Here is a 72,089-nt window from a genome sequence, read left to right on the forward strand (position 1 = left end):
GGGATCAAAAGTGTTATCCCTTGTTAGACAGCTTGTAAACTGTCCAGCATCTGCTACTTTTTAAAGATAATTGATGTAAATCTACATTTTGAAAATAACAGATGTTTGACAGTTTGTAAATCGCCAAATTAAATCTTTTTGTTTTAAAGAACATCCATCCAATGCTATTGAGTCACACTGAGAATTACCCTTAAAAAATAACAGGACTCTGACAGACTGTAAAACATCTGTCAAATTTCTGCTTTAAGATCATCTATCCAATGCTGTTGAGTCACATCTGACTGCAATAATGACCTTATGAAGAGCCAACACCATCCACAGAGTTTACCATACAAATAAGGAATGGAAGCAGATCACAGGACCTTTCTTCTGTATCACACACACGCGCACACACACACACACACACACACACACACGCACACACACACACACGCACACATGCACACACGCACACACACACACACACACACACACACACACACACACACACACACACACACACACACACATACACACATATTACACTCACATCTACAGACAATTTAAAGTCACAGATTCACCTAGTACATGTTATTTGGATGTGAGAGGAAAAGTGCAGTTGTGTAAGTCCTAGTTACCCATAACATTTGATATTGGAATTTCTTCACCGTTGCAGTAGCCTATTTGTGTTGTCCTGCCAAGGACATAGTACCTGGTCAGCTTGCCAAAACTCTAACTCTCCTCCCTCTAAATCACTCTGGCTGCTGATAGGTTGTACTCTTTTGGAGGGAAGTATATCAGCAAACAGAGTAAGGTAAAGCTTCAGGATTTTACTGCTCCAAGAAAGGAGAAACGATTAATCCTGAGCAACAACCAACAATCAACAATCGATAATCATCATAAAAATCATCCAAACAACAATAACACCTGTAACAAAAGAGGTTGTGTCCCACCTCAACTGATGGTTTTGGTTACTACACCAGTGAAGAAATTTGAACATCTACTGTTACGGGTAAGTAGGACTTGTACAACTGTACTATGTTCTTCATTGTCACTGTAGTCTATAGGTAGATTGCCAAAGCTTACTCTGCCTGGGAGAAGAAATGATAAGGGTCCAGGAGTTCCTTGGGAATGGTCCTAGCAAAGGAAAATCAGGTAGGTTTCAGCCACCATGAGAGTTTGTAATTCAGATACTCACCTTGCAGGTGTCAGAGCAACAGGTAAAGTAGTTTTCCAAGTAATGAACTGCAAGTCAGACTGAGAGGCTAATTCAAAGGGAATTAAGGTAATTTTTTCTAGAACAAAACTAAGATCCCAAGTAGGAGGAATTTGCTTATGAGGGGGTCTCCTTTGCTGCCCTTCTTTCAGAAACCGTTTGACAACAAACATAATCATAGAAAAAGAGGGGGGATCCATTAGCAGACAAACTGAGATGGCTGCAAGATGCATCTTGATGGAAGCATATGACAAGCAAGCTTTAAGTAGATCACACAAATGTTTGAGAACTAAAGGTGCTACTTTCCTTTCTGGATCTCTGTGACTGGCAAGGCACCAACTAGAAAATCTCTTCCATTTGCAAGATAAGATTTTCTAGTAGCAAAGTTTCCACCTCCTTTAGTACCTGATGCATGTTCTTGTGATAAAGGTGCCTAAAAGGTATTAAAACGGAATCATTCAGGCTGTCAGTTGCAGTTGATTGATATAAAGGTGTATCCAACTCCCTTGGTACTATGTAAGTAGATCCAGTCTGTGAGAAATCTTGTGGTAATTAACCTTGGCCAGTTCCATAAGAGGGGAGAACCAATTTTGCCTGTGCTACAAAAGGGAATCACCATAATGATTTTTGATCATTCTTTCTGCATCTTTAGAAATAGATTGGAAATCATTGGAAAGAGTGGAAAAGCTTAATGGAATATTCCCAACTAAGGAAATGACAGAACATCTGTTATCCATGCTTAGCTGTAAGTATATCCAGAAGACAAATGTTTCAAGCTGTCTGTTTTTTTTAAGGAGGAGAACAGATCTTCTTGAGGTATTTCCCACATTTGGATCAAGTCCTGGAAGCACCTGTATTGAGTTTCTACTTGTGAGGGGTCTGTCCAGGATCTGTTGTGTCTGCTGCAATGTTTTGCTCTGACAGAAGTAGGAGGCCTGAAGAGTCAGAGAATACTAAACAGCCAACTCGCAAGCAATCATTGCCAACCTGCAAAGAGGGTATGACCTTGTGCCCCTTTGATGGTTGAGATAACACATCACTCTGGTATTACCTGTAATAACCTATAAAGGACCCAGAGCCCACAGATAGTGTAAAGATTTCAACGTATGAACCACTGCTAGCATTTCCTTTTTATTTATGTGGATTATTCTGCCCAAAGAGTCCCACAGACCTTGCACATTTACTCTCATGGAAACAGTACCTGAAGAATAATCTGAAGAGTCTATCCGGACAGACTGAACTGGGGTTGGAAGAGAGAAAGGGAGTCCTGCATTGAGATCCATTTGATCTCTCTGTGAAGGCTGCCAGCCTAGCTGGAGAGAATCTTATAGATAAATCTATCATTTGTAAATATCAATGTAAGACAAAGGCGTGTTGTCTTAAATGGAAAAAAATAACTGCTGTTAGATGTGGAACTGCAAAAAATGTCACAACAGTGCTCTCTACTGACCAAGTAAAAGCATGTTGTGACCCTTTGATCTAAAGTCAGCTATAGCCCATGTAGATGAAGACATTCTTTCTGTTGTTTTAACCAATTGTTAAATTGCTAGATTTAAACATGCAAATGTATTTTTATTGCTCTGCTTCCTGACCAGCTGCAAGATAACAAGGAGATGTTAAGAATGTAAATGCAGTTTTTGTTAGCCTGGGAACCCAGGGAAGTGTGAAGAATGATGTAATGTGTAGCCGGGGAACCCCAGGAAAGTAAGAAGAATGATGTAATGCGAATCAGAACTGCAATTTCAATTTAAACAGAGAGAAGCAGAGATTATTAAGTATTTTGTCTTGACCATCTAACTCATCAGCACTCTGCCTGTTTTCTTATGTAAGTTTATAATAGACTTGTGTTTTCTCTTAGAAATAGCTAAAAACTAGAAAGATTAGACTAAGTGTTTTTTTGTGATGTCAGAACTGTACTAGTGAATTATTTTAAGTATTTTTCTGTAATCTCTGAACTCTTGACTAGCACTGTGTAGTAAGAAGTATTATCTTGTGTTTTTAATATTTATTATTAAATATTTTAAACCTTTCAACTGTGGCTGTTTTGTGTAGAGATAATTTAAGTTCTAGAGTACATTGCATATTTAGAGCGATTACTGTACCAAGTCACTCTAATAAGCCTTGACTGTTTAGTTATAATACCAATTGGATAATAATATTGCACAGTAATAACTGGATACCCTTTTAAGGGCCTTTGAGTAGCTGAAGAATATTAGCTAGATGGTGGCAGGTGGTACTACTGTATAGTCTAGTTAATAGGGGCACAGCTGGAGAACCTGTGCCAGCCTTCCCCAGAAGTGTCTGTGTGGTTGTATAAACTCTTATCTCAAAGTGTGTGTGTAAGCTACTTGGGCAGGGACATGAAGCACTGGTTGGACAGAGAGGGTGCTAGAGGTGTTAGCTTGCCCAGCTAGGCTGAGACCTGGACTGTATAGCTGTGTGAGTGGGGAGTCTTACTGGGGACCTGGGGAGCAAGGGAGTGACCAGCCCCAGACTGACTGTGATCTCTGTGAGGTCTTAAGGGAAATTGCACTTTACTGTGTTTATATTATCCTTTCTTCCTGTGTGAAATGCCTTCTCTGGTGTTAGTGGTGAGAATTGAGGCTCCTTGATTGCTGGGCCAGGGCACGGGTGTCACATATTAATTGTTTGGCAGTGGTGGGATATCCACATCACATATTAACTGGTGGAAAATACTAATTGGCTTGTAGTGGTGTAGGTAGAGTGAATTCCTGTAGCTTGTGTAGAGTGAGCTTTGAAGGTGTTTTGTACTCTAAATTAGCCATGCAGTGAATACTCAGAGTTCAGATCACAATTGTTTTATTTCTTTTGTTAGCTTAGTTAGTCAGGGTGAGCAGGCAGCATGTCAGCAGAGGAGTATAGAAAGGTGACAAGGAGCCAGCTGGTGGAGATGTGCCAGGCTAGGGGACTGGTGCATGGAAACCTGACTAAGGCAGACCTGATTGCAGCCTTGGTTACAGCTGCATCAGAAAACAGCAACCAGGAGGACAGTCAGACTGGCAGTGGAGATATAATACCCTTGGCGAATGGACAGCTCAACCTTTCTGCAGAGGACGTAAAAATCCATCTGGAGCTAAAGAGTCTTGAGTTGGAGGCCAGGCGTGTGGAAATAGAAGCAAATGAGAGACTGAGGCATCTAGAGAGTGAGGACAATGAGGGACTGTGACGTTTGCAGGCAGAGGAGAATGAGAAACTGCTATGCCTAGAAGCAGAGGAAAAGGAGAGGCAGAGGCAGCATGAGAAGGAGATGCTGAACCTTCACCAGAGTCATTAATGGGGAAGGCAGTAACTGGACCGCAGAAGCACAACAGGTCAGTAAATTTCTTCTGCAGTTTAAAGAAGGGGATACTTTTGATAGTTTCATTCATATGTTTGAGAGGGTATGCAAACAATATAGTGTTGACCAAAGACTCTGGGTACGGTTCCTGACCTCCTTACTCCATGGTAAAGCTGCAAATGTATTGTCTAAAATATCTGATATTGCATGTTTTGATTATACTGCTGTAAAAAATTGTCTATTAGAGTTTTTTAAGCTAACACCTGAAACATATAGGAAAAAGGTTCATGAGCATAGACGCAAGGCAGATGAAAATGTGTGTGAATATGTTGCTGAACTGAGCACTTATTTCCATAGGTGGGTAAGTGGATGTCAGGTCACCACTTTTGAAGGGCTGGCAGACCTTTTGGTGAGGGAACAAGCCCTTAGCACTTTGCCTGAGGACATGAGGATCTGGTTAGCTGATAGACAATGTGCTACTTCAGATGAGTTGTGGAAGAAGGGAGATCTATACCTGGCAAGCATGGCAGCCCTGCACAGGAAAGGTACCCCAAGTACTGCTCATGGGTCGAAAGGAACCCATGGTGGGCAGCACAGACTGACCCAACAAAATCTGCCTGTAGCAGGGGAAGCCACTAGTCCAGGTACACATTCAGGAGCTAGGGTTAAATGTTTTGAATGCAACCAGTGGGGCCATGTGGCATACAGGTATCCATGGAGACAAGGAGGGAAAAAAAGGTGAGGGAGCCAGTAAGTGGGAAAGACAAAATGCCAATAGTAGGTTGTCTTGAGACAACAGGGGTACTAAACTACCATCCTGCAGATGTCCTGAGAGTGAAGAATTTGGATGAGGCAGTACCATGTGCTTATGCAGTTACACTCAGTCAGGCTAAGAGACAAGCATGTGGGTCTGGTAGCCTGGGGGAGACACAGACAATCTGCATACTTGCATCCAGGACTGGTGAAGTGGTAACTTCAGGGAGGGCACTAATCTGTAGCAGTGAGACTGAATGTGAACCACAGCTGCTTGTGGGTACTGATGTTCCCTTGGACAGAGTGACTGCAAAGGTAGGGATGAGTAGTAGTACCCAGGCTGACAGTGAGGCACCACTGTCAGAGGATGCCAGACTTCCTGTGGAAGGGGAGCTAGGAAGGGTTACAAGGAAAGAGTTGAGACAGACTCAGCTCTCAGACCCTACATTGCAAGGCTTGAGACAGGTAGATAGGGAGGCATCTGATTCTCAAGAAAAGGGGGAATCTGTATACTGGGACAAAGGGTTACTATACAGAGAGTGGACCCCTGAGGTAGGGCTAGAAGGTGAGAGACTACAGCAGTTGTTAGTGCCCAGAGTGGACCATCTGGTGCTTCTAGCCATAGCCCATGATATTCCCTTTGCAGGTCATAGGGGCATAAAACGTACAAAGAGGAGTATTATGTAGAACATTTATTGGCCTAGAATTTCCAGAGATGTAACAGGGTACTGCAGGACCTGTGAGCAGTACCAAAAGGTAGGCAAGGCAGGAGATAAGGTGAGAGCTCCTTTGATCCCTTTACCTTTGATTGAGGAGCCATTTCAGAGGGTAGCTATGGATGTTGTGGGTCGTCTGAGTACCCCAAGTTCCACAAGGAAAGAGTATATCCTAGTAGTAGTGGATTATGCTACACGATATCCTGAGGCAGTGACTTTTTCCTCCATTAAGGCAGAAAAGGTGGCAAATGCTTTGTTAGAGATTTTCAGCATGTTAGGTTTCCCAAAAGAGATACTGACTGACAGAGGTGCCAATTTCATGTCAGAACTGCTGGCTTGTCTGTGGAAGCCCTGTGGGGTGAAGCACATGAAGACCACCCCCTACCATCCCCAGACTAATGGTCTTTTTGAGAGATTAAACTCTACAATCAAGTCCATGTTACGGGCATTTGCAGATTGGTTTAAGAGGAAGTGGGACAAATATTTGCCCCATCTGTTGTTTGCTTACAGTGACGTTTCCCAAGAACCCACATGTTTTTCACCCTTTGAGTTGCTGTATGGGCATAGGGTAAGGGGACCTCTAGATTTAATTTGAAATGAATGGGAAGGTAAGTGCGAGTCTCATAAGCAGTCTGTTGTGGCATATGTCCAAAACTTCAGGACAAGGCTCAGGGAACTCATGGGCTTGGCCCAGGAGAACCTGGCAGAAGCCCAACAACAGAAAAAGATGTGGTATGACAGGAATGCTCGAGCTAGACAGTATACTTTGGGGCAGCAGGTAATGGTTCACTTTCCTGTCAGACACAGGACCCTACAAGGTGGTAAGAAATGTAAGTGATGTTAATTACATGGTGGAACTGCTAGGCAGAAGGCAGGGACACAAATTGTACCATGTTAACATGATGAAACCTTACCATGATAGGGAGGCCCTTGTGCTGAGCATTTGCAGTGGATTGCAGGAGGAGTCTGAGGGAGATCTGGGAACTGATCTCCTCAGTGAGGCTCGGTCTGACACCTCAGTGGAAGGGGTAGCAATGTCCCAGCAGCTATCTCCTACCCAGGTTTGAGAAATCCGAGCAGTGTTGCAGGAATTTGGGGACATGTTCACTGGAAAACCAGAGTGCACCCACCTGGGGCAGCACCAGGTGGACACAGGACCCCAAAGGCCTATTAGGTAGGCCCCTTATAGAGTGCCTGAGAGAGTCAAACAAACTCTGAGGGAGGAGGTACAGGAGATTTTGGAACTAGGGGTTAGTCAAGAGTCCAACAGTCACTGGGCCTCCCCAGTTGTGCTGATGCCAAAGAAGGATGGCAGCACCAGGTTCTGTGTGGACTACAGGAAATTAAATAATTACACAGAGTAAAATGCTTACCCCTTGCCTAGGACAGATGAGGCCCTAGAGCAGCTGGGTGGGACTAAGTATCTTACAACCATTGATCTTACCAAGGGTTACTGGCAGGAGCCCTTGACTACCAGTGCTAGAGAGAAGTCAGCCTTTGTGACTCCTTTTGACTTGTATGAGTTCACAAAGATGCCCTTTGGGATGAAGAATGCCCCAGCAACTTTCCAGAGGCTGGTATGTCATATCCTAGTAGGATCAGGAGGGTTTGCCCTTGCTTACTTAGATGATATTGCCATCTACAGCCATTCCTGTCCAGAGCACCTTCAGCATGTCAGGGAGGTGCTGGGCAGACTACAGAGGGCAGGGTTGACCATTAAGCCAAGCAAATGTCAGGTGAGTATGGCAGAGGTCTCCTTCCTAGAACATAGAATGGGAGTGGTAAGATAAGGCCAGAACCTGCCAAAGTGGAAGCCATTCAGGCATGGCCTGCACCTATTACTAAAAAGCAGGTGAGGGCATTTTTAGGGAAAGCAGGGTACTACATAATGTTCGTCCCCAGTTATAGTACCATGGCTGCTCCCCTCACAGACCTGACAAGGAGGAATAGGCCAGATAAGGTAATGTGGAGCCCAGCATGTGAGCAGGCATTCCAGAAGCTTAAAGAAGCTTTGGGAGGACCCCCTATGTTAGCCAGTCCAGATTACAGCAAAGAATTTGTTGTGCAGGTGGATGCTTTGAACCATGGGGTGGGGGCTGTACTTAAACAGATTTCTTCAGAGGGAGAAGAGCAGACAGTGGTTTATCTCAGTTGTAGGCTCCAACCCAGGGAGGAATGCTATGCTGCTGTAGAAAAGGAATGTCTAGCCATAGTGTGGGCACTGCAGAAACTTCAGCCTTATCTGTATGGAAGGAAATTCACTGTTATGATAGATCACAACCCCTTAACATGGTTAAACAGATCCAGCCAGCAAAATGCAAAGTTGCTAAGATGGAGCCTGGGGTTGCAGGCATATGATATGTCAGTGCAGCACTGCAGTGCGGTTAGCAATGCCAATGGAGATGGGCTTTCAAGACAGGGAATGGGGTAAGGTACACTCAGATATACATAACCCTCTCAAGCAGTGTTTTTCAAGGGTCACTTGAAAAACTAATATGAGTTCTTCGGGGCGGGGGTGTTAAGTCTGCCAGCCTAGCCATAGAGAATTTTATAGCTCATGCTATTATTTGTAAATATCAATGTAAGACACAGGCTAATTGTCTTGAATGGAAAAAAAAAACTGCTGTTAGATGTGGAACTGCAAAAAATGTCACAACAGTGCTCACTGCTGATTGAGTAAAAGAAATGTTGTGACCCTTTAATCTAAAGTCGGCTCCAACCTGCCTAGATGAAGACATTCTTTCTATTGTTTTAACCAAGAGTTAAATTGCTAGATTTAAACATGCAAATGTATTTTTACTGCTCTGCTTTTTGACCAGCTGCAAGATAACACAAGGAGATGTTAAGAATGGAAATGCGGTTTCTGTTAGCCTGGGAACCCAGGGAAGTGTGAAGAATTATGTAATGTGTAGCCTGGGAATCCCAGGAAAGTGTGAAGAATGATGTAATGTGAATCAGAACTACAATTTTAATTTAAACAGAGAGAACCAGAGAATTTTAAGCATTTTTGTCTTGACCATCCAACTCATCAGCACTCTGCCCATTTTCTTATGTAAGTTTATCTTAGACTTGTGTTTTCTCTTAGAAATAGCTAGAAACTAGAAAGATTAGAATAAGTGTTTTTCCGTTATTTCAGAACTATACTACTGAATTATTTTAAGTATTTCTCTGTGATCTCTGAACTCTTGACTAGCACTGTCTAATAAGAAATATTGTCTTGTGTTTTTAATATTTATTGTTAAATATTTTAAAACCTTTCAACTGTGGCTGTTTTGTGTAGAGATAATTTAAGCTCTAGGGTACATTGCATATTTATAGTGATTACTGTACCAAGTCACTCTAATAAGCCTTGACTGCTTAGTTATACTACCAAAATGGTAGAATAATATTGCACAGTAATAACTGAACACCCTTTTAAGGGCCTTTGAGTAGCTGATAAATATTAGCTGGGTGGTGGCAGGCAGTACTACTGTATAGTCTGGGTAATAGGGGCACAGCTGGAGAACCTGTGCCAGCCTTCCCCAGAAGTGTCTACATGGTTGTATAAACTCTTATCTCAAAGTGTGTGTGTCAGCTACTTGGGCAGGGACAAGAAGCACTGGTTGGACAGAGAGGGTGCTGGTGGTTTTAGCTTGCCCAGCTAAGCTGAGATCTGGACCGTATAGCTGTGCCAGTGAGGACTCTTATTGGGGACCTGGGGAGCAAGGGAGTGACCAGCCCCAAACTGTCTGTGGTCTCTGTGAGCTCTTAAGGGAAATTGCACTTTACTGTGTGTATTTGTTATCCTTTCTTCATATGTGAGACACCCTCTCTGGTGTTAGTGGTGAGGATTGAGGCTCCTTGATTGCTGGGCCAGGGTGCGGGCGTCACACTCTCCACCACTGCAAATCTCACATTCCCAACCCCAGCACAGGAATATCCCACATAGGGAGCACTACAGTGCTCAGGATTGACTGCAAATGCAATGCCAACTTTTTAAAGTCAGTATTGCACTTAAAGAGTGATGCGGATAGATTGGATTGTCAGTTGTGCTCCCTAACACTTTGTGCATGGGGCAAATGCTCCTTCACTCCTCCTTAGCTACTCTACTGAGCACCAAACTAGTCAACACAAGCAGCACAATGAAAAGTGTATAACCAGAACTTAAACTTTTAGTCAGTAATATCACAGAACATTTATTACATTACAAATGAGAAAACATTTTAATTTGGTTAAAATCAGTAACAGGCAGGAAAACTACATTCTGACTGTCAAAGTACAGCCCTAATACTTATATATTTTTTTTATCAAAATCACAGTTTTCTACACAAAATTGAGAAATAAGCCAAGTAAACAGAGCAAAAGCACATACAATTCCTGATAGAAGTTGGTATTCTTAAGATGGAATAAGTTTTTTTGAAGGTAGAGCAGAGATAATATCACAACTATTCAATAAAAATATTTATGAGAGGAGGTTGTCCTCAAAAAGAGATCTTATTGGTTAGGCAAGAAGATTTTTTACTGGCAGCTATTCCTCTGGAAACATAGAGATGCTTCTCCTCAAGCTGGCAGTACAATTCTGAAGAATTACCTTATGCTGGTTGCCGATATACTTCCATCCAAAAAGAATACAGCCTATCAGCAGCTAGAATGAGTGAGAGGGAGGAGAGTTAGAGCTTTGGTAAGCTGACCAGATGCTGTGTCCTTGGCAGGACACTACTTATAGGCTACTGCAGTTGTGAGAATAAAGAACATAGTAAAGATGTCTATAAAATGACACTATAGTGACGGAAATGTCCTTTTTCAGTACTAATACATCTTTAGCTAAAGCCTATCAAGTGCAAAACATGCCAGCTAGTTGCACATCTCACTCCTGACTGATAGGCACTGAATCTTCCAAACTATGCAAATATCCTTATGGATAAAATGTACTCATATTTGCGGAAATGGCTACAGTGCTGTGGTACAGAAGTCTATCACATTGCTGATCTGTTAACAAATGGTTACTAAGAGTTTTGTTATACTGCAACAATGTTAGAAAAAGTCAGTTATGGGTATCTGTTCACAGGGAAGAGTTCTCACACTGAAAGAATAATACAGATATTGACAGATTGACAGTAACCTCAAGCAGCATGGAGTGAAATCCTGGGGAGGGATTGCCACTCTATACACCTGTGTACATTTTGTAGGTTCTTGATTAAACCCCTGCCAGGGTTGTCTGATTTTCACCCCAAATAAACAAATGGACTGACTGAGTGCAGGTACAGGAGTCATCAGGCAAGTACTGGGGGTGATGGTGGGAGAAGAAAAAAGGGAATACCTTGCACCTAGTTCAGAAGTACTTACAAGTAATTAAAAACGTAGTGACAGTCTGTAGTTCTTAAAACAACGGATGCTGAGTCTGAGTAGGTTTTGACTAAGTGTGAGCGGTTTATCCTCACTCAGTCTACTTAGTGTACAAATGCATATATATCTTTAAAACAATCTAACAGTGTTCAGCCACAAAGCAGGCAGTGATGCAACCTAGCATTGTATACCAGAGTGTCTATAGGAAAATGAACCTATATGCATTTAATGCACAATAGTTCACTTTGTGTTGTTATTGAGACTGCCCTGTACAACCATTGCAAATACTTCTTTTGGCTTTTCCCGGTTAGGAGTTGCCACAGCAGATCACCTGTCTGCTCATGATTGGCAGTTGAGTTTTTATGGTGTTGAGTTGCCAGCCCAGCACCTAACCTCCCACTAGGCACACACATGCACGCACTCACTCCTAGAGCCAATTTAGAGTGTCCAATCTCCTTACAGCATGTCTTTGGGATGTGGGAGGAAACCAGAGCACTTGGAGGAAGCTCACAGAACCACAGGGAGGACCTGCAGACTCTGCACAGAAGGCACCCCAGCTGAGGATCGATCCGGAGAATTTCTTACTGTGAGCAGCAATGCTAACCGCTGCACCACCATGGCCACCCACAACCATTGCAAATACTAAAAGTTTATTTCCAGTTTAATAAAATTAAAAAGTCTGTGCAGCCATACTCTGAACAGTTCAAAGGCTGACTCTCTCAGCATGAAGCCACAGCCACATCAGAGTGGAGGGACAGTGTTTTCTAAGCTAAGGGTAGCTGAACTAAGCCCTCTTGCAGTTTACAGCACTATCTAATTAAATTCACATGAAGGAAACACTTTTTGATTTGTTGAATTTCACTTAGCATTACTTGCTTGAGCTCAATGACCCCAGCTGCTGGCCTCTGCTAAAAAGATCCTGAATACCAGGCCTTGTTTAAAATATTCAGGGGCTGATCAGCTATAGATGACTGACTTTACACAAGGAGTGTCACTCTTCAAAGTTGGAGTCACTATAACTTCCTGACTTTGCATACAAATGAACTTTGTGACTATAAACATTTAAACTCTGTTGACTGCTTCAAGTCCCTATCCATGTATTATGTCTCCTACAGGATTTTGAGGGGAGATCTATGCCTGACATACAGGGCACTGTCAGACCCCAGTCTGATGGACCTGCTGCATATCCACAAAACAAATAGTACCAGAATTACCCATTCTAAAGACTTAAACCTTGCCTGTGATATAAATAGTTCCTGCTGGACAGATAGGTATGTATCCCAGAGACTACCCTGTCTATGGAACAGGCTGCCCATTCATGTGAAGCAGAGTTCCTCCCTAATCCAGTTCAAGTGCAATTTGGACAACTGGATGGGAAACTGGAAATTCATCCCTGGTTTGGCACCTACGTCTCTGATGCAAACAGGTAACCTGTAAATCGTTCATCTCCCAGGCCCATGTTTACACTTATCAAGGTTATCAGAACTCGTCAGAGATTTGGATGCAAAGCTAGGCTTAAAAAGGCCCTTGTGGTCGTTAGACTGGTAAACACCTATGAACCTATTTAAAGTACATTACAGATTTGACACTGACTGGCTGATTTCATTGCCTCAGTGTAATTGTAAGTCATTTGCTTGTAAATAAATGAAAGGGTCCACAGAAAACCCTTTTCAGCTATGGTATAAGCTACAACAGCAACAATAAATGAGTTTAAAAGAAACAAGTTCTGCTAAAGCATATTGGAGGATTCTGGTCATTAACCAAATCCAGGAAACTGGAGACTACTAACCTCAAAAATATTAAATGCAGCATAAATTTTACTTATCACAAAAAGTCTTTGTGGGAAGATGGAAAACCCTTCTGCACCAGCCATGTGGGGAGATTTGCCTTTACACCCCCCTTACTTAAATAAGGGTACATTCAGGGTTGCAAAGCTGAGGAATAAATGTACATACCTGCATCATGCAATGTGTTCCTAAGCAAACTCCAACAGCAGAAAAATTGAAGTCCAGCTGCCGCTACAGCTTGCAAAAGTAAATGACAAGGACCAGAGAACACACACATACACATAAAACAAAATAATAATAATGATAATAATAATGATAATAATAATAATAATAATAATAATAATAATAATAATTCAATTAATAATCTGCACAGAAAAACTGACCCAGCAACCCAGCCAAATCCAAGTTGAAAATACTGTAACTGCCCATTCAGCAAAATACTGAACAAAAAATGTAACTTAAAAATGACACCTGAAAAAAAAAAAAAAAACAGAAGTTTCAGTCGAGACAATTCATTACCATGTGAATTCATGAAATGAAATGATGCAAAAAACACAGCATCAATGGGACCAGATGATGTCCCGGGCTGCGTCCTACATGAACTCCAAGAAGAGCTAAACCCAAACATAAAACTACTGTTCAATCTCAGCCTTACTACAGGATATGTACCCAAAGAGTGGCGCACAGCAACAGTGGTCCCTCTCCACAAAGGTGGTGCCTCAACGGATCCTGGAAACTATCGCCCCATAAGCCTGACTAGCTTGGTCTGCAAAGCTATGGAAAGGATCATCATGGACCTCATAAATAAAGATATTGGGGACCTACAGACACTGGATCCTACCCAGTTTGGCTTTGTTAAGGGCAGATCCTGCCTCTTAAACCTGGTTGATTTCTTTGAAACAGTCACCAAGGCCATTGACGAGGGGAAGGTGGTCCACACAGCCTACCTGGACCTCGCAAAAGCCTTCGATACAATACCCCACTCGGGCATTACAGATAAGCTCACCAGCTTAAATATAAACCCCTATGTCACTAGATGGGTTGCAAACTGGCTCAAGGACAGAACCCACATGGTTAGAATTGCTGGAGCCATGTCAGACTCCAAACTAGTTACAAGTGGCATCCTACAAGGCTCAGTCCTGGGACCTCTCTTGTTTGGTATATATTTTTCGGTGGTACAGGCCAACACGGAAGGACTGTGGCTGACCAAGTTCGCAGATGACTGCAAACTGGGCGCCATAATCAACTCTCCAGCCAACACAAGCATCCTCCAAAAGGGCCTCATAGAAACAGACAACTGGTGCCAGAGCCATGGCCTCAAGCTAAACGCCAAAAAGTGTATAGTCATCCCCTTTGGCAAAAACAAAGTGCCCACAAATTACCACATAGGTGGTAATCCATTAAGTACAGAAGAAGTCATTAGGGACCTGGGGACCCAAGTTGATAGCAATCTCTCATTTGACAACCACGTGGCCAAAGTGGTTAGAAAAACATTTTATATAGCCCACCTAATCATGAAGGGATTCACATCTAGATCAGGGCAGGTCATCTTGCCTCTTTACTCATCCCTCATCAGGCCCATAATTGAGCACAATGCCCTTTTGGGATGTACCTTACCAGACACCTGCAGCAACTGGAAAGACCCCAAAAGTACCTCACCAAGAGGATCAAAGGGCTCAAACAGATGCCATATGCTGCCCGGTTAAAGAAACTCCAGCTCTACTCAGTGGCATACCGCCTGCTCAGAGGCAATCTGTGCCTGACGTATAAAGCCATGTCCAACTCGGAATTAATGGACATGCTGCACCTCAGAAAATCCAAATCCCATCGAGCTACGCGCTCGAGAGACTTGAACCTCAGCACTGAAATAAATAGGACATGCTGGAGGGACAGATTCATAACCCAGAGGCTCCCTTCACTCTGGAATAAAATCCCAGTCCAGGTTAGGCAGAGTCCCACATTGACTCTCTTCAAGAAGAATCTTGATGAGTGGATGGGAGATCGTAGGTTTACCCCGACTATCACTTCTGTGTCACTGTTAGACAGAGGCACAGTATACTAACCTCAAAAAAAGGCATAGCAAAATTAATTTAAAATGGGTGGCGAAAGCCAAACACACTCTGGCTAGGCTTATAAATGCCCTAGGGCAGATAGCCTAGTATGAAACTATGAACCTATTAACCTATGAGAGGCTTCTGTTTTTTAGAACCAATAAGGGTGTGGGCAGAACAGGTAAATTAACCACAAATTGTTGACTAAAGCTCAGGAATGATCTCCAGGCCTAGTATCCTTTAGGTATTGAAAACAAAGTTTTGCTTAAAATTCATATTTTTGGGGAAGTGTTCTCTAGTTTACAAAATCTCTTCAGTTCCCTGGCATTCTGCTCTTAACTTAAATCAACTCCCACTCCATCAATTCTATACTATTACTGTGTCAGCTCTGTACAAAGAACTTGTCAGCATTTTCTTAGTTTTTATTCAAGTTGTTTTATTAATATATATTGGTATGCAATTGTCATATGCAACCTTAAATGCCACAGATTTAAGAAAAGGACATTTTACTTCTATGCAACGCTATTCAAATTCAGTTATATGAAATAATTATAACCACCTCCTACTGCATAACTGCAAAAACATTAATGTTAGTAATATAGCCAAGGAACCCATCCTGAATTTCTTTTTTATCACACTGTCACAAACCTCCCCAGTTTCTGTGAAAATGAGCTCATCCGTCATCATGAATGTTAAAGTTTTCCAAGAGCAATCACTGAGGCTGAGCTGAAAGAACACTGATGAAGGAATGTGCAAGCTCCTGCAGAAATCTCTTTGCATAGCATAGTGTATACAAGGAGAAAACCCATAGTTTACTCCCGTTCTAATAGCTTATTCAAAACAGAATATGAACTCAGTCTGAGGCATTTCAAAATTCAAGAAAAAAGTAGATACCATTTCCCCATTAGCATCATGCAATAACCAAATAACATGGACACAACAGAGCCATTGTCATATGAGAACCAAATTCTCATTTAGAAAGCCAAGTTTGCCAACTGAAGCACCTCAGATGCAGCCCAAGGCATGTTTTACACTGAAATGAATAAACAGTAGCCTATGAGGGGCTACAGAAACACTATTCCTGCCTGACAGTGGCATTAGAATAGCCTGCTATATTGTTAAATGATTGCTAGCAGCATGACAATGCACTGGGATGCCTCAATCAATGAATACCTCAATCTCCTCTATGGCCCTCAGATACAGGGGGAAATGCTGGCTTTAAAGACCCAGAAGCTGCGGTGTACCACAGCAGTTGACAGTAAGCTGTCAAGGAAGCAAAACATTTTTTAAAACAATATGCAGGAAATATTTATGCCTTAAAAGGTTTTCACCTTTAGTTGTCCCAAGTAGACTTTACAGGGATACACCTTTCATAAGCACAAACTGAAAGCCATATCTCTTTCACCCTCAACCCCACCCAATAGCACTTAGTAATGCCAAGATGATGACATCACAAGGTCATAGTTTTTACAAAGCAGAGTCAAACTAGTGCAGTCCCATTGCTATGCAAAGCCAAGGAGGATGAACAGAATGTTATGCTAGTCTCCAGTAAGTAAGTAGCTTAGGCAAAAATGGCAGAGCCATGAAAGTGAGCAATGTAAGTCAACGCGGCGAGAGATAATATGATTCTGTAACAACTCAAAGTAGTTAATAAAAAAAAAATAAAAAAAACAGAGACTGTCCCGTATAAGCCTGGTATAAGCAAAACAATTCTACTCAAATGCTGCCTACCTAGGTCAGACCAATAGCTTAAAATGCTGATATGCCTACACATATGAAGGAACAACAGAAACATGCCAGCACTAGATAACCATGAAATTCGTCAAGCAGAACAGACTGGAAGTGTTTTAAGCCAGCCACCTTATTCAGCTAAAGAATGAACAAAGAGTTCAAACTGAAGACAGTCCAATATTAAAAGTACATTTAAGCCTGGCTCCATGTCACACAGGAATGAAGCTTTCCCTACAACCAAGGCAACTGGGGTTCATGTAGCAGAACCGTCACTAGAGGAGCCAGGCATGGAGGGAAATGAGTGACGAAAGTGGCCTGCTTTCCTCTCAGGGGGTGGGGGAATAAGAGTAGCAGGTGCTTTGGAGCAGAGTGTGGAAATGTAGTTTCTCTGTTAAACGCCAGGGAAACAACTTGCCATGCTTGAGAGAAGGGGACAAGACTGCTTGCTGGCAATGTCCCTTGAGGAAGTAAGGGATGAGCAGCACTCACAGCCTACTGCATGCTTTCAGTTTCACAGACCTGATGTCCACAGAGAATATAGTACTCAAGCTAAAAATCCCTGAACCACCATGGTGCTTTCTTAATAACAGCCTCTCATGGTCGCCCCATGGCCTGTTGAAGCAGAATGACCAGACCAATTAACCAGAAGTGGCTGATGGTCAGCAGGCACTGTAGCTAACTGTGTCAGAAATGTACATTTAAACCAGATCCAACAAAGGCAAGTGCTGAATCAGAAACTGCAGGGCCACACAAGTTAATACAACCATGCAACCAGCAGCAGATTCAGAGGCCAAAAGCAGTGGAATAACACATGTGCAGTGCCACACTACATGACAGCTTTACCTATACAATAGTTTATGTAATGTACTAGGAAAGAGTTCAGCGGACTTAAAACAAACTGCTCTCTGTGAGATAAATTGGTTTGTATAGTTCATATTGTTTTTTTTTTGTTTGGTTATATTGTGCTATTTTATTATACTGCATTATTTTTCCTATAATTTTAAGAATTTTAGCTCGGTTAGGAAAATAAAACTTGATTTTCATTTGGTGAGTTATGCCATTTAGAGAAGGATGGTAAGACGTGAGTTGCAGGAGGAGACAATGATATGTATTTTTCTTTAAAGTGCGAAAAGAAAAAAGGAATTGAACTGTCTCTGCCACAAACAGACTGCTTTCTATGATATATATTCATATGCATAGTTTATACAGTTTTTTGTATGTTTACAGTCAGCTATTTTACTGCAGCGTGCCTCCACCAAAAAAGAGCGTTCTCTGAGCAAGATCTTGGGGTTGTTTAACACATATTTTCTTGTGTTATTGCAGTATGCTATTTTTCTACAGTCTGTCTATGAGACATAAAAGAGTGCTCCATGTGAAATATCTTGGTTTGCACAGTTCATGTTGGTTTCTTGGGTGATTGCCATATGCTATTTTATTATAGTGTGTTACTTTATTTTCTTTTCCCTTGAATTACAAATATTCTCTGTTAGGAAAGAAAACAAAACTGTGGCTTATTTGCTGAAATGTGTACAAGAAAAAGAAAATCACTTCTTAATTATTGGAGGAGCTGACTAGTATTTCTATGTACTGGGAAAAAATTCCATATTTACCTGAGAAAGTTGACTTGAACTGCCTCTGCCACATAACAAACTGCTTACTGTAAGATATCTTGATTGTATAGCTGTTTTTGTTTGACTGTAGCATGCTGTTTTACTGTGTTGTGTCATTTTTTGTAAAGTTGTTTTCCCTGAATGTTTTAAATTAAAGAAGAAAACAAAGCTTTTTTTTTCATTTGATGAGTTATGGCAGCTAGGGAAGGCTGACTGCAAGTGATCTGTACAAGGAGCTGGCAACTAGTATTTTTTATTTGAGAGGAAATAAAAAATTCCAAGGTTTTCCTGATAAAAGCTGATTTGAATTACCTCTACCACAAGACAGACTGCTGTCTGTGAGAAAAACAAACAGTAGCTTTGGAGAGATCTACCCCTTTTGTTAATCTGACACAGATTTCACTCTTCTTGCACTGGCTCTTATTAGGGATCACAAACATATTATTTTGTTAAGACACTCCCTTTTAACCATTTAACTTGATTTACTATCCAACTGTGTTCCACCAACCCTGAATATCCAAAGAAAGCTACAGGTCTAGCCAATATTCTCAGATAACACAGTTAAACAGTCTTTTATTAATTAGGTGTTCCACTCAAGCAGCTCTTTCCCATTGCCATGATCAATGAATGTGTCTTTGCATTTAAAACCATCTTCACCTTACTAATAGCCTAAGGTGCAAGTCTGCACTGTACCAACCTGCATTTGACCTTTTGACTGAGGCAGTGAAAATGCATACTTGTTCCATGAAACGTCCAAACTTCTGCACTATCGCGTATGCAGCAGATATATTGCACAACTGCAGGATCACAATTAAGCTAATGTGCACAATTTCTTTATTACAAAATACTCAGCATAGTTCCATATTTCATTAATAAAAATGAAGTCATTATAGTTAATTCAGAATACCACAGATATGCAGTGCTGTGACAAATGACATACAATACTGTGAAAGCTACAAAATGGCACACGTAATCATGTCCATCTTCAGCATATATGATGAACCTGTTTATATCTATAAATTCAATGTCCACTTCATCACTTGTTCATAACACACACACACACACACACACACACACACACACACACACACACACACACACACACTAATTGAAATTTACGCACCCAGCAGAGAGCATAACAGCAGGTATGCACTACAGCAAACTACAGTGTGCACTGGGCACTGAATGTCATGTATTTATAGCAGACATAAACAGTACACTTTCGTAAGTTGCACTTACCACAACATTAGATGTTCAAATTCTTAATTGCTGCAGTAGCTTTTAGGCTCTATGGGTTGTATCCTGCACAGGATAACAGAACTGGTTAGATTTGCAAAACTCTTGCTCCCTTCCTCACCTTCATTCTGGCTGCTGATTAGTCAGCTCTGTGAAAAGAAACCAGCAGTCAAAGTGGAGATTTCTTCAGAACTTTCTTTCCTATAAGGAGAATAGGTGCATACACATCCTGATATTAAAAATTTATAATGATACCAAAAAACTTTACATGCCAAGCTGTAACTAAATTCACTAAAGGTGGATGTTGGGTGGGTGCAGATACTGCAGCAGTGGGGAAATTGAACATCTACTGCTAAAAGTAAGTCCATCTTTTAAGACTGTACTATGGTCATCATTCTCAGTGCAGCAGTGGCTTTTAGGCTGAGGGAAGAGGCACAGGAGATGTTGGAACAAGGGGTGATTCAAGAGTCCAGCGGTCCCCGGGCCTTCCCAGTGGTGCTGGTGCCAAAGAAGGATGGCAGCACCAGATTCTGTGTGGATTACAGGAAAGTAAATAGTCACACAGAGTTGGATGCTTACTCCATGCTTAGGACAGATGAGGCCCTAGCGCAGCTGGGTGGAGCTAAATATCTTACAACCATTGATCTTACCAGGGGTTACTGGTAGGTGCCTTTGGCTCCCAGTGCTAGAGAGAAGTCAGCCTTTGTCACTCCTTTTGGCTTGTATGAGATCACAAAGATGACCTTTGGGATGAAGAATGCCTCAGGGACTTTCCAGAGGCTGGTAGATAATATCCTAGCAGGGGCAGGAGGGTTTGCCCTTGCTTACCTGGATGATATTGCCATCTGCTGCCATTCCTGGCCAGAGCACCTTCAGCATGTCAGGGAGGTGCTGGGCAGATGACAGAGGGCAGGGTTGACTATTAAGCCATATAGGTGGCAGTACACTAAACACAGAAAGTGTGATAAGAGACTTAGGGACACAGGTGGACAGTGGTCTCACCTTCGTTAACCACATCGCCACAACAGTCAGGAAATCCTTCTATGTGGCACACCTCATCATGAAGGGCTTTTCATCCAGAAAAAAGGAGGTCATTGTCCCACTGTACTCATTCCTCATTAGACCCATTATAGAATACAACGTCCCATTTGGTATGTACCTCTCAAGACATCTGCAAAATGAACCTATGAACAACTGGAAAGGCCTCAGAAATACCTCACTAAAAGAATCACAGGCCTAAAGCAGATGCCCTACGCTGACTGCCTTAAAAAACTCCAGCTATACTCTGTCGCATATCGTCTACTCAGAGGCGATCTCTGCTTAACATACAAGGCCATGTCAAACCCAGAGCTGTTGGACATGCTACACTTAAAGAAATCCCAATCCCTCAGAGCTACACGCTCCAGGGATCTAAACCTTGTCATCACAATAAACAAAACATGCTGAAGGGATAGGTTCCTGACCCAGAGACTCCCCAGACTCTGGAATAGATTGCCCATACATGTCAAGCAGAGTGCCTCTTTGGACCTCTTCAAGAGGAACCTTGACGTTTGGATGGGAGAAAGGAAATTCACCCCGGGGATCACGTCAGTCGCCCTGCTAGACAGGGGTCCAGGAAAGTAAATAATGTGGGAAGAAATAGCCAGGGAATTGTTATGGCTAGGCTTGTATAGGCCCTAGGGCTGATAGCCTAGTACCAACCTATGAACCTATGAACCTATGAACCTATAAATGTCAGGTGAGTATGTCAGAGGTCTCCTACTTGGAATATAGAGTGGGGAGTGGTAAGATAAGGCCAGAACCTGCCAAAGTGGATGCCATTCAGGCATGGCCTGCACTGTTACCAAAAAGCAGGTGATGGTACTTTTAGGGACAGCAGGGAACTACAGAAAGTTCATCCCCAGTAATAGTACCATAGTTGCTTCCCTCACAGACTTAACAAGGAAGAACAAGCCAGATAAGGTAGTGTAGACCCCAGCATGTGCGCAGGCCTTCCAGAAGCTTAAAGAAGTTTTGGGAGGACCCCCTGTGTTAGCCAGTCCAGATTACAGCAAATAATTTGTTGTGCAACTAGATGCTTCAAACCATGGGGTGGAGGCTATACTTAGCCAGATTTCTTCAGAGGGTGAAGAGCATCCAATGGTTTATCCCAGTCATAGGCTCCAACCCAGGGAAGAATGCTATGCAACTGTAGAAAAGGAATGTCTAGCCATAGTATGGGCACTGCAGAAACTTCAGCCTTATCTGTATGGAAGAAAATTCACTGTTATGCCAAATTGCTAAGATGGAGCCTGGGGTGGCAAGCATATGATATGTCAGTGCAACACAGACCTAATCCTCTCAAGTGGTGTTTCTCAAGGGGCACTTGAAAAACTAGCTTGAGTTCTCCAGGGGATGAGAGCTGTGAAGATTGAGTAGAAAGGGTGAATGCTGCCAGCCTAGTCAAATAGAATTTGCTACATAATTCTGGCATTTACAAATATAAATGCAAAATACAGGCTTGTGTCTTAAATGTAAAGAAATGCTGTTTCAACAATGTGGCAACATTGTCATCTGCTGTAAGGAAAACTAAGTCAAGCATTTGTTATTGGTCCTTTGAAATTAAAATTACTTTATGTCTATTTTTTTGAAGTTAGAATTTGGAGTCGATGAGTCTGGAGTAAGCATCCTGCCTATTGTTTTAAGGCTAAAGTTAATGACCAGAATTTACATGTGGAATGTCCTTTATTGCTCTAAGTGTAAAAGAATGTAAATGCAGTTTTGGTGTGGCCTGGGAACCAGGAAAGTGTAAACAAATGATGTAATGTTTTAGCAGAACTGCAGTTTCAATTTAAACAGTGAGAACCAGAAATTACTGAACAGTTTTGACTTGGCTATCCAACTCTCAGCACTCTGCCTGTTGTTTTAAGTAAGTTATCTTAGAAGTGTGTTTTCTTGTAGAAATAGCTAGAAATTAGAAAGTTTAGAACTAAGTGTTTTTCTGTTATGTCAGAACTGTACTACTGATTTATTTTAAGTTTCTGTGTAATCTCTGAACTCTTGAATAGCACTGTGGTGTAGTTGTATTTTGTGTTTTTAGTATTTATTATTAAATATTTTTTAACCCTTTTCAACTGTGGCTGGTTTATGTAGAGATGAGCTCTAGATTACATTGCATATTTATAGAGTTTACTGTCTAAGCCACTCCTATAGATTTAGCCCTGGGCTATACTACCAATTGGAAAATAATATTGCACAGTCATAACTGGACACCCTTTTAAGGGCTTTTGGGTAGCTGATAATTATTATCTGCTGGTAGCAGTAATTACTACCATATAGTCTGGGTAAAGGGGCACAGCTGGAGAATCTGTGTCAGCCTTTCCCAGGAGTGTCTGTGAAGTTGTATAAATACTTATCTCAAAGTGTGTGTGTATCAGCTACTTGGGCAGGGACAAGACACACTGGTTTGACAGAGAGGGTACTGGAGGCTAGCTTGCTAGCTAGGCTGAGAACTTGATGCTATAGCTGTGCCAGTGGGGAGTCTTATTGGAGACCAGGGGAGCAAGGGAGCAACCATCCCCAGACTGACTGTGATCTCTGTGTGCACTTAAGGGAAATTGTACTTTACTGTGTGTATTTGTTATCCTTCCTTCTTATATGATATGCCCACTCTGGTGTTAGTGGTGAGGACTGAGGCTCCTTGATTGCTGGGCCAGGTTGCGGGCATCACAGGTGTTTACTAGGCTAACCACCATAAGGGCCTTTTTAAGCCTAGCCATGCATCCCAAATCTCTGACAAGTTATGATACCCTTGATAAGTATAAGCACGGGCCTGGGAGATGAACCATTTACAACCATTTACTGTGTCCATTACAGGCATAGGTGCCAAACCAGGGATGAATTTCTGGTTTCCCATCTAATTGTCCAAGTTGCACTTGAACTGGTTTAGGGAGGAACTCTGCTTCACGTGGATGGGGAGCCTGTTCCATAGACAGGGTAGTCTCTGGGATACATAGTTATCTCTCCAGCAGGTCCTATTTGTATCGCAGGCAAGGTTTAAGTCTTTAGAATGGGTAATTCTGGTGCTGTATGTTTTGTGGATATGCAGAAGGTCAATTTGAGTGGGGTCTGACAATGCCCTGTATGCCAGGCATAGATCTACTATGGTGGGTATAATAGAAGGCAACAGCTGAGGACAGCCATCTAGAAATAATTCTCTTTTGGCATGGGTTGTCCTTTCTTTATCCATTATAAAAAATAAATTGCTGATTTGCTTTTCTAAAGATTCTATCACGAAAGTATAGAACAGTCAATGCATGTCCAGAGTATGTAGATGGAAAATCTGGAGACTGATGGCTTGATTCAAAGTACACTCGGAAAAAGCTGCGAGCAGGAGTGAGGGATTTATTCTAACTGAGACCCTACACCTATGAAGAAAACAGATAGGGATCACCCACTATCAGAGCTTGCAACACAGATACTCATCTTGTAGATATCAGAGCAATGGGAAGTGCAGATTTCCTTAAATTTTAGTTAACCTTAAATTTGCCTTATGAGCTGTGGGTGATGCCTCTAGGTGCATCTGCAGTTAACTCCTACTGGCGCTTGTTCATATTTGCATCAATAATTCCCAAACCATGTTATGTACAAGGTTTTAAAATATTTCATCTTAAAGCTCAACTGCATTCATATTTTACTTCTGCCTAGTGCAGGTAAATAGATATTAACTGTTGATTTTATGATATTAATTTCTATAGATATAATTTTCACATTTGTCTAAATATCTCAACAACCAAGTAACACAGACAGAGCTCCTTATCCTCATATGAAAGCTCTCAGCTAGATGAATAAAATGCTGCTTGTCAGTATTTCTGCAACTTGAGTGGTTGCTGAGATATTTAAGTTATCAAAATATTACAACTGTAATTAAGTTACTGTGTATACTATGACTTATAAAAATCAGTTTAAGCCCTTGAACCTAAAGAACACTATCACTATAAAAATACTTTGTGCTGAAGAGTTTGCCATTTATATCTTTCATAATCCCTATGGTTTCAGAAATATGAACATTTGTTTGAAATGTGAAGACATAATTGATTCTGTCAGAAGGCTTAGGCTCCGCCCATTGGAAGTTACAGTGCAAACATTCTGACCTCCATTGGAAGGAATGAGTTAAGTGGAGACATGGTAAACTTTTGTAGTACAAACTTAAGATCCCAAGAAGGAACAAACTATTTACAAGTAGGTCTCAGGACATAAACTCCCTACAGAAACTGTTTTACTAAGAGAAGAAAGAGGAGTTTCCATGGCAGACATGCTGAAATGGCAGCAAGATGTAGTTGATAGAGGAATAAGAGAGGCCAGAAGATAGTAATCCACACAAATATTTCAGTACCAGTGGTACATATTCCCTGATGGGACTCTGTGTATTGGCTAGACACCAACTATAAAATTGTTTCCACTTTCCCATATAAGATTTCCTAGTAGCAAGATTTCTTACCTCCTTTAGCACTTGCTGCACATCCTCTGGAAGGAGGTGCCTAAAAGTTATCAGAACTGAACAGAGTTAATTGAAGTGTATCAAACTCCCTCTGTTTTATATGAGTAGGTCCAGCCTGTGAGGAAGCTTGTGGTAATCATTTTCATAAAAAGGGAGAGCCAATGTTGCCTAGGCCAAAAGGAAGTCATTACAGTGAGTTTTGGAGATTCCTTCTGAACCTTCACAATTACCCTGGATATTAGTGAAAAGGGTATAAAGACATAAAGGAACATATTCGACTATGGGAATAAAAATTAATCTGTTTTCTAGTTTTGAAAGGAGGTAAGCAGATCTCTTTGAGATCTCTTTGAGGTGTTCCCCAAAACCAAAACAATTCCTGGAAGACTCCCTCATTCAGTTTCCATTTGTGAGGGTATGTCTTGCTCCACTATGTTTTACTTTAATGGAACATATTTATGTTAATTCTCCTCTCCAAAATTAACTGGACTTTTTGATCCAGTTGCCCCTAGATGATGCAGTATGCTCTTTTAACTCTACCTTCCTAAATATTCTTAACTCACTAGCACCTATCCGTACTGTACATATAAAATCCAATATATCCTCTTGGTTATCTAAAGCCACTCTCAACTTGATGAAATCTAGGGACAGAATGTGGAAAATATGGGTAAAATCCAAATTACTCATCCACCTACAAAAATACGAAGAACTTAGAAACCTAAGAAAAAAATTCACATCAGTAAAGACAAAAAAGATTTCTATCATAACCTACCTACTGCTCAAAAATCTAATCCTTCCAAGTGTTTGCATGCAATCAACCAAATCCTCCACCCTGCCAACCCCTCGTCTCCAAACCTCTGCCCTACAAAAACACCACAAGAAACTGCAACTATCTTCAACTCCCACTTCATTGAATCTATCAAAAAGATAGCACCTTCTAACTCCTTAACTACCAGCACTGTAAGCCCTCTCAACCCTTCACTCTTCCAAACTCCAGTACTACTTTTTCCCTTAAACCTGTACCCATCAGCTATATCAAATCTCTACTCTGCAAACTAAAACCCTGCTCTCCATCAGCTGACAACATTCCTCCCTTTTTTCTTCATGTAGCAGCAAACTCTCTGGCTCTTCCTGTATCAATTCTCATAAACTGTTCCATCTCTGAATCTAAAGTTCCCTCTATTTGGAAGGACTTCTACACTCTACCTATACATAAAGGAGGTAACTCACAGAAATCTCAAATTTCAGATCTATTGCCATCCTCTCACCCCTCTTAAAAATCCTAGAAAAGTACATACACAAGCAAGTCATGCACCACTTATTACGACAAAATCTACTCGCCCTTACTCAACATGGCTTTTGCCTAATGCTATCTCTGAAGCTAGAGACAACAACAAATTGGCCTCCTGCTTACCCTTGATCTTTCAAAATCTTTCAACACAGTCTCTTACTCTATTCTTCTAAGCAAATTGACTGACCTCAACTTCTTTACCACAACTATTGAATGGTTTTCTAGCTATCTCTCTGATCGACAACAATCAGTTTAATGGCTCTCAGCTCTATCTCCCCCTCTGCCTGTAAAAAACTGGAGCTCCCCAAGGCTCTATTCCTGTCCCATTACTTTTTAATATATTCACTAACCCACTCCATTCATCTTGCTCTCAGTTATCGCTTGTCCAATATGCTGATGACTCTACAGTTATCACTATTGCTGACATCCTCACAGACCTAATTTCACTTACTCATGCCTCCTTTAACTCAGTCGAAACCTGGCTCAGTAATAACCAGCTTCTACTGAATCCAAATAAAACTAAACTCTTACTTTTCCTTCCCAAAAATCTAAACAACCTTAAATTGACCTTCTCCATACTCTCTCTCAACAATGTAACTATCACGGTTGAATCTTCCTCTAAACTACTTGGTGTTATAATTGATGACCAATTAAAATTTGACCTACATGCTAACAACTGTATCAGGAAAACTCACCAAACACTGGGCCTCTTATACCAAAATAAAAAGTTCCTCACTAACAAAGCAAGGATATCCCTCTCACATGCTTATCTACTGCCATGTCTAATGTACAGCTTCCAAATCCACTCAAACCTTAACTCATCACTCCTCACTAAGTTAGAATCTACATATAACAAAGTCGCTAGATTTGCTGCAAACCAAAATTATAAATCTCATCACTGTCTCTCACTAAAAATATTATACTGGCTGACATTTTTCCATCAGCTCCTTCTCTCACAGCTCCTGGTAATCCATTCCATATTATATCAACCTTCCTTCTGTCCCATCCTACACTCCCTGATCTCCTACTACACTCCTTCAAGGACTCTTCGAAGCTCAGGCCAAGACCTACTACAAATCCATCAGTCAAATAATAAAACTGGCAGTAACCTTTACAGCTATAATCCAGCCAAATCATGGAACAAACTCCCATGGGAAATAAGAACTCTCAAAAGTGTTAAGGAATTTAAATCTGCCACAAAAGGATACCAAAACAGTCAATGGTCATGCCACTGTACTCACCCGCCATAACCTATTTACTTATCTATTCCTAGTGCAACACTCTTCCCTGCCTTCTTCTTCTAGTGATATAACTTTCTGCCTTACCTACACGTCTCACTTCCCACGCAATCTAACCATACTCTCACTCTCATGTAACTTCTATTTACCATACTCCTACTCTTTTATCACTTATTTTACAATTTTTCTCACTGAGTCGCCATTAATTTAAAATATCTTAATATGCCACAATTCAGTCACAACCCAGTCTCTAATCATTGTTTTACTTGCTTCTTAATGAAAAATTAATTTCAATAGTCTGTACATTATAGAAATTGTATTTGAACATTATAAATATGTTGTATAATCAATTCTTTTTCTGGAGTTTATTTTCTCCAAATGTTTTTTTTTTTTTTTTTTGTACCTTAAGTACTCTCCTTGCTTGTAAAAATAACAGTGAAGCTTTTCTCCCTGGGCCTCCACTTAAAAAGGACTATCAGCCCAGTTGGACAAACCTGGTCAGCAACTGTAAAATAAAAACAAATAAGTAAATAAAATAAGGAATGCTGTAGAACTAACTCCCAAGCCATCATAGACCACCTGCATAGAGAGTAAGTTTGTGCCTCCGTTTGCTTATCTACCACTTAACAGTGGTGCTGTCTGCAATTACCTGTAGAGGTCTTGGGGACATACCTCTCAACCTCTTAGTGCTAGAAATGTAGACAAAGCCTGACAAAATTGGGGAACAAAGGCCCAAAAATAGGGACAGATTTTAAATATTTTGCTTTTATAAACTTATGCATTTGCTAGAATAACAGGGCTTGTATTAACATTCATTTTTCTGATGGATTTGAAGTCTGAAACTCAAATGTATGTCATTACTTAGTGACTTCAATCACCAGCTCATCAAAGTGATTTGCCAGAATATCACAAATTTTATGAGGAACAGAACAAAAATATGAGGTGAAAATCTGGATATTCTACAAAAATCTGGACAGCTGAGAGGTATGCTTGGGGATCACAGGTGAAAAGGAGAATTTAGGGCATGGATCTTAGCTAACATCTCTTAGGTATTTATGTGCTTTGGTCTGCCTGAAGAATCAGCCTTGCAACTTTACCCCATGGAAACTACCCTCCAAGCAAAATCTGAAGAGTCTATGGTTAGAGATTGGCTTGGGGTATGAGGAGAAAAAGTGAGTCCTGGATTTGATTCTATCTGATGTCTCCACCAATGCAGTTCATTTTGCAAGTCCAAATCTGGAATTTGAAATTCCAGCAGATGTAAATGTTGAATCCACATATTTTTTTTAGAAACAATTACATTTTTCTCATATTTAATCTTGCAAAAGAAGTCTTGGAATAAAGCCATGAACTCTAGCATCCTAAGAAATTATCTTGCAAAATTCTGAGGCTGTTTGGAGAAGCTCAGGAAAGTTTCCAGATTAAAAAAAATCATCTTCTTGTGTGTCAAAAAAGCTTTTTGCTGAGACCTGTCTAGAAGACAACCCATAAAGACAATCCTGTGTGATGAGCTCAAGGAAGGTTTCTGATCATTTACCTGGAACCCCAAATTAGTCACAAAAGATAAAATTGATTCTAAGGACTCTTGACATCTGAAAAAGGACTCTGCAAAGATAAGAAAGTTATCTAAATAAGGAAATATGTGAATGCCCTGCAGTTTCCAGTGAACTATGACTGGAGTAACACACTCTGTAAAGACCCTGAGACCCTTATCAGGATAAACAGGATATATGTATAAAATTGTTTTATTTGTGTCTATTAAAGTTTTAGTGCGTTTGAACTGTGTTTAACTGGTTACATTTGTTTGCAATTTTCTGGTTTTGTTATAGTAACCAGCTTTTATCCCCCTAACAGTTCCTACTTTATCCTTTGCAACTACCTTTTTTTGGTGGGGAGGAATATATGGGAGGGGTTGAGGGTTGAGATTTGTTGTGAAAGCAATTAAGTAGCCTATGGATATTACTCTCTTCACCCATGTTTTCTATGATGGCCATCCTCAAGTCCAGATGAAGAGACAGTCAACCTCCAACTACCTCCAGAGTGGAGCAGTAAGTAAGCCTTTAGAGATGCTGAGATTGCTCAAGTCCAGATGAAGAGACAGTCAACCTCCAACTACCTCCAGAGTGGAGCAGTAAGTAAGCCTTTAGAGATGCTGAGATTGCTCAAGTCCAGATGAAGAGACAGTCAACCTCCAACTACCTCCAGAGTGGAGCAGTAAGTAAGCCTTTAGAGGTGCTGAGATTGCTCAAGTCCAGATGAAGAGACAGTCAACCTCCAACTACCTCCAGAGTGGAGCAGTAAGTAAGCCTTTAGAGGTGCTGAGATTGCTCAAGTCCAGATGAAGAGACAGTCAATCTCCAACTGCCTCCATAGTGGAGCAGTAAGTAAGTCTTCAAAGATGCTGAGATTGCTTCCCAGAAGAAGGGCCTCTGAAACCTTGGCTTTGTAGAATCCCTCCACCTCTTGGACAGCATAAATTCAAAAGGTTTCTTCTGACACAGTTACCTCATCTGAAAAATGTGAATGGGAAAATGCTGAGATTTCTTAAATCAAAGAGTCTTGGAACCCTTCTAGGTCCTGGAGAGAGACTGCTAAGAGGTTTCAGACCACACATCTATGGCAGATTATCTCTTCCCTTCCTTCTCACATTTCAATGGCTTTTCTTTAACTTTGGTCCAAAAAGTGTGGACCCATCATAACATACATTAACAAAGGATGCCTTGAAGATGTTCACAAAAACACATAAACAGAACCAGATTTGGTATCTCATTGCTATGTCTGTGCCCACTCTTCTAACTACTCTACCACACTGATGTTGTCCTACATCTTCAAGGAGAGATTAGATATAATCAGTATAGTGGTACTCATGATTTGAACTCCTTTTGATATTAGGCATGACAGGTTTTCTTAGACTCCAGTGTCTGTCCCACTTTGTCTCTTTGGAACCTGGCCATGTGTGTAAGATTGCATAGTTCTCAAAGAGCAAAAGTTCTTGAGGTGTAAACTTTCTTCCCCATACCATACACCATCCAGGACTCCTTGTTTTGAAGATAAACCACTGATCTCTCTTTGGAGAGCTCCTTCTTAGTGGCTAGCACCACAACAAAGGCATCTACCAGAGGGCTTTTACCCCAATGTACTCTGTTTTTAGGTGGCCAGAGAATTGTGCCTGGTTTTCTGTGGATGGATTCTGACATATCAGGTTCACACTAGGCCACCTCCACCACCAAGTTCATCATGTGGTTAATGACAGAAATCAGCAAGGAGGTAGAAAGGGAATCAAAATGCCACAAGTAGAACCTCTTCATCAGGGGTGGGGTGGGTTAGTTGTTCAAGTACCCGTACATCACATCAGTTTAAAAACTTTACAAACGTTGGTATCATCTGAAGGTCAGTGGGAGAGATCAGTAAGGAGGTAGAAGGGGGATCAAAATGCCTCAAATAGAACTTTTTTGTCAGGTGCAGGGAGGGGCAGTTGGCCAAGTACCCATCTGTCACATGTCATCTGGATTGGACTGAGGAGGGCACCTTCCCCTTTATCAAGGTCTGTACCTGGTGTGAAAGACACAGTAGGAGAGTATATGCACCTGTATGTATGAAGTGGTGCTATTCGAACAAAGCCCCTGCAGATAGGTGGTATGCCTGCTGGAGGTTGAATGTGAAGCTTTGAGATCTGCCCTTTCTTAGAGTTAGATGCTAAGAGCTCAAGGCCTCATATTGAGTGCTGTTTTTAGGAGAGCCAAGGCCAATGGTGTATCTCCAGCCTTTGTTAATGGATAGACAATAATTCTCTTGAAAAAATTCAAAAGCCAAAGAGGAATCCATCATCATCATCAAAGAAGCCCACTATAGTATAACTCCATTGCAAAAAAAAAGCAGATATGGAAGGCCTATGTACCATTAATGTTGATGGTCCATATGGCTCTGACATCAAGATTAGCACTGTAATTATGAACGCTGAGGATCTCTCCAGTAAAAAAATCATGGAACACATCAGCACCAAATTAGGTGCCAGGGACTTGGTGCCAAGGACCCTCCACAAAACACACCTGACATCACAGGAATTGGAGTCAAGTGAGTAGGGAGTGGAATATTGGCATAGCCTAGCTGTAATTCTTTGATACTGAAGAAGACACAGTGGAACTGACATCAGCTTTGATACCATGACATATGCCAGGGAAGCAGCTTGCCAAATCTGAGTTGAAGAGGCAATCTGGTCTATCCTAAAAACAGAAAGGGGTGGGATAACATCCATATCAACGTGGGCCTTGATGAAGCCTCCTATCATACAGCCCCAGTCGATATCCAGGAATGGAGTCCAAAAAAACACTGGGGACCAGAGGGAAGAAACAGAAGGAGGATGGGACCAAAAGTATTTTGACAACTCCCACGCTGAAGAATGGCTACTGACCACTGGTCATATGGTTCTCTAATGGTCTTCTTTTTCTTTTGGCTGTTCCCGTTAGGGGTCGCCACAGCAGATCATCCGTTTCCATTTCTTCCTGTCCTCTGCATCTTGCTCTGTCACACCATCCACCTGCATGTTCTCTCTCACCACATCCATAAACCTTATCTTAGGTCTTCCTCTTTTCCTCTTACCTAGCAGCACCATCCTTAGCATACCTCCACAGCACATGCCCAAGCCAATGCAATCTTGCCTCTCTGGCTTTGTCTCTAAACTGTCCAACCTGGGCTGACCCTCTAATATACTTATTCCTAATCCTGTCTACCCTCGTCACACCCAGTGCAAATCTTAACATCTTCAACTCTGCCACATCCAGCTCTGCTTCTGCCTTTTTGTCAGTGCCACTGTCTCCAACCCATATAGCATAGCTGGTCTCACTACCCCCTTGTAGACCTTCCCTTTCACTATTACTGGTACTCGTCTGTCATGAATCACTCCTGACACTCTTCGCCACTGACTCCACCCTGCCTTTACTCTCTTCTTCATCTGTCTTCCACACTCACCATTACTCTGAACTGTTGATCATAAGTATTTAAACTCATCCACCTTCATCAGCTCTACTCCCTGCATCCTCACCATTCCTCTATCCTCCCTCTCATTCACACACATATATTTTGTCTTAGTCTTGCTGACCTTCATTCCTCTCCTCTCTAGAGAATATCTCCACCTCTCTAGGGTCTCCTCAACAGGTTCCCTATTCTCACTACAGATCACAATGTCATCTGCAAACATCATACTCCACGGGGAGTCCTGCCTGATCTCGGCTGTCAACCTGTCCATCACCACTGCAAATAAGAAAGGACTCAGAACTGATTCTTGATGTAATCTCACCACCTTAAATGCATCCGTCACTCCCACTGCAGACCTCACCATTGTCATATTACAGTCGTACATATCCTGTGCCACTCTTACATACTTCTCTGCCACTCCCGCCTTCAGCATACAATACCACAACTCTTCTATAGGCACCCTGTCATATGCTTTCTTTAAGTCCATAATGACACAATGCAACTCCTTCTGACCTTATCTGTACTTCTCCATCATCACTCTCAGAGCAAACAGCACATCTGTAGTGCTCTTTCCTGGCATGAAACTATACTGCTGATCACTAATCATCATCTCCCTTCTTAACCTAGCTTCCACTACTCTTTCCCATAACTTCATGCTGTGACTATCAATTTTATCCTTCTGTAGTTAGAACAATTCTGCACATCACCCTCTGATGGTAGTGATCAGAAAATAATTGGAGGTGGTCCTAGTAGTGGGGAAGTAGATGATGACAATCAGGGTCAGACCCAGCAGAAGGCAACCTAGGCAGTTGCCTAGGACTTGGTGTTGGCTAGTGGTCCTGGTCTGGCCAGAAAAAGGAAGAAAGAAATAACCTGCTTCACTACTCTGGCCTTAAAAAAAAAAAAAAACAACTGTTTCACTGATCTATGCAGCTCAAGTCTCTTATTTGAACTAATGTAAGAGAACCAAGTGCGAGTTCAGTAGTTCAAGTTGAGCCAATGAAAGAGAAGCGTGAAACAACTCAGGCCTTTTTCAAAGCTGCCAGAGTAATTGCAATGCAAAGATGATTTAGTCGTGTTGTGGAATATAATGATTTGCTGCCCAAAAGTGCTAACCATTAGAAATCAGAAAGTGATGCAATGCAGGTCTGTGTGTGTGTGTGTGTGTGTGCGTGTGTGTGTGTGTGTGTGTGTGTGTGTGTGTGTGTGTGTGTGTGTGTGTGTGTGTGTGTGTGTGTGTGTGTGTCTTAACGTGCGTGAGTATGTGCATGTGTGCATGTGCTATCTCTACTTGAAAAAATAAACTCTTTTTCTGCTTCTAGCTGAGAGAACCCTCGATAGCTACTTCCATTTATTCAAGGAGATAACCTCCATTTCTCCTTCTTGAAAAATGAACTTCCATTGCTTCCTTCCACTTGCTCAAGTTGAACATCCATTACCCTTAAGATGCTGATACAGGCAAATTGTTGGGATTATAGTAACACCACTCATTAATTAGAGTTTCATAGTTATTCTTGCTTTTTCTTTACCAAATCCCTGTCCTTTGTCTCTGTTTGTTTAGGAGCGCTGTCTGGTTAAGTGACTTGACAAATTGTTGTGAACTGCAGTCAGAGATTCAGGCTTTAGATCCTTTAGAAAATACTTCTTAATGCAAAGCTTTTTGATTTGGTAACTTTTAAGTATATAAGGAAAACATGATTTTTTTTTTGTTGCTGATTCCTGACCTAAAATGTTGAGTGTGTGTGTGTGTGTATGTGTGGGGGGGGGGGTGCTATTGATTCAAGTGTATGGTTTTGACAAAAGTGACCTGAGATAATTTTCAGCTCAATTATTTATAAATATATTCATTCACCTGTTATCAATCCAATGTCTGAGTTGTACAGTCATGCAAGTGACTGTAACTGATGTTCTTTTGTGTGTGTGCATAATGTTCATGAATACTTATTTCCTGCTACCAACAGTAGTTATAGTGTAAAGGAGGGAATAAGTTGTAATAAACAGGAGCATCATCATTTGAGCCATGTTCTTTAGGTACGATCCTTAGTTTCCTTGTTTTGTTGACTATTGACAGTGTTTATTATTTGGTCGTGAATAAACTGGACAGTCTCAAGTCTTTGACTTTAAGTTTTTTTTTTTGTTTTTTTGTTTTTGCAGGCACACTGGTATGAAATGCACTGTGTTGGGATAAAACAGTCTGTCTGGTACTTAACACAGATGAGTAAGGCTATGAGCTGCTTCTATAGTGCAGGGTTTGATTCCGTCAGCCTTCTTCAGCCTTCTATAGTGCAGGGTTTGATTCCCTCAGCCTTCATTTGTCTACTGTGTAACTCAGTCCAAGTTACTCCACCACTGAGTGTCCCTGGGCTGCCCCTGAAAAGAGACATTTGCATCTAGTTGGCTCTTCCAAGTTGTTAACAAATGCATTGAATATTTGTTTTTTTAATTCCTGCATTCTTCACATAAATGCTATTAAGTGCTATTTGACTATGAGTTCTAGCATGTGCCTTGTAAGTTTCCTGTTGCTATGTTAAGTCTGATTTCAGTATGAGACTGTTTTGTTTAACAAATGGCTGTCACTCCCCAGGATTCAGCAAGCTCTGCACGGCATGCAGGAATAGTGCAGGAGCTGCTGGAGGCAATATGGCTGCCGTGTGATCCAGGAATAATCTCCCAGGACGTGCATGAGCGCTCCTGCACTATTCCTGCATGGACACAGCCCCTGTATGCAAATTACTCCATTTGCAGGTAAAAAACATGCAAATTAGGTGAATTTGTGATCCAGGAAGCAGGCAGCCGGCCATGCAGGGCTAGTATATTCTGTAGAAATGTAATCGGTTAGTAACCGAGTACATTTCTGCAAACTACAAAACGGAGCCATGATAGCTCCAAATAAAGGGTGTATATAATGTGGAAAGCATACCAATGGCCAAATATATGGCCATTGGCATGGAAAACAGTTGCAAAAATAAAAAAAATTACTTTTATTCTTTTTTAGCAGATTTCGGCTGTTTAAGCATAGGGCAGCGGCACGCAAACGGGATTGGGCCGAAAATAAAAAAAAAAACTTGAAATAAGCATTCTATCCAAAAATCACAATTTTGCCATTATACTCAATGGCAGGCAGAAGACAACACAGCCAGTGAATAGTGGTTGCCAAGGGGGAAGGCTCAGTGTCAGACTTGTAACTAGGCATTAGCAGGCAATACTATGCAAATGAGGGGAATGATACTGAATCCCAGATCCCCCCTAATGGCTAGCCTGCACCCAGCCATATCGGTGCAGGAAGACCATGGTGCTTGACATAATGGAGGGGTGTCTCAGGCATACTGTAAGCTTACTGGAGCCCTGTGGCTCGGGTTTGCCTTTAGCTTAGCAGAGCTAAGCAAGGGGGTATGTCTGTAGCTGCCAAGCACACTTTACATTGCCTAAGTGGTTGTGCTTCACACCAGAACAAGAACTCCATAATGAGGCACACGCACAGGCCAGAATCATAATAGAACATGTGTTTGGGATGCTCAAATCATGGTTCTGGTGCCTGGACACATCCAGTGGAGCCTTGCAGTACACACCAGCTACATGTACCCAAATTGTCATCATATGTGCCATGCTAAACAATATGATCCTGCGGAAACAGCTGCAGCAGAAACAGCATGGGGCAGGGCCACACAGCCCCCCACCATTGCCAAGGCCTACACAGGCACAGAGTGACTTGGATGAAGAACAACCTGAGCCTGCCTCAGTAGGCAGAAGGAGGCATGCCCATTATGCCCAAGTCATGGCAAAGAGGCAATGCATAGCACATACACTGACACTGTAGAAACCCAGGGAATGACACCTCTCTCTGACTCACATATACAGTAAAAGGATGCCATACATGACACTACCTGTGCTTAACCATGTATAGGGAGTAGTCTATGTGCATCCGACATAGTCAGCCTTCCAGCACCATCCTCAATACTGGCACAGCCACAAGGTAAGTCACTCTCCCTATCAATTGCAGAATGGAGTAGAATGTTTTGTTACTTGTATCTATGGTGTAGATGTGAGCATGCAAGGGAACTGGGTGGCGGAATGGGATGCCAGCAGATAGTAGACACCTACAGTGGCAGCATGAGATCTGTAACAAATACTGGTGTCACCATAGTAGCCAGTACTAGACAAGGTGACAAAACTCACTGCAGGAAATGTGGTGGGCCACATGTATGTCCATAGGACACACACATGCCAGTCAGGGAGACTCACATACCCAACAACAGTCTCAGCCAGCAGGACAGGCATAGACAAACACAAACAAAGGCTGTGCTAAGGCCTCTGATTGATGGCTATGGAGAACATCCACCCTCCAGACCTACACAGACAGACTACAACAGGTCAGGCAGTGGGATGTTAGTTCTAAAGGGTAAGAAGTCTGAAACTGAAATGTAGGTCGATCAAACCTAAGACCTGTAGTACACTGATATGTCTCTAGTCAGCATGATAGGTCAGAATACAGAACGAAATGGAGTACCTGATATACCAGTACAGTCATATCAAATGTGTACAAGTGTCAGGTGTGCCCCCCAAATCCTATGTAGAAATGTAGTAACATGTATGTCTAGGTATAATAACAGTGGAGCACAGATTACCTGAGCTGGACAAAGTAGCAGGATAGATTGTAGCATGTGTACAATATGCACGGCTGAGTGTGTTAGGTTGGTGTGTGTTGTATATTGTATGAGAGTGGTCAGTATGTAGGCATAGTGAGGTTTGTCCTGGTGGCCATTGGCCAGTACTGCTGATGACAGGGCCAAATTCTCACAACTACAGTGCCAAAAACAATACATCCCAGCAAAACACATTCCAGCAGTAAGCCATAGTAAATGTTTGGAAGTAATATGTGTCACCATCTGAAAGATGGACATGGCATGAATGTAGGCCCAGACATACAAACAGTACACAGGGGGAAGTACCCCAGACAGACAGTGTATAATATGTTACTGTTACTGTCAAATGGACACACCTTTGGAATTGTACATACAGGTTAGCAGCAACTTAGTTGGGCTTGTAGTAGGGAATTCCGATGTTGTCTGGCCAAACACTGGCAGACCACAAAGGTCACAGGTATGAAGTATTGAGAAACAGCTGATGTCCCTGCATAAGCCAGCATAAGTGGAATGCCCCATGAATATCTGTGAGTCAGATGCAAGTAGTGTCCATAGCACACAGGCACCCAGCTCACCTCACCATCACCCACAGGTATCTCTCCTGTCTCATCCCTGCTGTTGGGAATGAGTACAATATGACCCCCACCTCTGTATGGCAATAGCCAAAGAATGCAGCATGCAGAACAGGTGTTCCATGCAGGTGTGTCCCTAGCTGTAAGCAGCACCCTGCCAGCATCCACACCAATGGATCAATAAAGACAGAAAGTATTGGCATTAACACCTTGCACACCTACCCTGTCACCCCAGGGGAATATAGTGTCTTGCAGTCTGGACTGTAGGAGTGACACAATGCAATGGCCTGCTACAGGTGGCCTGCATCCTTACCAAATGGCCTACAGTCCTTTGCCAAAGGCCTGTGTCTCCCCGTACTGCCAATGTATGTTATGTCATGGACTCTCAAATAACATAACACAGTCCACAGAACGCAAATGCAAGGCCATGTGGACAAATCCCAGTAACATGTCCACCATGTCCTACTGCATGAACTGTGGACCAAAACCGAATTACTGCTGGGATGAGGTGATAACTATAGAGAACTTATCAGATAATGTTTACATAATGTTTGGAGGAAGATAGAATAATGGGGGGGGGGTAGGAGCATTGGCAGCATGGAGTATGTGAAGTCCGACACTCAGCCATGTGCACATACTATCCCTGCCTGCAAACTCAGGAATGGGTGGCTACAAACCTGCTTGTAAACCACAACATGAAGGGGTAATGTCCAGAAGTATGACCCCTGTCTCTGGGTAATCTGTGTGAATCTGTACAGCTGTGAGGTATGGGCACAGCAGTTTAGCCATATCCTGCTGTGTCCATACCTCACAGCTGTACAGATTCACCCAGGTTACCCAGAGATAGGGGTAATGTCCAGAAGTATAACCCCTGCCTCTGGGTAATCTGTGTGAATCTGTACAGCCGTGAGGTATGGGCACAGCAGGATATGGCTATACTGTCACGTCAATGGATGTACAAGCATGGGATCCTCAGCCACCACTGTACCAAGGTGCTGAACCATTTACACAGACTCAGCAGCAAGTGTCTGCAGCTTCCCCTCAGAATGGCATGACTGTGCAAGAATATTTAGGCAGAAGACCACAATACTGGACACAGCTGCATTCGCCCTGTGTTCCCCAGGACATTACTGCAAGCAAATATGTATACCTGACAGTACTTGATGACATAAAACTCCACAGTGTAAAACAGTACATATGTCTGAATATCTCTGCTAACACTAAGACCATGTAGCAGAAGCAGCACAGACACAATTACCCACTATCCTTTGCCAATTTTGACCCCATTTTGTCAACCGATCTACAGATATCCCACAGAAACAGGTTGCTAGCTGTAGGTGTAGAACACAAATGCCTGCACTGGAGTACAACCTACCTGGAATTGATTCACACATTCAATACAGAAGGTCATACTGGGCATGCTCCCACACTTAATGAAATGAAGCCCATGTCTGGCAACAACAGTGGAATATACATATCTGACAGTCACAGATGTTTGTGCACACACTCCTCAGTACACACCAGTCATGCTTTGCACATACATTGGATAGGAATACACACATATATCCAAGGAAAACACACTATAATAGACAAAAATTACACATACATAGATGTGTGGAAGAGAGTGACAGACAGTGACAAAGAGCCTCCCATCATCGGGCCTGTCCCACCCAGCACACATCCAATTGGCTAAAACCACATGATGTGCAAATGTCAATCACTGTAGACATTTGCCTCTGGTATCCCTCAGCACTATAGTGTCTGTGGTGCCTGTGCTAACTGTGTAACATGACTGTACAAGTCAATAGTCATCAACAGTTGTATACACGTACCTGTGGAATATAAACCTGTGTGTGCCTGAGTGTTGTGTGTCTGCTTCTAGATGAATGGGTTATGGCCCATACACACACACTGCACTCCCCAGTGCTCTACTAGGGCAAGCCTGCTGATGTCTTCATCTTGAAATACACCTTTGGGGAAGGATCAACCTGGTAATTTCTGTGGTGCATCCTATAACTGTGTAATGCTGTTTTGTGAGGTACAAGTCAGGTAGGAGTTCTAATCTCAAATATGGCAACTGTGTGTGTGTGTGTGTGTGTGTGTGTGTGTGTTTCTCTGTGTAGGGATCAATGCTTTTGAGGCCATTCATACTCACTACATTTTCAAATGCCCTACTTTGGCAGGGCTGCTGATGTCATTCACTTTGAAATACACCTTTGGGGAAGAAGTTGCCCAGTAATCTCCATGGTGCATTGTATAACTGCATAATGCTGTAGTGTGATGTACTAGTTAGATAGGCATTCTCATCCCTGACATGGCACCTGTGTGTGTGTTTGTCAGTGTAGGGATCAATGCTTTTGAAACCATTCATGCTCACTACAATTTCAAATGCCCTCCTTTGGCAGGGCTGCTGATGTCATTCACTTTGAAATACACCTTTGGGGATGAAGTAGCCCAGTAATCACCGTGGCACATCCTATAACTGCATAATGTAGTAGTTTGATGTACTAGTTAGGTAGGAGTTTTATTCCCAGACATGGCAACTGTAGAACTTTGTGTGTGTGTGTGTGTGTGTGTGTGTGTGTGTGTGTGTGTGTGTGTGTGTGTGTGTGTGTGTGTGTGTGTGTGTCTGTATAGGGATTAATGCTTTTGAGGCCATTCACAGTCACTACAACTTCCATTGCCCTACTTTGGCAAGCCTGCTGATGTCATTCACTTTGAAGTACACCTTTGGGGAAAGAGGAACCCAGCAAGCTCTGTGCTGCATGCTGTAACTGCATAAAGCTGTAGCGTGATATACTAGTTAAGTAGGAGTTCTATTCCCAGACATGGCAACTGTGAAACTCTATGTGTGCATTTGTTTGGTTGTGTGTGTGTAGGGGTCAATGTTTTTGTGGCCATTCACAGTCACTAGGCACACCTAAAAATGAAGAACATCGATATCTGTGCAGTAACATCGATATCTGTGCAGTAACAGAGACCTAATCCAAGGCTTCAGAGAGCACCTCTGGAATACCATGTATATCTCTCATCACACCTGTTGGCCACCAAACCAGGACCAAAACAATAAAGGTGGAGGAGTGTCCATATTCACCAAGGATATTCACACAACCAGGCTACTTGCCCAACAGAATGTCTCTGAAATACCCCTGGTGCAACTAACACTAGGTCAGACTGCAATCAAAATTGTATAGCTTGTTACAGATCCCCCACCATGCCCCAAGATTCCCACTACAGCTTTTGAAACATACTGGGAAATATTATGATACAACCAAACACCCTAATATTGTTACACTACCCTGCCATTAACTGGGAAAAATACTTGTGTACCAACACATGTGCCCAACAGTTCTTGGAAGTCATATGTCCCAATGCCCTGGATCAAGTAACCCATAGTCCCACCATGGGCTCAAATATCCTAGACCTGGTCATTATCAACATGGGAAATCAATGCTCCACACCTATGTTCACCCCATCGGTGGTCAAGTCTGCCCATGAGCTAATCACCCTTAACATCAACATCCCTCCCCCCACACCCCAGTAAGGAAACCTCCGTAACACACATCTCCAAAGGCAACGTCATGCTACACATCAGGCGTGACTGATGTCATGACACACATGCAGATGGGAACTGAAAGGATGCCTGCTGAATCCTACATGAAGGCACTGTACGAGCACATCCAGTCATGCATGAAGCATGCCATTCAATACAGAACCAAGACGCACCCCACCAAGAAAAGGAAGCCAATGTGGTGGCCCCCTGCCATAAACATACTGTACAACAAAAGGAGGAAACTGTTGCAGAAACGGGGGAATTTCCAGGATGCAAAATACTCCCTTGCCAGCCAAAGTAAGAAGCTGAGATCCCTCATAACATCCACCAAAGCTAATTACAAACATAATATAGCCAAAGATGCCAAAGACAACTACAAGCCGTTCCATAGCTATGTCAGGAATCTAAATGCCAATACTCAGATCTGCTCTGAGCTACAACAGGATGGTGTTAAATATACTGCTCCCAAGGATATTACCAATATCATGGCAGATCGATTCAGTGCCAACTGCACCCCCTCCCACCCTCAAAAGGGCCCATCTCAACATGGAAAGATTGCCAGATTCCAGTGATAATGGCCACATAGGTAAAACCACACTCTCCAGAGCTAAGACAACAGCAGCCATGGGACAAGTCAAAATCCTGGGCTGTGTACTACATGAGCTACAAAATGAACTGGCACCTCACCTACATGCCATGTCTAATTATAGCCACACCTCGGGCTTTGTGCTCACTGTGTGGTGCACAGCTACAGTTATCCCAGTCCACAAGGGGGGATCCACCTTGGATCCTGGGAACCATAGCCCCAGCAGTATAATGTGCCTGATCTGCAAGGCCATGGAATGTATTATCATAGAAATTAAAAGAAATACATTGGCAACCTGAAAACACTGCACCCCAACCAGGTTGGATTTGTGAAGGGCTGATCATTTCACCTCAACCTGATTGACAACTGTGAATCCATCTCCAGAGCTGTGGACAAGGTAAGGTGGTTCACACAGCCTATCCGGACCTTGCCAAGGCCTTCAACACCATCCCCCAGTCTGGAATCATAGATAAATGTATCAAGCTGGCCATTACACCCTATGTCACCTGATGGGCTGCCAACTGCTGTACTGACAGAACCCACTCTGTAAATGTAGGTGATACCAACCCCAGCCCCAGACAAGTGACAGTTGGAGCACCTTAGGGTTCAGTCCTGGCACCACCCTCATTTGGCATCTACTGCTCTGAAGTACAGTCCAACAGTAAGCGACTCTGGCAAACAAAGGTCGCAGATGACTGGACACTGGGAGCCAATATTGAATCCCCACATGGTGTGGTTATTCTACAGAAGGGCCTAAGAGAAATACATGCTTGGTGCCTGAGCCATGGCCTCAAGATTAATGCCAAGACATTTATAGTTATCCCCTTTGGGAAGGGACATGTACCTGTGAAGTACCACATAGGTGGCAGTACACTAAACACCTAAAGTGTGATAAGAGACTTAGGGACACAGTTGGACAGTGGTCTCACCTTTGATAACCACATCACCACAACAGCCAGAAACTCCACATATGTGGCACACCTCACCACTAAGGGCTTTACATCCAGGAAAAAGGAGGCCATTGTCCCACTGCAGTCATCTCTCAGTAGACCCAATACAGACTACAATGGCCTGTTATGTATGTACCTCACAAGACATCTGCAACAAATAGAAAGGCTGCAGACATACCTCACTAAAAGAATCACAGGCCTAAGCCAGATGCCGTATGCTGACCGTCTGTAATCATCCAGCTATACTCTGTCACATATTGTGTTCTCAGAGGTGATCTCTGCTTAACATACCATGCTATGTCAAACCCACAGCTGTTGGACATGCTACACTTAAAGAATACCAAACCCCACAGCCACATGCTCCAGGGATCCAAATCTTGTCATCACAATGAAGAATACATGCTGGAGGGATGTGTTCCTGACCCAGAGACTCCCCAGACTCTGGAATAGACTACCCATACATGTCAAGCAAAGTGCCTCTTTGGCCCTCTTCAAAAGGAACCTGGACAATTGGATGGGAGATAGGAAATGGTCCCTGGGGATCATGTCAGCTGCCCTGCTAGATAGGGGTCCAGGGAAGTAAATATTGTGGGAAGACATAGCCAGGGAATTGTCATGTCTAGGCATGTATAGGTCCTAGGGTCGATAGCCTAGTACCAACCTATGAACCTATGAATCTATGACCTGCACTTTCCATTGCCCAACCTTGGCAAGATTGCTGATATCATTCACTTTGAAATACACCTTTGGGGAAGGACTCACCCAGTAAACACTGTGGCGCATGCTATAACTGCGTAATGCTGTAGTGTGATGTATTAGTTAGGTAGGAGTTCTAATCCCAGACATGGCAACTGTGAGACTTGGTATGTGTGTGTGTGTGTGTGTGTGTGTGTGTGTGTGTGTTTGTCATACATATGCTGTGTGGAGGTAACTGTGAGTGTGTAACAACAGGACTCATTGTAAAGTGGGCTTTGCAAATTTCTTATATGGTCAACCTATTATATGTCACAATGTCCACCTTACAAGGATAACAGATGTCAAACAGTAGAGATGCTGGGGTAGACAATCCATACCCCTACATGTGACATCATGGCTTGGGGAACAATATAGGCAATCCTTGTATTACCTGGAGAACACTCTCCACCCATGTCTCATACCCAAACACACTCAGCTAGACAACAACCACTATGTTGATAGTTCCCTGCATATTGCCCACAGATAGTAACCATGGTGTGATTGCACTGGACTACAGAGGACATGCCACCCTTTCCCTTCCCTACAATAGGCAAATCATTGCATACAGTGCCCCTTCATTATGTTCCCCACTGGATGCCTGTAACAACTGTAGAGCCAGCAAATGCAACCCAAAAAGAACATACCATGCCTTATACACATGCGCTGTACGGACATATGCCAATGACTCTAGGGAGTACCTGTATCATGCTGTCAATGTAGGTGCAGGGTCAACTTGGTGTCAACTGCCAGTTCCCACCACATGAGGTCAGGAATGGCACATCTGATGATAACAATCTGTCTACACAACATGCCCCAGAGACCCCAGGTACACTTCCACATGTCACAGAACATGCATGTGGGATGTGTGCAAATCCCAGACATCGTCTATGTCATGGAATATAGAACACATACATGGCAAGCATTGCACAGCACTGGCCACCCACAATAGTAACCCAGATGACTGGATGGTGAATACAATACCTACCTTTGTGAGCCAATCCAGGCATTACACCCCTGAGCCACAGTGCATATGATTGTCGTGTGGCCTGATGCCAAGGCATACCCTTTACCTAGCCTTGTACAGCTTTCTGGCACAGTCAACCACCACACACCTGTGAAGCAATGCACCCATGCATGTCAGTACTGGCAAACCTGTGTCTGTGTGTGTGTGTGTGTGTGTGTAGAGTATAATGATTTGGACACCATTCACACTCACTTCACCTCCCACTGGCCTACTGAAGCATGCCTTCTGATGTCAGACACCTTGACATACCCTTTGCCCATATATCATACTGATAACCCCTGTGGTGCATGTGATACTTGTGTATTACTGTATTGTGGCAAACTAGCTAATTAGGAAGTCTAATCCTGACTTTGCCAACTGTGATAATGTGTGTACGTCCCTGAAAGAGTGTGGCTGTGTCGAACTTGACACCTGCTCATGTGGACAGGCATGTGTACTACACCTACCCTATCCCTCCTTTATCACTGTTGCTGATGTCACTCACCATCAAATATACCTTTGCACAGCTCCCCAACATGTAAGCTCAGTGGCACATGCAATAACTGCATAGACATGTGATAGCAACACGTAGTCAGGCAGGGGTTTGAAACCCTGGTAAGTGTGTGACACAAACATTCTTAGGTTTTACTCTCCAACCCCCTCCCTGTCTTACTTTATCTCTGTCTGTCTCTCTCACTCCCTCTCTGGTGGATGTGGAGAAGTACACCTGCTTTGCTTAGGCAGCAGCTTGTGTTTTATAAGTTATGTTCATGATCAGCTGATGGCCTCTGCATGAATTGCAGTCCCCCACTAGCTGATTGCATGTGGAAAAGCTGTGGTAACATTCCTATAGCCAATTGCATGGAAACACACTCCTATAACTAGGAACATCATGTGGGTGTTGACTCTTTTCATTCACTGTGAGCAGGACTTCATGTCAGTGTTTGGCAAACAGCATCACAGGTGGTAGTGGGATGTACCTCTAACAACATACACTGTGGAGACAGGCCAACAAACAGGAGGGGAATGTTCCAGGCATGACTACAGAATGTAAGTGTTGCTCTTCTGCATTTGGGGTAATGTTGGTTTACCAGGGTTTGGGTGGATATGGCTGGGCTACATAATTTAATACTTGTCCTGACAGTATTATGTATTTGAGGAAACTCCCACCTGTAGGATTATCTGCAGACTAGCCAGTGTTTGGAGTCTTATGTTTCTTGTGTTACTCACAGATCACCTATCTTAGAACTGCAGAATCATAGTCTGAGGATTGCAGTCAGTACATGGTGACAGCCGTGAGAGTTACTGACTTCATATCCCTCATAGTACATATGTCACAACAAACCCTGTTACAACAGTAAATGTATGAGTTATCACAGCAACATGCCAATACTGGCCCAGTGTTTGTGCCTCCAGCCACAAGTCTGTCAACCTTGGTACATATGTCATGCAGTAAGAGGTGCATTTGTTCTGTACTCCATTATTTATTGACATCATACCTGATAACAAGCCAGACAGATATCAGACTGCTAGACATCTTATGTACAGTACAGGTTATATTTGAGGACATAACATGGGCATTCTGTGGTTGTGTGTACAGTAGTGAGGTCTGTGTACTTATGGTAATTGTTGACAGTATGTGTATTGTGAATACGTACCTTGGCCTGTGTACAGACTGTGGTAGATGTCATTGTTCTTGGTCCTGTTCTATCTGATGTTACATGCTGCTCCAGTGTATGGTACCCTATTGGCTCACATGTTTTTAGGGCCAAACACACACATGTCCCATACCACAGACAGGCATCGGACCACACTGTGTCGTGGTCCAGTATATCTAGGGTTAGTGTGTGAGTGGCACATATAAGGATGGTGTTGATCAGACAGTCCATATAGTGTAATATTAAGCTTGTTTACCATATGTGGCTGTGGCTGTGTTCACATTGGTTGTAGGTATATGTTCATAGGTTCATAGGTAGGTACTGGACTATCTGCCCGAAGGCATTTATAAGCCTAGCCAGAATGTGTTGGCTTTTGCCGCCCCTTAGATTAGTTCCCTGTGCCTCTGTCCAGCAGAGCCACTGAAGTGATCCCCAAGGTAAACTTTCTGTATCCCATTCACCCATCAAGGATTCTCTTGAAGAGTGTTAGCGGGAAGCTCTGCCTAATGTAGATTGGAATCTTGTTCCAAAGCATGCAAAGTCTCTGAGTCAGGAATCTATCCCTCCAGCACATCCTATTTATTGTTGTGGTGAAGTTTAGATCCATGGAGCATGTGGCTCAAGGTGATATGGTTTTCTTTAGGTGGAGCATGTCCATCAATTCTGGGTTGGAGATGGCCTTGTATGTCAGGCAGAGATCACCTCTGAGTAGGCGGTATGCAACCAAGTACAGCTGGAGTTTCTTCACTTGAGCTGCATAGGGCATCTGTTTGAGGCCAGTGATTCTCTTGGTGAGGTACTTCTGTGGTCTTTCCAGCTGTTGCAGGTGTCTTGTAAGGTACATCCCAAATGAGGCATTGTACTCTGTGATGGGTCTGATGAGTGACGAGTAGAGGGGCACAATGACCTCTTTTGATCTGGATGTGAACCCTTTTGTGATTAGGTGGGCCACATAGAAGGATTTTCTAACCACTATGGCAATGTGATTATCAAAGTAGAGATTACTATCTACTTGGGTCGCCAGATCCCTTATTACATCTTCCGTATTTAGGGGACTACCACCTATGTGGTAGTTTGTGGGTACTTTGTTTTTTCCAAAGGGGATTACTATGTACTTTTTGGCATTTAGCTTGAGGCCATGATTTTGACACCAGGTATCCATCTCAGTGAGACCTTTTTGGAGGATGTCTGTGTCAGCAGGAGTGTCATTTATAGCCCCTAGTTTGCAGTTGTCTGTGAACTTGGTCAGCCACAGTCCTCCTGTGCTTGCCTGTACCTCTGAGAAGTATATGCTGAACAGGTGGGGTCCTAGGACTGAGCTCTGGTGAATGCCACTTGTAACCAGTTTAGAGTCAGACCTAGCTCCCAAAACTCTCACCATGTGGGTTCTGTCCATGAGCCAGTTGGCAACCCATCTTGTGATGTAGGGGTTTATGTTCAGGCTGGTGAACTTGTCTATAATACCAGAATGGGAAATGGTGTTGAAGGCCTCTGCAAGGTCAAGGTAGGCTGCATGTGCCACCTTTCCCTCATCTATAGCCTTGGTAACTGTCTCAAAGATGTCCACCAGGTTTAGGAGGCATGATCTGCCCTTAACAAAGCCGAACTGGGTAGGGTCCAGTGTTTGGAGGTTCCCAATGTCTTGTTAATGAGTTCCATGAGGATGCACTCCATAGCCTTGCAGACCAAGCTAGTCAGGCTTATAGAGTGATAGTTCTCAGGGTCTGTTATGGCTCAACCTTTGTGGAGCAGAATAACCATTGCTGTGTGCCACTCTATGGGTACATAGCCTTTGGAGAGGCTGAGTTTGAACAGTGTGTTTAGGTGAGAGGTTAGTTCATCTTTGAGCTCATGTAGGATGCAGCCTGGGACACCGTCCTGTCCCATTGATGCTGTGTTTTTGGCTTTGGAGAGGAGCTGTTTTAACCTGAGTGTCTGTGATTTCACAGGCTCTACATTCTTCTGGTATGGTTATGGGCCCTTTTGGGGGTGAGAGGGGGGTGAAGTTTGCACTGAACCTGTCTGCCAGGATGTTGGCGATATCGGTCGGTTCAGTGTATTTTGTACCATTCTGAACTAACTCCGAGCAGATCTGAGCATTGCCACTTAGGTTCTTGACTTGTTTTTCACAGTGGTTTCCTTGTCTGGGGATGGGGGCGGAATGTGGATATCCAGAGTGATTTGTATATGGTCAGATCTAACCAGTGAGGGGTTGACCTCCGGTGTGGAACACCGGTCGCCCATGTTGGTGATGACCAGGTCCAATATCTTGTCACCTGTGGTGGGAGTGCTGACCAGTTGATCCACAGCATTTGAGTTTATAAATGCTAGGAAATGCTGGGCAAGGGAGTTAGTACTTAAGTAGTTCTCCCAGTTAATGTTTGGGTAATTGAAATCACCCGATATTAGGGTGTTTGGTAGGACCTTTTTGCTTCTCAATGTTTCCAGAAATGTGGAATGGGGGTCCTGGGACATGGTGGGTCATCTGTAAGCAAGTTGCAATTTGAATTGCAGTTTTGCCCATTGTTAGTTGCATGTGGATGATCTCTGAAGCATTGTGCTGTGCCACTAACCTGGGCATGTGGGGATCCTTGATGAATATGGATGCACCCCCACCTTTTGTATTTTGGTCCGGGTTCTGTGGCCGAAATGTATGGTATGAATTGTAGCCTGGTAGTGCTGGGGTGCTCTCTGCAGCCTTAAACCAGGTTAATGTTACTGCACATATATCAATTTTCTCCATACTGAGGAGTGCTTTGAGTACGTGCATTTTGAGGTTTAGACTTCTGTCATTGAGTAGCATTACCCTCACTTTTTTGTTACTTGTGCTATTTACGGCAGTGGGTTTGTCTTTTGAGCCTTGCCTAAAAAAGCACTATGGGGATGGCAAGAGCCTTGACCAGTATTCGAAAGCATAAGGGTGACAGGTGCAAGTCATCTCTAGCAAAGCAGCGTGGCTTCCCGAGCATGTCATCCCTGGTGGACAGACACTGGATCCCCTTTGAATGACACCAGAAACAGCCAATTGTTGAAATTGATAATTTTGTCTTTATACCGTGGTATCATTCTTAGTGAGGGCTAGATGCTACTCAGGGTCAGGGTCATACTGACCTGGGATATGTGATCAGAGAGCTCTTCCATGTCTCTTTTCATGTAGTCAAGGGAGGTATGGTTCAGGTCATTCACACCAACATGGACAATGACAGAGTCGTATTTGTACTTGTTCTGGAGTGACCTAAGTACTTGTGTTATGTGATGGATCCTAGCACCTGACAGGCAGCTAACAGTAGCCTTCTCCTTATTCAGCCCAGTGAGTGGGACATCAGTGTGCCTGATTATAGAGTCACCTATTACTAGTGTGTTGGGTATGTTATTTTGCCTTAAGGGCTGTGATTGCATGGCACACTGGTTTTGTGAAGTATGTGTTTCATGGTTTGTGTTGTTGGTGGAGGTTGCTTAGATGTCTGCTTTGGAGGTTTCTGTTGCTTTTGCAGATTTGTATTTAAAGCCTCCAAGTATGTTTTTGTGTATTTATGTGTGTTTTTTGCCAGTTCTGGTTTACTAGGTCTATGTGAGACTGGTGGTGTGATGCAAGTATTTCCCTTCTCCTCTTGACTGTCTGTTTCAGTCTTAGGTTGAGAGAGCTTAGCCTCCAATTTGGCTGTATAATTGCATCTCTCGCATGCATTAGTGTTTGGTGGTAGGAGGAGAGGGTTTCTGTGTACATGAGGCAGTTGTAACATTGCCTCAAAATGCTCAGATTCACCAGTTGTACTGGAGAGTACACCTGAAATTGCCCTTTGGACATACCGGGATAGGTACAGTGAATTGTTATACTGATTAGCTGGTAAGGTCGAATAGAGAGCCTTGTCCTTCTGTACAGTATAGGGGGTCTAGTGCTAGGGTTTATAAGTGCATACTATGAGTTTTGAGTAAGTGCCGGGCTGAGAAACGAATGGCTTGAGTGCTTAAGTTGAATGTTTGTCTAGTTCCAAGGCAAAAATTGAAGAGGAGACATTGTGGAGCCAGGAATAGTTGTACCCTAGCTAACTGGTGCTGCCCAGCACGTGCAAAACAGGGCAACTGCATTTTTTATAACAGGGAAGTGAAAGAGATAGAAATTAGCCCAAAATGGCCAATAAACTACTAATTTCTGGGCTCAAACCACTCCTCCAGGGACAGATAGGCTGCTCAAAGCTCCTCTCTCTCACAGGTGAACAGAGAAACTTCCTTCTATCCAGATAAGGTATGGGCAAACACAGAGATTTGTAACACAGCCCTGAATTCAGCACTAACCTGAAAACTGGACAATACTAGCTTAGAAAGGTGGAAAACAAATATTTTTTTGTTTTTTTGTTATTTTTCAGAAAACAAATCAGATACAATCAAAAAATACTTTAAATGCACAGAAAAGGATACTTACTGTTATATATCTCAGATCACAGTTGTAGTCAATTCCCCTAGTAATAAAGTAGGAAGAAACACAAATAAAAGCAGATGAAAAAAGTGCAATTTTATATATATATATATATATATATATATATATATATATATATATATATATATATATATATATATATATATAAAACAATAGAAAACGAACAAACTGATTTAAACAAGTTACCCAATTAACCAGAAAAAAGCTCAAAACTGAGCCCTGTTCCAACAGTCTTCAATCAGACAAGTTCTAACTGCACACTCCTGCCACTAGAGTGCAGGGGAACCTTCTCCAAAAAAATATGGCCTGGATCAGTGCTCAAGTTATACGAACAAACTAGATTCAGCAGGCCTGAATCTGGTCTAAGCTACAGCAACAAGGTGCTCCAATTTCAGAAATAAACTGTTCAAATAAGCAGGCACAATAAGCATGTGACCAGAAATTCCCAGCTCAGAAGGGCAGAATCCAGCCTCTCCTCCCACAGGATTGCAGACCACAAACCTTCTTAATGTAGAATAACTGGCCTGAAGCCTAAGTGCTTAAACCAGAACTAATACACTTTTAGAATAGCAGTCACTGAGCCTTCAATCAGCAATTCCCAGCTTAGAAGGATGTAAGCTACCTGTCCTCCCACAACAGTGCAGAGCACAAACCTTCTTAATGTAAAACAACTGGTATGAATCCCAAGTGCTTAAACCAAAAACCTAGAATAACAGTTACAATCTAATCAGGCTACTACCAAGCAGTAATAAATGCAGCAGAATAAATAAAATTGAATACTTTTAAGAAGGGGCAAAAGCAAAATAAAGTAGGAATAAATGCAAATACAGTAACAGCAGATGAATAACGTGCATTTTTTGTTAGTAAAGTGCAAGGAGAGAGGAAGGAAAAACCTAAGTTTTGCACTTTCACACAGGTGTCTGTTACTCTGTGCTGTAACATGCCTGTAGAGCCTGCTATATTTGCAGGTACATGTGTATTCCCCCATAAGAAATGTAGGCCAGTGTTGTGGCAGTCTGCCTGTAGTTTGCACAGTGCTTTGTTACATGCCTATCAGCTTCATGTAATTACCCAGTATGATGAAATGTCCAGATATTTGCCAGATGTACTGCTGCTGGGCCACCATAACTGTCATGTATTTCTGACAAAGCAGTGGGATGCTGTACAGATGTATGTCACTAACTAGTGAGTAGTATGTGGCCATGTGACCTCTGCACCACCAGGTATTATGTGTAAAGACAGACAGTAGTGTGTGAATGCATAAACTGTGTGGGCATATGTAGTCGAGTATTTACATGATATACCCATGTTAACATTCACAATGTCAGGCTTGGTCCACATGTCTCACACTAAGGGGATCTGTGTATTCCTCTGGATTGACTGGAGTGTGCCAGACTGTCCACATATATTGATCATATCTCTGTTGTAGTCCACAGGATCATTACTGTGATATCAGTGGTACTGTACTATGATGACCTTAGGATGTCTGTCAGTAACTGATGGCATATATGTGAATAGCAGAAGTGACCTCCCACATGCAACATGTCTGTTAAGACAACCCCTGTTACAGTAACAACAGTCTACATATATACCTGCAATACATACATGACATCCCCTTGCACTAACAGGTTGAGACTATTGGTGCTGAATGCTGAGTGCTGACTCCACTCCATGTTCTGGACATATGGTAAACATATATGTATATATATATATATATATATATATATATATATATATGTATATATATATATATATATATATATATATATATATATATATATATATATATCCCTATATCTATATAGATATATTCACATATACATATCTACATACATATATATATATATATATATATATATATATATATATATGTGTGTGTGTGTGTGTATGTATATATATATATATATATATATATATATATATATATATATATATATATATATATATATATATATATATATATATATTTATATATATATATATATATATATATATATATATATATATATATATATATATATATATATATATATATATATATATATATATATATATATATATATATATATATATATATATATATATATATATATATATATATATATATATACAGAAAGATCTTTATATGGCCATATATATGAAGCATTATACAGATGTGTATAAATGCATATATATGAATATATATGTGTATGTACATGTAGACATATATCTACATATGTATATGTATATATATCCATATCCTTGTCATGTGTAAACATTACTGTTGTGTATACCTTCTCAGATGTATCACACCGTATGCATCTGATATGTGTATATTTAGATATAACAACATATGTGATGCAACAGTAATATCACTAACAAGTACTACACAATTGTAGAAGTCACAGCAATTATTCAATACTATTCAATGTGTGTACTGACAGATATAATGGAAAAACAACAACTGTTTCACCGCTGTCAGGGTGTAGTGGTTTAGTGTTGTGACTATAATGTGCAGGATCCTGGGTTCAAGACCTGCAAGGGTTGTTTATTTTGTTGCTGGGCAGAACAAGGGCTGCTGTATACAGAGTGATTAAGGCACTTTTGAGCAACTTGGGTTTGCATGAAGCTAAGGGCTGCTAATGTACAGTTAAACATACAGGCACTTATACCATGTAGTCTTCACTTACCAGTGAACAAATGTGCTTAGCTGTTATATTGCAGCAATGCTGACACCTGCTAAGCATGGCTCAGCCCTGGTAACCAGTGCTCACATCCCAGTCTGATAACAAAGCAGGGTAATGACATCTGTAATAAGTGTATGTAATGCCATGTATATAACATGCATCTATGTGCTGTCATTACAGTAGCAAGGGGTGTGAGTCTCCTGTCTGGGACACTTGAGTATATATGGCTTGTACAACTCTCTTATCCATGTGAATGAGTTACGTACAAGGGTAGTATCCCAGGTTATATGCAATCTCACTGGCGTGTAGTGTATCATTACGTTATGACTGTTGACAGTGCTTTCCCAAACAAGAGTAGCTTGCTAACTGGAGTACTGGAAACAAACACCCCTGCAAGCATAGATGGACTCTGAGTCCTCACTGTCGTGTTCCTGGTCTGTAAGTTGTGTAATAGTATATATTTCCTACTGGATAAAATCTGACATGTGGGAAATAACTGTAGACTACTGTCTGTATAGCACATGTCAGTGAGGGCTGCCATCATGTAGTAATGGCATACCTATCGGTCTCAGATATCTATCTGTTAACACAGTCATCCTACTGCATAGGTAGTTGGTGAGCTGATGTCTGTCAGTCCCTGTACAGATGTGCAGATGTCAGGTATCCATCTTGGATACGTACAGGCAATCTATGCTTGACTGACCCTGACATGTCTGCCCAGCTGTGTTATAAATGGCACAGATTGGCTCAACATCCTCTATGCACCACATGCCATGTATACCTCAACTACACTACCACAGTCAACAGAACATGCTTGGGTACAGGTCTCCAAGACAGACACTAACCATGTTATGTAATACATGTTGCATATATGTCAACTGGAGCACCTCACCGGCCCTCTGCAAGAGGCACCCAGAGGATTGGCTGATGCATGTCACTCTCACCCTGAGGGTCACCACAGTGGTGTCTGTAGATAGAGGGCCTGCTGGCACATGGCAGGTGGCATGATACCACTGTTCACATATCCCATACACTTCCATCTCTTCATGGACAATAGCCAAGTACACACCTATGAACACCTGCACTGATGCATCCCAGTGCTGTCAAACGTGTACATGTGCATTACTGAGAATATCAGTGTCTGTGTGTTAGTAGACCTGTAGTTGGGAATACCCTGAGGTCCTTCACACCCACCTCACCACCCATTGCCATAGTTAGATGTGGCTGCTGCTGTACCGGACATTACATGTACCTTGTTATGCTCCTCTCCCTAAGGCCTACTTGGGCCTTGCAGTGCCAGCACAACAGTGTTGTACAAATGGGTTGATAGGCATGGGATACCCACTGAGTTCTGGCAAGAGTGTGTATGTGTGCATGCGTGTATATATGTAGGGTACAGCATTCCGAGGCCACATACTCCTATTGCAATACACATTGCCACACAGTATTAGGGATAGTGATGTTGCTGCCCATAGGAGAGGCATGACAATGCATCACCCTACTATGCCTGTGGCATGTGCATTAGACGCATATCCCTGTAGTAGCACTCTTGGGATGGACAAGGGGTTGCATTGCTGTCATGTTCAATGTGTGATAGTGAGTATGTCAGAGTGTCATCATGGATTCCAGTGCGTACAATATCTACAGTGTGGTGTGGGTGCTGGGTATACTGTCATTACACCATGGTACCCCTGGTACATGTCCCATGTACCACTCTATGATGACCACTGTCACCATCAACCATATGGGTAACTGATAACACTATCATGCCCAGTTATGCATGTGCTGTGTGCAACCTACCTGTAATACATTGGACACACTGATAAAGTAGTTAGTACTGATAGGGCCAAGTCTCTCAGATGTGTGTCTGTTATGTGTCTGTCAATGTGTATATGATGGTATGTCACACTATGTATTGTCCATATACAACCATTACATCCCCCATTACCATACTGTACATGTCTGGGGATGTTCTGCAGGTAACATGTAATTGGAACACACCTCATCCTAAAAGCTGTGTGGTGTGTGCAATTAAAACTGCACACATCAGTAGCACTACATACCTAGGTAGGGGTGTAGTCCCAGTGTTGCCAAATAAGAGTGTGTGTGTGTATGTGGAGGGATCTACTCTAGGTTGCAGAATATACATGTCCCAGGGGGTCATCTGTCCAAGAACTGCGTGGCAAATGCTAACATGTCACAGGTATCATATTGTGGACATACATTCCATCACAACTACTGTTAGCTATGTAAATTGCCTCTTCCCCACTGTATAGGTGTGCAGCGATACTGGGGTTGGTATATATAGCTGGGTGTGGCTGTTTTGGACACAGCCATCATCATTGCGGTTACTGTTGAGTGTACCACCCATGTAGCTGGCCGTAATACTGTACAGTTCATGTTAACAGGTTATGTATTTGTCTATCACACTATCTGGGGTTCTACAGAACCTCTCACACTCCAAAGGGTAGGGGTGTGCCAACCACACCAGCACACATATGTTTATCGTGTTGGGCATTGCATTACATTGGAGAAGGGGACATATACCCTGTCAGTAACATCATCAATGACATTAAATTAGCGGACTGCTTATTCCACAATGTGTTATTCTGCATAGTCTGGCTAGGTGGAATTACATAGGCTACAATGGGTTCCTTGCACAGGTACATGTATACATGTGTACAGTATTATCTGTGTAGTGCATCAGCACCTAAGCCTATGTGTATGTTATATACAAACATGTGGTGTGTACCACCCAGTACAACTACAATTGTCCACTGTAGAAGGGCTGCTAACAACAGCCACCATGCACTCACCTGTATACACCACCCCCAGACCTATTGGCCATGTGGCACAGGCAGTATCTGTTATACAGACCTGTGACATGTGTTCACCTGTACCCAGGATATGGATAGCCAAGGTGTCACCACAGTGCCATACCCCTTGTGAGATATGACAGCAGACCATCCTCCTGCTGATGTATGGACACCTACAACACAAATGGATAACATTATGGAGACCACAATCACTCAGTGTTACTAACAGCTATAATGCATCATGGCTGGACAGCTACACTACCTGACATGTAAGCATTAAACATTACTGCTGACAACATGTTACACAGCAGTACATTGGTACACTATATGCTGTGCAGTACTTCCAATTACCACTGTTATGGCAACCCACTATTATAAATCCCTACATCATGTGGGAATGGTCCCTTTACCTTTCCTGTATGGAGGTAATCCTTCCTGTGTGTGGGGAGCAGTGTTACAGACAGCAGGTAGCAATACCTCTTACAAGAGGACTTGCAGACTCAGGCCAGCTACATATTTTTATAAGGTTCCAGACCTAGTGACAGTGTGAGTAGTGTTGTTATATGCATTGTAAAGCACCAGTGTTACAGGGTTTGTGCGTACTTACTAGTTTAATATGGAATGCAGTTTGTCTGCAAAGCTCTTAAATGTGATCCTATCCACTTGATGGCCAGAGGTGTGCTTGTTATGTTTTGTCTGTCCGCTACACAGGTCTTGTGTTAGATATATCACTGGCATTGTGTGTGCTGAGTGCTATCAGTACACGGCTACATCCATTTGTGTTTCTGACTTCATATTCCTGACTAAGGGTATGTTGCAGACTATCCGGTAGCACCAGCAACTTTCTTAGTGTATAACAACACTATTTCACATATGGGCCTGTGTTCCGGCCTCTGTCCTCCACCTATATATCAGGCTTTGTCCATATGACATGCAGTAAGGGGTTGTTATGTAGTGGCCTGAGATTATGCCGTGCTGCTATTCCTGCCATCATTCCAGTGCAGCGGTGGCCCCCACGCATATTGTGGGATAGGGTCCATATATGTGTGTGCTTCAGCTGCACAAAACATGTGTGCCCTTCTGCAGTCCAGAGGTCAGTGTATGTAACAGTGTTATATGCCCCTGTAAGTCAGTCTATGGGGGAGGAGTATGCACCATATATAACCTAGGCTGTTACACCATGTGAGGGACATCAATAGTAAGCTGCCTTAAGGGATATGGCTGTACATTACCATATATTTCACCTTGGGAACATTGGTGGCGTAGTGCTTACTGTCATACAGACTGCTCTGTTTGTCGGTGTGATTGCGATGTTTTCAGTTAAGCATTGTTATGTAACAGATACATCTTCATTGTGGCAACTTAATTCTTTTCCCCCTAGGGGTTGAGTACAGAGTGTAATTTGAGGCTGCTGAATTATAAATATGCATTACTTACTGTTGATTGATTGTTATCCTCTGGCCCAGTCTTTCTTTACTGTTGTACTACTTGAAGGCCTTGGCCTGAACAGCAACATATGTTATGCTTTCGGAATACTTTATAAAATGATCTGCTTAAGAGTTGCATTACTCAGTTAGTATGTATTTCAAAAACCTAGCAGCTATATGACATGGCATATACAACTGTAAAAGTACACAAATAAACATTTACGTATGCAAACCTGTGGTGGTGTCATATCCTTTGACTTTTCTGTGGGTATATGTTTATTGCAAAAATTGTCTTTTGTATGAGTGAATCATACACTGTCCATTTTAAAAGGTGGCAACCGTAGGAATACTGGCTGTTCAATATGCTGTGCACCCTCTACATATGTATCTTCCTATACATATCTATGTGTGTGTGTATGTGTATTTACATACATATATATATATATATATATATATATATATATATATATATATATGTGTGTGTGTGTGTGTGTGTGTGTGTGTGTGTGTGTGTGTGTGTCTGCATATGTGTGTGTGTGTGTGTGTGTGTATTTGGAATGTTTATTGCTTCCACATTGTACATTCTCTATGGTAGCCAGACTGTACTACATGATATGTTATTGATACCATCCTGACATCATACAGGTGGGATGGATTACTGTTAACTTCTTGTGACTATGTTGTGTAGGGTCCTGGTTATGAGACTTGCAAGTGTTGGTATTGTGTTGCAGAGCAAATTTGTTTGACTGTGGGGGAAGGGGTAATATCAATACTTACATGAGGTACTTAGCTTGGGAGCCTCACCCCCGTTAATGGTGCCTTTGGTCTTATATGTATTTGTTGTGTTCTCTTTTATATCTATAGATATATATCTGTATATATATATATATATATATATATATATATATATATATATATATATATATATATATATATATATATATATATATATATATATATATATATATATATATATATATATATATATATAGATATATATAATGTATATATATATATATATATATATATATATATACACACACACACACACACACACACACACACACACACACACACACACACACACACACACACACACACACATACTCATACGTCTACATGTATAAATATATTTCCTGTACTGTTGAATGACTATGCTGGATGATATGTTTGTGAAAACATCAGGGTTATGTATATCTGACATGGCTTAGTGGCAAATCACTTTGGCTATGGTGTGCAGGGTTCTGGGTTTGAGCCTTGATAGGTTGTTTATTTTGTTGCTGGGCAGAACAAGGGCTGTTGTATACAGATTGATTAAGGCACTTTTAAGCAGTTGTAAGCGGGTTTGCGTGGGTTTGCGCAAAGGTAAGCGCTGCTAACTTCAGGTTATGGTTTCTTATACTCAGTTAGCTTCTAAATTGCTTAACCTGTGTAGGCATTGCTTACCCCCATGCAAACAGGCTTAGACCCGCTTACTGCTGCTTAAATGTGCTTACTCCTTCTTACCCTTATGCTAATTTCTTTAATAAAAATGAAAAAAGGGTCGATAAGAAAGTTGTGAAAAAGGGGCACGAAAGGGAAAAACAGGAAGGAAAATAGCTAGGGATGCGCAGGACAGGTATAGGGAAGGTCCATAGCTACCCATTTCTTCTACAGCAACAGCTGTGCATATACACTGATTTGGAGGTAGATTTGGGCTCTAATACCCATGAGAGAGGGGTTAGGACAACAATAATATGTTGTAAAGCCAATTAGACCAGATTACATGTGTCCAGTGGACACGTGTGCGGAATGGACAGCTGTGTATGGGATGAGATTTTTTTGGGGGAAAATATTGCCCTTTTTATTTTTTTAAGGTGAGAGTGGGATGTGGAATACAGGCAAGCACAGGAGGACTATGGCTGACCAAGTTCGCAGATGACTGCAAACTAGGGGCCATAATTGATTCTCTGGCTGATACAGACACCCTCCAGAAGGGTCTCACTGAGATGGATACCTGGTGTCAAAATCATGGCCTCAAACTAAATGCCAAAAAGTGCATAGTCATCCCCTTTGGAAAAAAACAAGTACCCATGAACTACCACATAGGAGGTAGTCCCCTAAATACAGAAAATGTAATAAGGGATCTGGGGACCAAAGTAGATAGTAATCTCTCCTTTGATAATCATATTGTCAAGGTGGTTAGAAAATCCTTTTATGTGGCCCACCTAATCACAAAAGGGTTTGCATCTAGAACAAAAGAGGTTATTGTGCCTCTCTACTCATCACTCATTAGACCCATCATAGAATACAATGCCCATTTGGGATGTACTTTACAAGACACCTGCAACAGCTGGAAAGACCACAAAAGTACCTCACCAAGAGGATTACTGGCCTCAAACAGCTGCCCTATGCAGCCCAACTCAAGAAACTCCAGCTGTACTCGGTTGCATACCGCTTACTCAGAGGTGATCTCTGCCTGACATGCAAGGCCATGTCCAACCCTGAATTGATGGATATGCTCCACCTAAAAAAAAAACAAATCCCAGAGAGCCACATGCTCTGGAGGTATAAACCTCACCACAATGATAAATAGGACATCCTGGAGGGATAGATTCCTGTCCTAGAGACTCCCCATACTTTGGAACAGGATTCCAATATACATCAGGCAGAGCCCCTCAATAAAACTTTTCAAGAGAAACCTTCACGGGTGGATGGGAGACAGAAAACTTTCCCCAAGGATCACTGCAGTGGCTTTGCTGGACAGAGGCGCAGGGAACTAATGGGTCTGCTGGACAGAGGCACAGGGAATTAATCTAAGGGGGTGGCGAAAGCCAACACATTCTGGCTAGGCTTATAAATGCCCTTGGGCAGATAGCCTAGTACTTAACTATGAACCTATGAACCTATGTTGGGAAGGGATAGTAGGTATATTTGATGAGGTAGGTTGGGTAGGATAGCAGACAAGACAGACAAGACAGCATACAGGGGCATTATATGACACATGTGGGGGTGAACACCTTGGATGGGGAGGGGTGTTTGGAAGTCAAAAGCCCATGAGCCCCCTAGTGGAAACAGTGGGACTGAGGTCCCCATCCATGGGCAGCCACCACTGCATCTTCATGGCCCTGAAGATGGCTCTTCTGGGGGCTGAGTAGGAGGGGCAGGATGACCCTCTAGTTGTGCCACATGGCCCTCAAGCTGGCATAGCAGATCTCCAAATTCCCTGCAGAGCTTGCTATGCACCAGACCCCGGACCTAGTGACGGGCGACTGTATCCTGTCCGCGTCTGCTCCTGAGGGGGGTGAGCCCCATTCCCTGAGGCGGTTTCACCCAAAGGTGGTGCAATACCAGCGGACAAGGAGGTCCTGGGGTGGGCTGCAAACATGCTGTTGCCCGGTGCCATGGCCAGATGAGGTGGGATAGGTGGGTCCGCTAGGACCAGCCTTCCCAAACGTACTATGGTGTTTCAATTTTACAACATATGTGGGTTAATAATAGTCAAACCATTCCAGGATTAGGTATAACAGCATGCATAGATATTCCCATTAACCCGAAACACCAGATATGGGACAGTTGCACAGCAAACAGAACACATGCATATATGGAACCACAGCGAACATTACAACAGCATGCAGGTACATTGATGGCAGCATGTCACCAATGTGGGAGTATTTCAACATGTCACATGCATACAGCAAATTTCAATATTTATCAAACAATAGGACATATGTCCCAACAGTAGATTTAATAGTGCACATACCAATTGAGTTGTGTATTTAGTTTATTGTTGCAGATTTGGTGGGGGGGTGTTATTTAACAACTTATATATCCCTATAGTTTTCATTACTTTCCTAGTCAGTGCTGTGATCTGTATCTTACAGGTATTATTACACTACCCTATGGCCTTAGTTTGGACAGTGGTATGGATGTAGACAACTATATACATGAACTGAGTTTTACCTGCAGTATACACCTCTTACTTGGTATACTTGTGGAGGTATTGTTTGCTAACACTACCTGACTGTTTCTAGGCATATTCCCATATTCCAGGTTGATGTTATGCACATACCTGTCCATCTCTTATTGCACACACTCTGGGCATGTCTTGTCAAATGCAGGTGAAACCGGGACATGTTTTGACTATTGTCCTCATAAACCTTTGGTGAATTGTACAATGACAGGTTTGTTTTCATAGACATTTTCCAAATATTTACAGGCCTGACAGTCAGTTACATGACATTAAATGCTGCCTACATGTCAGAGATTAGCACGCTGATATGCCAGGGGGACAGATTAACAGCCAGCAGATATGAGCCAATTAACTGGACATTCTGGGCAAATCTGTACAGTTGAGAGGTATGATTCTGCATACAGCTTACTACCATACCCAGGATTTGAACCATGGCTGTGTCTGCTAAAAATAAAACAGTGTACATCACAGTTGAGTGTGCTATAGAGATATTGCTGTGTATCTCTTCTTGGATTTCTGTCTATAATTCTCCCATGGTTTTACAATCTGACTTTGTAATTACAACACTCTTATATAGGGTTTCCTAGACAGTTTTATTATGTAGCACAGTGTGTATGACAGTGATGAGTAATATCTTATTATTCAGAGAAACTGCAACACTAACAATGCCATACAATACCAGAGTAAACAGTACCAGTCCAGGATTTCAATCTTTTATTTCTAGGCACAGTTTTTGTATCTGACAGACCTGTGGGGGGAATGTTTGTTAGCACTACCTGAATGTTGCCACACATATTACCAGATTCCACATTATTATTATGCACATATCACTCTGTTACTGCACACACTCTGGTCATAGCTTCACAACATGGGTGTGAAGATGGGACATACTTTGCTTATTACTCTCATAACATTTTAGTGAGTTGCTAGAGTGACAGGTTTGTTCTTATAGATATATTTCTGTCAGTTATGATGTCTGACAATCAGCTGCATGCCATTATTTGATGCCTAAACTTCTGGGATCATCCCACTGATTTGCCAGGGGGACAGGGTGACAGGCAGCAGATATGGACCAATTAATTGGACATTCTGGACAAATCTGTACAGTTGTGGGGTATGATTCTGCATACAGCTTACTACCACTCCCAGGATTCGAACAATGGCTGTGTGTGCTAAAAATACAACAATTCATGTCTCAATTGAGCGTGATGTTTGGATTATGTTGTCTATCTTTTCACTGTTTTCTGTCTAAGTCTCTCTCAGTTGTACAATATGACCTCTTGTGATTACAACAGTCATACACAGACATTCCTACACATTATATTTATGTAGCACAGTGTGGGTAACAGTGCTTAATACAACAGTACTGTTAAGAGATTGCAACACTACATTACCCATATGATACCAGAGTAAACACAAGCAGTCCAGCAGTTAACCTTTTATTTACATACAACCTGTATGAGACGCTTCCTGCCATATTGTCTGGTGTAGTCACTACATGTCATACACAATACAGGTTTTATACTGGCAATTAACTTTCTACTACTTTTAGATTTATATCTTATGACAGTACATGCAAGAGTATCACTAACCTGCTTCACGACACAACCTCTGCAAAATACAGACATGGGCTTCCAGGTTCACAGCCCACTCGTCTGTCACTGTCAAAGACATAAAAGGAATATTTAGCCATACCTATCCATAATATACATGACTTGGCAATTATTAAACAGGAAGTAGACTGATACTTACACACAGCTAGGGCATCACCCGTCCGTCTAGCCTCTTGGATCCACTGATCAAAGAGCTCCCTCTTTTTCTGCTTCGGGTCGGCATAGTGATGCCTGATCTACTCACCAGTTCGAGGTATGCCAGTGGCACTGGTGAGGTCACGGGCGAGACATTCCCAGGCTTCCGCTTTATATTGGGAACCCTGGCACTGGCCCTGCAGCAGTCTCTGGTCATGATCTTTAACAAGGAGTCCTGCCATGAATTTGGACTCCTGGATGCCCCAGTGCTGTGCCCGGAAGCGCACTCCTTCTCCCACAGTGGTCATAGTACCTACAGGAGGAAGCTGTAACCAGTTACGAGATGTATTCCTGCCTGTTGGGTTTAAATAGGGCCACTTTTCCACACTTTGCTGTGATGGGATGGTTTTGTAAATGTGAAACTATGGGCAAACCTGCTTACCTAAGGTTAGCATTGGTTAAAGGGGTATACCAATGGGAAAACTGATTTAACTGGCTTCCACATTGCTTACACCTAGTAAGCAAGGCTGTGCAATGCTTTGCTTAATTTTTAATTTGCATACTATTTGCTGTTTGGCATTGCTTTATTATTCATTACATGTTATATATGTGTTTGGTATCCATGATTCATGTGTACGTACACTGTATGGGGTCCTTGTGTTTATTAGGGGATTTCAACACTTTATTACAATGATACCTCACATCTGGACTTAATGCAGTACTCCAGTTCACATATTTATGTTATGTAGTAGGTTATACAACATAAAACTGTATATAGATTCCTTTCACATGTAAATTGTGTTTTTCTATAGTGAGGATCTGTTTGGTGATACCTCAGTCTTATGTACTGTTGTGATAGTTTACTAGTTAACTATTGTGACTATAGTGTATGGGGTCCTGAGTTTAAGACCTGCAAGGGCTGTTTAATTTGTTGCTGGATAAAACAGCAGCTGTTGGATACAGAGTGATTAAGGCACTTTTAAGCAGTTGTAAGTGGGTTTGTGTGATGGCAAGCAATGCTAACTTCCAGTTAAATATGCTTACAGAGGGTAAGCTTCAATATTGCGTAACCGGTGTGCACATTGCTTACCCCTGCGCAAACAGGCTTAAACCTGCTTACTGCTACTTAAATATGCTTACTCCTGCTTACTACTGCTTAATATTGCTTACTCCCGCTTACCCCCACACTAATTTAAACAGAAATGTAACATGGTTCTTGGGAAGGTGGTTGATTTGGACACTCTATGGATGTATCCTTCATTACACATTATACCTTTGATTTGTATCCCTGATTCATGCGTACATATACTGTACGGGGCACTTGTGTTTATCTGTCAATTTTACAACATTATTACAATGACACCTCACATCTGCATTTAAAGCAGTACTCCAGTTCACAAATATATGTTATTTAGTAGGTTATACAACAAAAAATATTGTTCATAAAGTGATTTTATATGGAAAATGGAATGAGACTCAAACCGGGAATGACTGCTCATAAGACGAATGCTCTGACCACTACACTATTGCAGTACTATTTCATTTGCATGTATCTTGATATTTATCTTCTTGTGCCATTTAAGCTACAGTATACGTAGCTAAGCAATGGGCAAACCCACGCATCTATGGTTAAATTGAATCTGTTTGATAAAAAAAATATATATATTTTATATTATTATATTTTAAATATTGCTCTTATAAACTTGGGGGGGGTTCTTGGGGGTATGCAACTCCCTATGAGCGGTCTCACTCATTGTAATAGGTAAACTGCAGTTCTTGATTGTGGGGGCATGTATATTGTGAGTGCACTCGTCCACACTCCATGTCCGTTTAGAAGCTCAGGCAGCGTGCCTTCATTACTATGCATGGTGCGCTGCCATGCTGCTCCTAAATGGTTACTTCTGTGCAGGAATAAGCTATTACTGCATGGAAGTTTACTGAATCTGGGGGACTGTTTTTGTTGTAAAAATTCAGAATAAGTTTTAAATGAAATTCAATCTCTCGGATCATTGTAAAAGTAAAAATAAAATATATGCAAACTGACAGATTTGAAGATATAGTAATTATGGAAGACAGACAAGTAATGGGATATTGATATGGCCGATTTATTTTAAAACACTGAATTATCACTTTACTGAACCACTATTCATTGAGATGACATCATTGAATCCAGAGCACATCGACTGCCGACCTCATCAAATTACATATCATTCAACATCACAGTCAGCCAGTAGCACACTCAGCATCACAACCAGGAAGTTTAAAATGAGTTGCACAGAAATGAAATACTCTACTGTACAACAGTGCATCTCATTCAATGCACCCAAGTTCTGTATAGGAATAAATGTATAACATATGACATGGTAATAAAATATAACATGCCTAACACAACTATACTTACATAAAACTAGGGCTATCAACATAAACCTGTGTATAACAAAAGTGATATGCAAATTCTTTTGACACATAGAATTAATGCAGTAGGCAATACAGACAGATTATACTCTGAGAAGCATGGCAACAGGTTTTAGAAAACTTGGAATACTGTAAGAGTCCTTATTATGAATAACATATTGCAATTGTTTGTCTCTTTCAATTAATTTAAGCTTTTTAGGGGAAGGTGGACACCTAGCTGACAACTGCAAATGTAACTCATCAACTATGTTCTATTCCCTACGCTTATGAGGCTGACCTAGGACATACTGCTCAACGAAATATATCAGCAATTCCCTACCCTCAGATGGGAAACTCCTGCTGATATCATTGAAAGCCACTCTAACTTCATTCTCATTCATAAACGAATAATGCTACCAATTTTTTAACTGCTAAATGAAAGGTATGGGATTTCCTGTACAACATAAGTAATGCAAGGGATTGCACCTTTCTCCTGATATTCTGCCCGAAGTGAAAAGACAACCTTTGCACTCAGCACCATCTATATTTCTCTTAACACTTATTTCAAAGTCAGTTAAAACATACTTAACATTACATGTCAGATGGCACTTTGCTAACAAGTAAAATGTACACTGTAGCATATAACTGTATGCTTTCAACAATTTCTAACTCAGACAATAAACTAAGGGCATGTTTTTTTTAATTTCCACACTAAGTCATGTAACTGTGTACAGTGCATACCTGCCTGCAGGCACTGCCTTTTGTTAAAAAAACTGCCATCTATTAACCAAATGTTAGCTGTACTTAAATCTTTCAAACTGTCCATAGTAGAAAACATTAACACCTTTGTCCCTTTCAAAGACTCACACTTACACTTTTGCATAAATGCATCCAATTTTAATGGGTAATCATCGGTAGATATGCTACTTAAGCGTATATTTAAGGGAACATTAGTTAGACATTTCTTTCTCACCCTGTTCCCCTACTGCCACATAGCTTTTTGTGTAGGCAATAACAGTGTGTTTTGTAGAGATGTACTAGCAACATCATCAACTGCTAAACATGGAATATATAGAGACACAGCAGCTCACTGTTTTAGTTCCACATGCATTTTATATCTTTCCACTTTAGTTGAATCTGGAACATGGTGATGGTCCACTGATTAAACTAATTGGTCACCATTCATACGACACACAGTAATTGCGCTTCCCTTACATCTATCCCTTAATTTTAATCTACATCTCCAGTACTTTTGGTTTTTCACACATTTCTCCAAATGATAAATGTAACCATCTAAGATTAACAATTCTTTACCATGCTGTAGCTTTGTACTTTCATATATTGCCTCCAAAGAACTGAGTGTGAACTGTGCCACAATAGCCATGTTAGAAAAGTCCATCTTGCCGAATGAACACTGTTGCAGTTGTGGTACAGCTATGCCTATACTTGTCAACCATGTGCAACAGACAATACTAGTTGATGGCCAACCGTGATTTTTGATGATGTGTAATTCGATGAAGTCAGCAGTCAATGTACTGCAGATTTAGCAATGTTGTCTCGATGAATAGTGGTGAAGTAAAGTGATAATTTGATGTTTTAAAATAGATTCAGTATGACTAGGGGATGTTGGTTCATTGCTCTGCCTAAAGCCCCATTTGACCATGATTTGGCTCTGGTGACAATGCCATCAGAGTGACAGCTTGTTGTACCAGTTCGACTCTTGGTAGCTTAGTGAAAGGCAAAGGTTCCAGTGCCTTGTCTTCATGTTGTCTTTTCTTCTTCTCCTTCTTCTCTCTTTTTTCAACTCTTTTGCCCTCCTTATCCACAAGAGAGGGAAGAAGACCCTTTAATATAAAGTTTATTCCTATGCTCCTACAGAGACCAATGGCCAAAGGCCCTAGAAATTTCACAGTAGACATCAAGTGTCTTAGTCCCAAGTGTACCACACAGAGTTCATAGGTATCCTAGGGTGGGATCTTGTGTCTAAAGTGGTCACACCTTCTAAATCCTTAAACATGCACAACTTAGAAACATCTTTATTCATTCATTCATTCATTCATTCATTCATTCATTCATTCATTCAGTGTCTCTTAACATGACCCAGGACAAGAAGGCAAATACAAAGTTCAGACATAAACAGAAAACACAGAAAACAAGAATGCGCATCAAGATATATTGCAATGGAAATTAATCAATATTTCAAAAAATAGATTTTTGAAGTGATAAATATACAGAAAAATGGGAAAAGAAGAAAAATTAAAAACACACTATAACTTATCTAATTTTAATAATTTCCCCTTGTCCTCTCTCTATTTAATGGTTGGAAAAAAATTCATATAGATATGTGAAAGGGTGAGATAAAAAGCCTGTGCAGATATGAGGTGACCATACCTCTCAACTGTCCATATTTTCATACAATGTCCAAATTTCTGCCTCATATTTTTGGTCTGATCCTCATAAAATTTGTGATTTTCAAATCACAGAGATTTAAAGTCACTAAATAATGACATACATTTAAGGTTTGGACTTTGTATCTTTCAAAAAAATGGATGCTAACACAAATCCTGTTATCCTAGCAACTTTCTAAGTTTATAAAAACAATATTTAAAATATGTCCCTATTTTTGGGCCTTTGTTCCCCTGTTACTTTAGGCTTTGTCCATATTTCTTGTGCTAAGATGTTCAGAGGTATGGAGGTGACAATAATAGAAGTAGTTAACCATGATCTCTAAAGCATTACTTTTGTTTCCCTTGACTAGATGGGCATGATGTGATTTTGTTCATAGTTTAATATTGTCTATTTGTTTGATACTTTGGGGCAAAGAATTCCAGCTTTTTGAAGAATGCTGTCTCACTAGCAGTAAGAGTGAATGGTGGCCTTAGAAGTTACAGAAATAATGTGTTGCATAAGGAGTATGAAGTAGTAAGAAGGGTGTTTGAATGCATTGCATAAGGAGTATGAAGTGGCAAGAAGGGTGTTTGAATGTGTTGCATAAGGAGTATGAAGTAGTAAGAAGGGTGTTTAAATATTGCATAAGGAATATGAAGTAATAAGAAAGGTGTTTGAATGCATTGCATAAGGAATATGAAGTAATAAGAAAGGTGTTTGAATGCATTGCATAAGGAGTATGCAGTGGTAAGAAGGATGTTTGAATGCATGTCATAAGGAGTATGAAGTAGTAAGAGGGGTGTTTAAATATTGCATAAGGAATATGAAGTAATAAGAAAGGTGTTTGAATGCATTGCATAAGGAGCATGAAGTGGTAAGAAGGGTGTTCGAATGTGTTGCATAAGGAGCATTAAGTGGTAAGAAGGGGGTTTGAGTGTGTTGCATAAGGAATATGAAGTAGTAAGAAGGGTGTTTGAATGCACTGCATAAGGAGTATGAAGTAGTAAAAAGGGGGTTTAAGTGTGTTGCATAAGGAATATGAAGTAGTAAGAAGGGGGTTTGAGTGTGTTGCATAAGGAATATGAAGTGGTAAGAAGGGTGTTTGCATGCATTGCATAAGGAGTATGAAGTAGTAAGAAGGGGGTTTGAATGTGTTGCATAAGGAGTATGAAGTAGTAAGAAGGGGGTTTGAATGCATTGCAAAAGGAGCATGAAGTGGTAAGAAGGGTGTTTGAATGTGTTGTATAAGGAATATGAAGTTGTAAGAAGGGTGTTTGAATGTGTTGCATAAGGAGTATGAAGTAGTAAGAAGGGGATATGAATGTGTTGCATAAGGAATATGAAGTAGTAAGAAGGGTGTTTGAATGTGTTGCATAAGGAGTATGAAGTAGTAAGAAGGGGGTTTGAGTGTGTTGCATAAGGAATATGAAGTAGTAAGAAGGGTGTTTTGAATGCATTGCATAAGGAGTATGAAGTGGTAAGAAGGGTGTTTGAATGTGTTGCATAAGGAGTATGAAGTGGTAAGAAGGGTGTTTGAATGTGTTGCATAAGGAGTATGAAGTAGTACGAAGGGTGTTTAAATATTGTATAAGGAATATGAAGTAATAGAAAGGTGTTTGAATGCATTGCATAAGGAGTATGAAGTGGTAAGAAGGGTGTTTGAATTAATTGCATAAGGAGTATGAAGTAGTAAGAAGGGTGTTTGAAGGTTAGCTTCTTAAAAATTTGAAGGCAGTATCTTTCATGCAGTCGACATCCCTGATACTTGTCCCACGCCTCACAACTCCATAAATCAAGTGTTAAAGGCCCTATCCAAGGCAAAGAACACAGCCTCCATGGGACCTAATAGTATCTCAATCTCTATTCAGCACCATCTCCAGCAAGAACTAGCTTCACCATTGAGCATCCTATTCAACCACAGCCTAATTACAGGTTTCATTCCAGCAGAGTGGAGAACTGCCATTGTCACCCCCTTGCACAAAGGTGGTGCTACTACTGACCTGGGAAACTATTGGCCCATTAGCTTGACAAGTCTGGTCTGTAAAGCCATGGAATTTATTATTATGGATCTGATAAATAAGGACATAGGCAATCTCCAAGTACTCGATCCCACCCAATTCAGATTCGCCAGGGGCAGATCTTGCCTACTGAACCTAGTTGACTTCTTTGAAACTGTCAGCAAGGCCCTGGATGAGGGAAAGTCAGTACATACCGTTTACCTTGACCTGGCCAAGGCCTTTGACACAATCCCCCACTCAGGCATCATCAAAAAGCTAACAAAACTTGGTGTTAATCCCTATCTAGTCAGATGGGTAGCCAACTGGCTCACAGATAGGACCCGCAAGGTCAAAATAAGCACCACCACTTCCGACAGCAAACCTGTCACTAGTGGTGTCCCCCAGGGATCTTTTCTGGGACCCCTGCTGTTTGGCATCTACTTCTCAGAGGTCCAGGCAAAGACAAAGGGCATGTGGCTGACTAAGTCGGTGGATGACTGTTGGTTGGGTGCTGTCATTGACTCCCCAAATGATGTTCATAGGTTGGTACTAGGCTAACTGCCCTTGCGAGCCATTGTAAGCCTAGCCAATTATCCCTTGTGAGACTCAAACCCTGCACCTTGTGTTTGTAAGGCAAACACCTTAACCATTAGGCCACCCTCTCAACCCCAAGCTTCAACTGGTTTAAGAATTTAGGTTCATTGATTATTAGTAGGCTAACTGCCCTTGTGGGCCATTTTAAGCCTAGTCAATTATTCCATGTGAGAATCAAACCCTGCTCCATGGGCCTGTAAGGTGAACACCTTAACCATCATGCAATACTCCCACCTGACCTTGCAGTATGTTAACACACTGCAAGAGGGTCTCACATCTACAAATAACTGGTGTCAGAGTCATGGCCTTAAGTTAAATGCAAATAAATGTATTATCATGCCATTCAGCAAAACCACAGCTCCTGCTGATTTCCACACCAATGCTACCCCCTAAGCACACAACCTGTGGTGAGAGAACTGGGTACTCAGGTTGAAAACAATCTTGCATTTGACCATCATGTGGTGGCATTGGTCAGCAATGCCTTTTACTTGGTTCATCTCATAAGTAAAGGGATTGCATCTAGAAAAAAAGGAGGTTATTACCTCTATGCATTCCTCCCTTATTAGAACTATAATTAAGTATAATGCCCAGTATGGTATGTACCTCTCCAAACACCTGCACCAACTGGAAAGTCTTCAGAAATACCTCACAAAGAGAATACATGGCCTCCAACACCTGTCCTATGTGGACAGGCTTAAATCACTATTACTCTACTCAGTATCATATAGATTGTTAGAGGTTATTTGTGTGTTGCCTACAAGGCAATATCAGACCCTGCCCTCATTATCCATAAGTCTAATTCCTTGCACCTTACCCACTCAATAGGCCTAAATCTAATATGCAACATCAACAAAACCTGATGGAGAGACAGATTTGTCTCCCAGAGGATGCCCCATCTCTGGAATAGACTTCCCATACATGTCAAACAGAGTACCTTGCTGACCCTTTTCAACCACAACCTTGATGAGTGGATGGAAAACCACAAATCTGTCCCAGTGGTTCCACCTTTGTCCCTCATTGACAGGGGCAACAGCTGCTGACTACGGTTTCTTTTTTGGGGGTAAACTCTTGGCTAAGCTTGTAAGGACCCCAGGGCCATTAACCTAGTAACCTCCTATGATCCTATGAAGAGTTTGAATGTTACTGTGTTAAGGAGAATAGCTCCAGCACCAGCTGGTAGCCATCACTGTTGTCCTCATCAACCCCTTTTTCCCATTTTTACATGGGGTTGGGGGTGCCACCACTTTAGTAAATATGACCAAATCACCTACAGTCAATGTTTATACCA

This window comes from Protopterus annectens, chromosome 1.part1 (assembly GCF_019279795.1).
Source record: "Protopterus annectens isolate FY-2018-M chromosome 1.part1, PAN1.0, whole genome shotgun sequence".
NCBI lineage: Eukaryota > Metazoa > Chordata > Ceratodontiformes > Protopteridae > Protopterus > Protopterus annectens.